The sequence below is a fragment of the Solanum dulcamara genome, chromosome 4 (genome assembly GCF_947179165.1).
Source record: "Solanum dulcamara chromosome 4, daSolDulc1.2, whole genome shotgun sequence".
NCBI classification, from domain to species: domain Eukaryota; kingdom Viridiplantae; phylum Streptophyta; class Magnoliopsida; order Solanales; family Solanaceae; genus Solanum; species Solanum dulcamara.
The window spans coordinates 17,436,645-17,508,733 of record NC_077240.1 but is presented as its reverse complement, the minus strand read 5'-3'; the positions used below and the strand labels follow the sequence as shown (position 1 = coordinate 17,508,733).

At 34.0% G+C, this 72,089-nt stretch overlaps 5 protein-coding genes across 18 annotated transcripts; 4 read left to right on the top strand and 1 right to left on the bottom strand.

Moving 5' to 3' along the window:
* The first annotated feature begins 16,576 nt into the window (after positions 1 to 16,576).
* Positions 16,577 to 25,532, top strand: LOC129886716 (uncharacterized). Its single transcript, XM_055961528.1, has 2 exons — positions 16,577 to 17,131; positions 23,819 to 25,532. Exons 1-2 carry the CDS (start codon positions 16,655 to 16,657, stop codon positions 25,220 to 25,222), a joined length of 1,881 nt encoding a protein of 626 aa, XP_055817503.1. The 5' UTR covers positions 16,577 to 16,654; the 3' UTR covers positions 25,223 to 25,532.
* A 2,263-nt stretch (positions 25,533 to 27,795) lies between these two features.
* On the top strand, positions 27,796 to 53,121 carry LOC129886714 (uncharacterized). Of its 14 annotated transcripts, XM_055961517.1 has the most exons (20): positions 27,796 to 28,861; positions 30,963 to 31,520; positions 31,620 to 31,793; positions 31,869 to 33,815; positions 33,926 to 34,042; positions 34,174 to 34,356; positions 34,467 to 34,529; positions 41,898 to 41,969; positions 42,138 to 42,398; positions 42,556 to 42,675; positions 44,917 to 44,976; positions 46,531 to 46,571; positions 46,743 to 46,820; positions 46,924 to 47,008; positions 50,414 to 50,572; positions 51,087 to 51,188; positions 51,316 to 51,504; positions 51,776 to 52,175; positions 52,286 to 52,436; positions 52,609 to 53,121. In XM_055961517.1, the coding sequence occupies exons 1-15, from the start codon at positions 28,004 to 28,006 to the stop codon at positions 50,546 to 50,548; spliced, it is 4,752 nt and encodes a 1,583-aa protein (XP_055817492.1). In that variant the 5' UTR covers positions 27,796 to 28,003; the 3' UTR covers positions 50,549 to 50,572; positions 51,087 to 51,188; positions 51,316 to 51,504; positions 51,776 to 52,175; positions 52,286 to 52,436; positions 52,609 to 53,121. The 14 variants fall into 14 exon arrangements, with proteins under 14 accessions (XP_055817492.1, XP_055817502.1, XP_055817490.1 ...); XM_055961527.1 differs by having other exon boundaries at positions 31,620 to 31,790; positions 50,414 to 51,188; XM_055961515.1 differs by lacking the exon at positions 51,087 to 51,188.
* LOC129884052 (uncharacterized) lies at positions 51,068 to 54,454 on the top strand. The gene is made up of 5 exons (XM_055958429.1): positions 51,068 to 51,188; positions 51,245 to 51,300; positions 52,030 to 52,175; positions 52,286 to 52,379; positions 53,797 to 54,454. Exons 1-5 carry the CDS (start codon positions 51,068 to 51,070, stop codon positions 54,337 to 54,339), a joined length of 960 nt encoding a protein of 319 aa, XP_055814404.1. The 3' UTR covers positions 54,340 to 54,454.
* An 88-nt stretch (positions 54,455 to 54,542) lies between these two features.
* LOC129886713 (uncharacterized) lies at positions 54,543 to 57,878 on the bottom strand. The gene is made up of 6 exons (XM_055961512.1): positions 57,550 to 57,878; positions 57,402 to 57,461; positions 57,109 to 57,221; positions 56,117 to 56,185; positions 55,106 to 55,157; positions 54,543 to 54,991 (listed from the first exon to the last, which is right to left on the bottom strand). Exons 1-6 carry the CDS (start codon positions 57,793 to 57,795, stop codon positions 54,857 to 54,859), a joined length of 675 nt encoding a protein of 224 aa, XP_055817487.1. The 5' UTR covers positions 57,796 to 57,878; the 3' UTR covers positions 54,543 to 54,856.
* Positions 57,879 to 62,822: 4,944 nt separating this feature from the next.
* Positions 62,823 to 64,773, top strand: LOC129884777 (SPX domain-containing protein 3). The gene is made up of 3 exons (XM_055959060.1): positions 62,823 to 63,123; positions 64,028 to 64,193; positions 64,303 to 64,773. Exons 1-3 carry the CDS (start codon positions 62,875 to 62,877, stop codon positions 64,674 to 64,676), a joined length of 789 nt encoding a protein of 262 aa, XP_055815035.1. The 5' UTR covers positions 62,823 to 62,874; the 3' UTR covers positions 64,677 to 64,773.
* Positions 64,774 to 72,089: the final 7,316 nt, after the last annotated feature.

Sequence of the window (72,089 nt, the reverse complement as noted above, 5' to 3'; positions counted from 1 at the left end):
CATGAAATTACAGATATTTTTTGAAGGACTACAAAACCAATTGAAAGATATGTACGTATATATCCACACACTACACAGATGATTCTCTTTTAATTATATATTATATTTTCTTCTTTTGGGCTACGCGTTTGGAATTTTTGTGAATGGGGGCTTCGAGTATTCTTTTTTCAAATTTTCATGTGCATTTCCTCATCTTCACGCAATAAAAAAAACCATAATTTCATGCTCCCTTTGTTTCCATATAAAGTGATTATCAAGTTATTTTAAACGGAAAAGGTTCAATTTTTTTTTAAAAGTATTCAAAATTGAATGGATATATGCATGCTCTTTGTAAATAGCTTAACTCACATATCCATTATCATTTAATAATTGGTCCAAATATATCTTTAATTTAAATAGAATCCTCAATTGACCTAATTAATAGATTAATAAGTGAAAAAGAAAACAAATATTCAAATGTACTCTTAAAATATGTGAAACTGAGCAGATCTGTATTTATATTTTTGGGAGATAGGAGAGGCAATATGTAAATTAAAAAGTAGCTAGCCAAATGCATTTAATTCATCTAGACGATCTTTTTTTTTTAACTTGAAAATTTTATAAGATGGAAATATGACAATTGTCAATAGAACTTTTCCACTCAAATATGATGTAAATGGTGTTTGAAAATTCTTAGTAATTAGTTCAGGACCACAACTATACATTGATCCCAACCTATAAAGTTCCATTACATTACTTCCCATTCATTAGCCCAAATTTAGTCAGCATTTTAAAATAAAGGCGTGCCGCATTCCTACTTGTGGTTTGGTTCATCTTCTACATAGTTTTTATTATTATTATTTTTAATTTGATGTCTAATATTTTTATTAGAGTTCAACTAATTTGGATTTGCAGCGTGTAGAGTTCCATTCAGAGAAAAATACTCCCTACCAAGAGTTTTTTCGTATTCAGGGCTCAAATCTAAATCCTCAAATTAAGAAAAAAACAACCTTACCTGCACCACATCCTTTGATGGTGTTCATCTTCTATCTATTTTCTACCTTTCATATCAAAATAGATATCACTTGCCTGCCATCAAGTAAATTTGACTTTTAAATTTCAATTAAAGTCGATAGTGAATTTCTAGGAAACTTTACTAATTCTAAGGGTGTGTTTGGTATGGAGTAAAATATTTCTCAATCTTTTTATGTTTGATTAGTCAATATTTTTGAAAAAAATATTATTTCCAAAAATAAAATTCTTAAAAATAAACAAAATAGCTTTCATAATAAAAATATAAAAAACAAACTACGCAAGTGACATTCCATACTAATTGTCTACTCCTCACCCTACAAAACACCCATTTGGCCATAAATATTGCAGGTACTTTTTGGGGGGAAATGTGGCAGAATATATTTGGCGATAAGTCTGTCAAATTTTGGTTTGAAAAGAAAAACAAGATCCCAAAATCTAGAAAAAAAGAATGATTTTTGGGCCAAAATCTAGTTTTGGGGTTCTTTTTAAAATTTATGACTTCAACTATAATTTTATCTATCCAACCTTCATTAAACAATTTCTTATTAAAGAGATTATTCGTAGAATATGAAAAGATTATCTTATTAATATTGTTATTATTTTTATTTTTTTTGCATCGATAGATCTTCATAACTAATTGTAATTTGATAAATTATAATAGTTGGTAATTGTATTATTAGTAATTTATTAAAACATCGTATTAATATCTTTTTGATATTGTATTATCTAGTTTATTATGAAAATGATAATTTTGTGTCAAACTTATGGATATTTTAAATAGTTTTTAGAACTTATAAGTATAAATTATATTTCATTTTTAATTTTTGTTTTTTTGGAAAAGAGTGAAATATATTTTTCAAAAACTATGATCAAATAAATGTTGAAACTTCACCAAAAAGCCAAATTTTTTTTGTGAATTTATGCCAAACGCTAACTAAATCTATACTTCACCACCCCCTAGCCTCCACCCTCACCACCCTACACCCTACCCTCATTCTCACCTCCCATAGTATTTATCTAAGTAGTTATATATAAATGTTTTTAGTTCATTTCCATCGATGTGATTTAGATCTTTTTTCGTGCTAAAAACCTTAATTAATGAATCTTCAAAATTATCACAAAATTTAAAATAATCTACATTAATATCTGTTTGAACACTCATGAACTTGAAATTAAAGATCATTCCTTTAATATCATACGCATGAAGCATTAAAAATTCAAATATACAATAGATAAAATCTGTCACGATCCAAAATGGGTCATTAGTGATACCCACACTTAACCTCCTAGGTAGGAGAACCAACGATATAACCCCAACTTATATTAGGATTCTACTTATAAACTACGACAATAATGCGGAAGTTCAACTTATGAAAGTAAGAAATAACAAAATCACTAAAGTCTATTACATATGTTCTCCAAAATCTAAAAGTCATCACATCAAGAACATCTAATCTCAAAATACCAAATTTAAGAGTATCAAACACTAGAATAGATAACAAAAATAGTTTGTGTTCAAAAACTAAGGACATCATATTAGGAATGAGAAAACCCAACACAAGCTAGAAGGATAGTTCACCCTGGGATTTGATATATCGGATATTGGTTATAGCTGAGGTCGAGTCGAAGTTGATGGTACACTTGCTACACTCCACAAAATAAAAGAATAAAAATACAAGTAGGGGCCAGAACAGGGCAACATGTACTGAGTAGGCATCATCGGCCGACTCGAAATAGGAATTAATATGCATAAAGTAATAGTAGGAAATCAACTATAACACTTAACAGGTGGAAAGCAACAAGCAACAAGTACAAGTGACAACACAGTGAAACAAGTACGTAATCAGTCAACAGTATCAAAATCACACATGAGGACTGAGGCCTCCTTACCATGCTCGTTTGGAAAATGGGTTCTTTGGGATTGAGTAGATTAAGTCATTTTAATATGTTTTTCTTTAATATTATCATGCCGGAACATGACACCCCATCCAATAATATCATGCCAGCTCGTGTCACCCAATCCAATTATATTGTGTCGGCTCGTGACACCCGATTCAAATATATCGTGTCAGAATGTGACACCGTATCGGAACGTTACACCCGATCCAAATATACTATGTCGGAATGTGACACCTGATCCAAATGTATCGTGTCGGAATGTGGCACCTGATCCAAATGTATCGTGTTGGAATGTGACACTCGATCCAAATATAATGTGTCGGAACGTGACACCTGATCCAAATGTATCGTGTTGGAATGTGACACTCAATCCAAATATAATTAATTTATTATTCTTTATTATCATATTCCACTTTATTAACAATATTTCATCAAGTCTTCTTTATTCAAGAAATCACTTTTGATAAGAGAAGTTCAAGATTATGAATTTCACGGTTTTGGGATTGCAGACCAATCACAACAACATATCAATCATTCAAACCACAACAATTAAATGCATAGTAAACTTTACACATTACTCAATGACTATCAATCGCTATTAAATGTCTATCTATGATAGAATAAACCATAACCTACCTTCACCGAAAAATCAAAATCAAGTAAGCTAATTCACCAATGCTTTTTCTTTCTTCAATACGTCAAAACGTTTCCAATCTATCAAATATACAATATTCATAGGCAAACGAATCCGTAGAAACCAATAATATATATATTTAACCTAGACCTCAACAACTCACCCATATCTATAATCGATTTCCTAAAATTCAAGCCTAAGGTTAAATCTTATTTCATCCAAATAGCATAACTCTAATGGTATTCATATAATATAATACACTCAATATTTAATTACTTATCTCAATATATCAAAAATTAATTTATACTATAACAACAAAATAATACTTAATTAAAATTGAAGCCAACCATTTATATATTTATGCTCACTCATAAGCCAATCATTATGCCATTATCATTACATTACTAACTCAAATATATGGCACAATTTTTTTCCATGTTGCACATAATTATTTTTCAATTCAAAACTTTCTCCGGTCAACACTAATTGAACAATTTGTTATCATAAACAATGCAATAATTATCTATGCATTAAGAGCAATTCTAAGTAAATGGAATTAGAAAAGTTATATAGGTTACCTGGTTAGTGTTTGTCGACGCCGAAACAGGTCCGTTCCCTTCTTCTTCTTCTTTTTTCTCTTTTCTTTTCTAAATTAATTAAGTACTAAAAGTGATAACCTTACTAATTATTTTAATAAATATAGAATAAGTGGTACATGGTATTAAATATATTACAATTTTAGCCCATTAATTAAATTAGTTAGTTAAATTTACCCCTCAACTAAATAACTATAGTTATCGAATAGTCCAAAATACTCATTAAAAATTTACAGGATAAATCTTTTATGAAATAAAAAACTTTAACACTCGAAACGACGTCGTTACAAAATCACAACTTTAACATTGTTTAAATAAAACCAATATGATCGTGAATCCACTAGCTACATATGTTTAGAACATCTGTATATTCTCCCCTCTCGTTAAACATTCTTTCTTGTTTATCTTTATGTCTACAGTCGTGTATGCAGAATTTTCCGTCCACCATGTGTTACGTACATTACTATACCTTTTTTCAAAAAGTAAAAGAAAAAGGTATTTTAACTTTTTCTGAATAAGTTTTTATTTTGAAAATGTATTAAACGTAACTTCGTTAAAAAATAAAAGTGCTAAATATATTTTTATATAAAGTACCAAAAGAGGGGAGGGGAGGTAAAAGAAGAAAAAGAAAAAACAAAGGAAGGAAGAAAGAAAAAAAAATCACTAAACAACTTAAACTCCTAAAATATACTATTAAAAATAAGATCTGTGTGAATTCAAACTCGCATTCTCACGCGGGTAATTGATAAACTTAATCAATTGAGTTGCGTCCACATTTATATTATGGATTGTCACTTAACAATATCTATCTCATGTTTCCTTGTATTTTAATTAAATATATATATAGCAAAAAAATTAATAAAATAGCGTCACGTGACACTTTCAACCTTAATAGATTCCCCCCCCCCCCCCCCCCTTTTTTTCCCTCCTATTTACTATTTGTGCTCATAAAAGAGAAAAATAATAAAATAGTCTTAATTCGATAAGGACAATTTTTATTAATGAAAAAAACGTCGTGCCAACTACTTATGTATTATTGGATTAGAATTTGTAGATTGTTTCATATTGTTATAAAATAAATTAACTTAGCAAAATAAGGTGAGAATAAGAAAAAGAGAAAGGAGCAGAAGAATTGTGAAAGCCGTATTTGTGTATTTCTCTGTTGCCAAAGCTTGGCAATTTATAGCAAAGAAAAGGGAGCAAGTTGGACAACTTGCCTAGTGGGATCCACTTCATTAATTTTCTAGTAAGTCCCACTAAAATGACATTCACTTCTCTATAGCACTCTCCGTTGGATGTCCACGTGAAATGTGGCTCATTAAAAAATTTACAAGAAATAATATACATAGTTATCGTGAACATCCATAAATATTGCGCCTTTTAAAAACCTTACTAGAAAAAACTCAGTGAGAAAAAACCTAATGAAGAAAAAAAGAGTACATAACTTCTGATAATACGCTTTGAGTGCTGCCTCATTAAAAATCTTACCAGAAAAAATCCAGTGGGACAAAACCTTGGTTAAGGAAAAAGAGTATAGAGCGTATTTTACTCCCCCTGATGAAAATGTCATTTGATATTTTGAAGACAACGCATTACAATTTGGTATCTCATTTTCTTAAAGGTTGAAGTCGCAATGCCTTGGTAAACATATCTGCTAAATTGTCACTTGAACGAACTTATTCGACATCTATTTCACCCTTCTTTTGAAGATCATGACTAAAAAAGAATTTTGGTGAAATATATTTTGTTCTGTCTACTTTGATGTATCCTCTCTTCAGTTGAGCTATACATGCAGCATTATTTTCATACAATATTGTTGGAACGTCTCTTTTCAAAGAAAGACTACATGTTTCTTGAATGTGTTAAGTTATTGATCTTGACTAAACGCATTCTCGACTTGCTTTATCGATGGCTATTATCTCTGCATAATTTGAGAAAGTGGAAACCATAGTTTGCTTTGTTGAACGCCATGATATAGTTGTACCACCATATGTAAATAAATAGCTTATCTACGATCGACCTTTATGGGGATCAGACAAATATTCCGCACCTGCATAACCAATCAATTATGACGTGGATTCATTTGAGTAAAACAATCTCATATCAGTGGTCCCTCAGAGGTATCAAATATATGCTTAATTTTATTCCAGTGTCTTCGTGTTGGAGAAGAACTAAATCTTGATAACAAGCTTACAGAAAAAGCTATATCTGGTCTAAAATTATTGAGAAGATACATTAATGCTCCAATTGCACTAAGATATGGTATTTCAGCACCAATAAGCTCTTCATCATTTTCATGACATTGAAACAGATATGTTTTAATATCAAGAGATCTCACAACCATTGAGGCACTCAATGGATATGTTTTATCCATATAAAACATCTTTAAAATATTTTCAGTATATGTTGACTGATGTACAAATATCTCATTTGTAAAATATTCAATTTGTTGACCAAGCCAAAATTTTATCTTTCCGAGGTCTTTCATTTCAAACTCTTTTTTCAGACATTTTACTGTCTTTGAAAGTTCTTGTGGAGTTTCAATAATATTCAAATCATCAATATATACTGCTATTATGACAAATTTAGATCCAGACCTTTTCATAAAGATACAAGGGCAGATTGGATTATTTTTATATCCTTCTTTTAGCAAATATTCGTTAAGACGATTATACCACATACACCCAGATTGTTTCAACTCGTATAAGGATTTCTGAAGCTTTATTGAGCAAGTTTCTCGAGAATCCTTGTATGTTTCAGGTATTTTGAACCCTTCGGAATTTTCATAGAAATATTGTGGTTTAATGAGCCATATAAATAGGCAGTTACCACGTCCATTAGGTGCATTTCAAGCTTTTCATTAACTTCCAAATTAATTAGATACCTGAAAGTAATTGCTTCCACCACAAGGGAATATGTTTCCATATAATCAATGCTAGACCTTAACGAAAAACCTTGGGCTACAAGTCGTGCTTTATATTTAACGACTTTATCTTTTTTATTTTGTTTACGCACAAAAATCTATTTTAACCCTACTAGCTTGACATCTTCAAGTGTTCGGATAATTGATCCGAAAACTTCACGTTTTTTAAATGAAGTTAACTCTGTTTGAATTACATCCTTCCATTTTAGATAATCATTTCTCTGTCTATATTCATCGACATATTTTGGTTCAAGATCCTTATCTCATTGCATTATTTTTATGGGAACATTATAAGTAAAAATATTATCGACTATAATATCATTTTGGTTCCACCGTTTTCCTATCGAGACATAACTTATTGAGATTTTCTTATTTTCATTATTTTTAGGTACTTGGACCTCCTCGGTGGTATCACCATTTGTTGTGTCTCTGGGCTCTTCTTGAGCAATTGCCCCAAATTATGATTATCTTGATCATTTATTCTTTTTTTTTCGAGGATTTTTATCTTTGGAACCAATTGGTCTTCCACGTTTTAAGTGTGGCCTAGGCTCATTTTCTTGAACAAGTTGTCCTATCGGGACATCAACTTGAACTTGAGTGTTAGCAGCTGGGATATATGATTTAGTAACCCGTGGAAGGATAGTAAATGCATCCGGCAGTTGATTTACAATATTCTGCAAATAAATCATCTTTTGAAATTCTTGCTTACATTAATTTATTCGAGGATCTAAATGAGATAGTGATAATGAATTCCAATCTATCTCATTTTTCAATTGCTTATGTTCTCCCCCTAATGTTGGTGACCCATCTTTGTGCGGTGCGGTGGAGCAATTTGGACATATAACGCACACCCAAATATTCTAAGATGGGATATATTTGGCTTTCTTCCAAAAGCCAACTGTAATTGGGAAAATTCATGAAAATTTGCTGACCTTATGCGCACAAGTGCTGCTCCATGCAAAATAGCATGCCCCCATACCAAAAAAGAAAGATTTGTCCTCATTAGCAATGGTCTAGCTATCAATTAGAGACGTTTAATCAGTGATTCTACTAGATCATTTTGATTATGAACATGAGCGACCAGATGCTCAACTTTTATTCCAACCGACATACAATAATCATTAAAATATTGAGATGTAAATTCAACAACATTATCAAGACGAATTGTCTCTATTACATAATCTGAAAATTATGCTCTTAACCTTATAATTTGAGCTAACAATTTCGCAAAGGCCATGTTGCGAGTTAATAATAAGCACACATGTGATCATCTTGTAGATGCATCTATCAAGACCATATAATATATAAATGGTCCGCATGAAGGGTGAATTGACCCACATATATCACCCTCTATGCATTCCAGAAACGCAGGAGACTCAATCTCAACCTTAGTTGCTCATGGTTTAATAATCAGTTTTCTTTGAGAATAAGCAACACAAGAGAATTCCTTAGATTGAAGAATTTTCTGATTCTTCAAAGCGTGTCCATGTGAATTTTCAATAATTCTGCGTATCATATTATAACAAGCATGGCCCAATCGGTCATACCAAATGATAAAATTATTAGAATCAGTAAACCATGTGTATACTATATCATGTAATTCAACAGTATCAATATTTGTATAGTACAATTCAGTAGAAAGTGTAGGTAATTTTTTGTGCATAATTTTCTTCTCCATATTTATTGTAGGAATATAAAGATATTCAACATTTCCTTCATTCGCAATCCCAATATGATAGCTATTTTGGCGAATAACCTTGAAACTTTACAAATTCCTTTGAGACTTACTACAATACAATGCATTATCAATTATCAATATCGTTCTCCAGGTAGTAATAAGGCCTCTCTTTCAGAGCCTTCAATCAATTTTGTACTACCGGATATTGTTTTGACATACGCCTTTTTCATAATCAAATGACAAAAATATTTCTTTTTTTTGTTAATATCGTATGAGTTGTGGCACTATCTAAAAGGCACTTGGATCCAATTGAAGACTGAGATATTTATTTATCTTCATAAAATAAAAATACATTATAAGAATTAAAATAAGTATCAATATTGCTAGAAAAACATAAGTCCTTTTTTCTTCTTTTCTTCTAAATAGATAAACGTAAAAAATGATAATTAAAAGTACATAAAAACGACAACACATTGTAAATCATATAATGAAATTAAACATCAATTATAATACCTAAAATAATCTTCAACCTTCAAATGAGTAATATCATTGAGGTCATTAAAATCGTCATCCTTCAAAGTCTTGCCTCAACATTATTTTTAAATGCCAAGTGTGACTCTATCCGAGCATTAGAAGAAGAGGCACCACCTCTATTTGTCTTTCTTTTGAAAGAATTTTGATAAAGTCTTACAAAATGCTCAGCGTCCGATATTTATTTTTTCAGTGGTCTTTCATGCCACAATGATGACAGTTACTTCTTGAAGGGCCACTTTGAAAACTCATATTGTTCTCCCTTTTATGTTAAACATCACTACAATGATTATTATATCGTCTTCTGCTATTGCCACGCCCAGCACATTATTGTTGCCTTGATTTTTATTTCGTCTTCTTTCAGACTATCCATGTGCTTCTACCACATTTGCTTCTGGTAACGGAGCACTTCAAGTGTGACGGGCTTCATGATTTTTTCAATAAAGAGCATTATGTTGCTCAGCCACCAGAAGGCATGAGATCAATTTAGAATATTTTTGAAAACCTTTTTCACGGTATTGCTACTGTAACATCACATTAGAGGCATGAAAAGTAGTTAGTGTCTTTTCCAAAATGTCCTTATTATTTATAGTTTCTTCACATAATTTTAATTGAGAAGTTATTCTAAATACAATAGAATTATACTCAATTATAATTTTAAAATCTTGAAACTGTAAGTGCATCAACTCATAATGAGCACTTGTCAATACCGTTGCCCTGAAGTGGTCATACCTTCCTTTTAAAGCGTTCCATAATTCAAGTGGATCTTTCACTGTCAAGTATTCAACCTCCAGGCTTTCATCTAGATGATAATGAAGGAAAATCATAGCCTTCGTTTTATCCTGATTTGATGTTTTATTTCCTTCGATTATAGCAACACCGATACTCTTAGCGGTAAGGTGGATTTCAGCATCAAGTACCTGTGATAAATAATTTTTTGCCTGAAATATCAAGTGCCACAAACTCCAATTTTGACAAATTTGATATGATGAAAATTAATTTAAAAATAACAAAAATAACTAAAATTAAATTTTTTCAGTAGATATACCTGATATAGAAGTTAATTTTCTGAAAAAAAATTTAGAGCTTCGTGCTGATAACTTGTTATATAGTAAATTAACTTAGCAAAATAAGGTGGGAATAAGAGAAAGAGAGAGGAGCAGAAGAATTGAGAAAGCCGTGTCTATGTATTTCTATGTTGCCAAAACTTGACAATTTATAGCAAAGAAAAGGGAGCAAAATGGACAACTTGCCTAGTGGGCCCCACTTCATCAATTTGCTAGTGGGTCCCACTAAAATGACATCCACTTCTCTATAACATATATGAACTTATTCGACTCGATTAGAAAAAATAAGTAAAAGTGGTTAAGATAATCACTTCTCTATAACTTTTTCGTATGTGAATGTGAAAAGGGGGAGTGGAGGTTTATACTCCTTGATCGACTTTTACCATGTATAAAGAAATGTACAAAACAAAATTCACAAATATTTCTCCTAAGCAAGGTGATTCACAGTTTAGATAAAAATTAATCCAAATTGAAAAATAATCAAATCAATTAAATAAATCAAGTTTATTTGAATTTGATTTTGTTTTAGATTTTTAAAAAACAATAGTATTTGGTTTAGTTTTGATTTTATTCAAAACAAAACCGAAAAAATAATCGAACCAAATTGAAAAACTATGTGCATATATTTTATTATTATACAAACATAATATATTATTTTTATAAATAATTTTAAATATCTTATATATGTTTTCATCAAATTTATTAATAATTTATTTATGAAAGCAAAAACGCCCCAGACGAGAATATTTATCGTATTGGTTTTATGTATATGTGTGTCTATGACAATCTTAGTGGATTTATTATTGTCTTTTCCTTCTAGGCCAAAATGGTACATTTTGAAGCTTTATTCATAGTAAATTTAGTGATCGAGAGTTCTGTAATATTAATTGTTCTAATTCTGAATGAATTATGTTATTTTTTTCCTCTTTTGAATGAATCGTTTATTTTGTTTTTTGTGTTTAGCTAATAACCAAATAATCAAACCAAATAAAACCAAAATCGATAACAACCAAACAGATAAATGTATATTATATTTAGTTTGATTTAATTTCGATAATTTAAAAACTGATTAAATTAGTTTGATTTTGATTATGACCAATAACCGACTCAAGCTAACACCTGAACACCCCTACTCCTGCAGATTCATCACAAGAATATTTTTGACACATAGTTAGGACATTCTGTTGGTGAAAGGTTAATTATGTTTTCTAGTGAAACAATGGAATGTTTCTCATCTAAGATTTTGTGTTTTTTCTACTATTATTAACATGTATATAATTTTTATTTGTGTTACTGTTAAATTTATATATATCGATGATAAGAAAGATAAGTTAAGAGGAGATTAATTATGTTGAAATAAATGATGATGTGATTAGTTATTATGATATTATTTTTCAGTAAATGCTTAGTTTGTTATATATTAAAAATAATATATGTTGCATAATTTCTAAGAATAAGTTATTTATTTTCAAAAATATCCTCCTTAAGTATAATATAAGTGAAAAGTGGTGTAAAAAAGGATTTGAAGAAATAATTTTGTCATTTTAACCATTTTATCATGAATAACTTATTCGAGAATTTTTATCCAACTAGAAGGAAAAATAACTTATCCTACACAACAACAATAAAACCAAGATATGCAGTGAAATCCCACTAGATGGGGTCTGGGAAAAGATAAAGTGTATGCAAATATTATCACTACATCGTAGAGGTAGAAAGACTATTTTCGAAAAATCCTCAGCACAAGAACATCAAATCCAAGTAATAGAAGAAAATAACATAGCAGTTAATAAGAAAAATATTGTAAAGTCTACAAAAACAAAATAGTAACATCAACAAAGTAATATGATAATCGAAATATAAAAACACAACATATGACAGGAGCTATAAAAGGTACTAACAATCCTAAACCTTTGCAGAGCAAGACAAAACTCTACCTCAACTAACCTTCTATCTCAATACGCGGCCTCCACTATTTTTAGATTTTTTTCTATTTAGAATCATATCCTTGGTAATATGAAGTTGTGTCATGCCTGTCTAATCACCTTTCTCTGATATTTTTTTGGCATATTTCTCTACCCCTTCACGTACCCCTTACAACCAGTCTCTCGCACCTCCTCACTAGGGCGTCAGTTACATGTCAAAACCATTTCAGTCTCGCTTCTCTCACAGCTACAGATGTCACTCCACCTTCTCCCGAATAATCTCATTTCTAATCTTATCGCTTCTTGTATGCCCACACATCCATCTCAATATTTTTATCTCCGCAACATACATCTTTTGAACATGTGAATTGTTAACTGGCTAGAACTCCACCCCATACCACCGCTCTATAGAACTTACTTATAAGTTTGGGTGGTATATTCTTGTCACACAAGAATTTAACAGCAAGCCTTCATTTCATCCATGTCGTGCCATGTAATGTGTGACATCATCGTCAAAGTCCTTACTATCCTGAATTACGGACCCAATATACTTAAAACTCTATCTCTTGGGGATAGGCTGTGTGGCAAGTCTTACTTCCACGTTCGCTTCATCCAACACAACACCAATTTTTCACTCCAAATATTCTATTTTGGTTCTTTTCAACCTGAACCCTTTAGAATACAAAATATGTCTCCAAACCTCCAACCTAGCATTAACTTTGTCTCGTGTCTAATCAATCAATACTATGTCGTACGCAAATAACATACGCCATAGAATCTCCTCCTAAATAGACCGTGTTAACTCATTTATCACCAAGGCAAATAGAAAAAGGCTAAGAACTAATCCCTGATATAGCCCCATCTCAACTAGAAAATGCTTGGAGTCTCTTTCCACCGTTCTAACTCAGGTATTGACTACATCATACATATTCTTTATCGCCTTAAAATAGATCATCGGGACACCTTTAGCCTCCAAACACCTCTGGAGGACATTCTTTGGGACTTTATCATGGTCTTTTCAAGGTCAATAAACACCATATGTAGGTTCCTCTTACTTATCCTAGCACTAATTATTAATCCTTCATAAGTTATCCCAATTTTGTAACTAAACAAGAAATTAAAAGGTATTAGAAATTTATCTCACGATTATCTCTCTTTATGCATCACAACAAACATGTCTTAATAGTGAATATATGAAATAATACGAAAAAGGTAAATACTTTCTTTAAATTATGTGAAATTGAATAAAAATGCCCACAATTAATTATGGCCTAAAAATATCGTTGCCGTCAATATTTTGATAAAAAAAGTCCCTAATATTACTTAATGGGTAAAAAAATATTTGTTTTCAAATAAACATATATTTTTTAAACACATTTTTTTTATAATGATGATTTTTGTAATTACAAAATGTTTATCATACTTCAATTCGAAAAAGATTAAGAAATAAAAATAATTTCTATTTTATCATAAGTTTTTTAGCGTTTTCGTATGAAAATTAATCTTGGGGTTACTATGATATCAGTTAAAAAGATAATTATTTTATTTTAATTGTCAAAATGAGATTAAGCAGAAGAAAAATATTATTTATTATATATTTATTAGTTAAAGTATTTTAAAAGAAAAGAAACAAGAATTTGATTATTTGATAATAGTATGTTTATCAGGAGTAGACTATGTTTTGAAAAAAAATAATATATTTATCAGAAAAATAATATTTTTGATCCATTAAATAACAACAATAACATTTTTGGATCAACCGTTAGAAGTAGGTTTACAGCATAAGTATGTTTAGACCAAAAACTATTATCGAGAGAACTTATTGTTAACTCTTTTCCGAAGATAATATGTCAATTTATATTTTTTGCAGTAGATAAATGGCAATTTGTTTTTTCTTTCAAAAAAGAGAAATGCCGAAAAGTAGGATTGTGCAAATAATGAATCGACCAATAAATCGAATAAAAAAAAATGCTATTAGGTTATTGATTTTTTTGTTGATAATATATATATATATATATATATATATATATATGTATAATAGCTATAGTTTATCAATTATTTATGTAAAATAGCTATAGTTTAAAAATATTGTAATAAAAAGATATATGTTGTTTTTATAGCAAAATATTTGATTTTAATTATGATCCTAAAATACATCCTATTTTTCCTCTCCCTCAACTACACTTGGAAAATCCCCCAAAAGATCTTCCATCAGAATCTCTTGTAGCAGGTAACTATGTATTTTTTCAATTTTTTTCACCATTTTAATTCTATTTTTATTTTTTTCTTTTATGTATCTTTATTTTTCAAATTATTCCTTCAATTTAAGCTGGAGTATCTTTTTTTTGAGATAATTTGCCCCTTTTTAGGGTTGATTTTGTATTTTATTCCCATCTATATACATTTTGTGTCATTTTGTATTACAAACCAATTTGTATTCTAAATTTTTTCTTGTATTACAATCTTACATGTATTCATAATATCTTTTTTATATTTCAGCCTTACACTTTATATTTCAAAATAACTTGTATAAAAAGTTCATTTGCATTACAAACTAATCTGTATCATCAACTTACTTGTATTATAAGATTATTTGTATTATAAATACCTTCTTTGTATCTAAAATTTATTTTTATCCCAAATTTACTTGTATTCTAAAATTATTTTGTATCCCACATTTATTTGTATTATAAATACATTTTTTAAAATTCAGTCTCAATTTGTATTCTATTCTTATTTTGTATAACATTCTTAGTTCAATTACATAAGTGTATTCACCACTAAAGCATCAAAGTTGTATCCAGATTCAACTACATAAAAATATATTTCTTTTTGTATTCCAAACTTAATTCACCACCAAAGCATCAAAGTTGTATCCAAATTCAAATTTATATAATGTACAATTTTGTATTCAAATCTTTGAACATACATAACAAGGAAACTCAATTAAAAATTATTCAATATACAATTCGAATGATATACCAAAATTGTATTTACAACTTATTCGACATATAAATCTCACAATTTTGTATTTGAATCATTCCTATTTACACAACAAATGATGAATAACACAAATTCAACTATGATTTGGAATACAAATTAGAGTGTATTTGGAGGGGAAATAGGGTGCCATTATCTGAACAATTTTGGTTTGTATAACAATTATGACGTCTCCAAATGAGCCTCGTTTTGTAAGAGTATGGTGGAAGAACGATGATGATCTGCTCCAATTTTTCTTGTCAGATGTATCAACGTTTTTAAATTTTTTAGAAAAACAAACGAAGGAAATTGATGAGTTTTTGTATTTCATGAAAGATGAGAGATAATGAGGAATCCAGAGTCCTATATGTAACATGAACAATAAGGATGTAAATTAAGGGAGTTTACCAAATATAATCTGCAATTTATTACAATTAGTTAGGTTGTATTTTTATTTTTTATGCGAGAAAAATACAGAATTTAGAGGCATAACAAATAAAAGTATAGCTGTGTTTTGCAAATATTGAAAGTATACCTAAGGAATCCTATTTAAGGCCTAAAATTTGTTATTTATAAAAATTTCCCTTCAAAATACTATAAGAAGTTTTCCTGAAATAAGTAGTTACAGAATTTTAATGATTTTTGGGTTAACAGATTTTTAATGATTTTATAAAAAAAAAATTATCGGATTATTGATTCGATATTGGCTTTTCAATATTGAATTATTGGGTAAATCGATAACCCATTAGCACAATATTAATTTACTGCTTTACCCCTACATAAATTCAATATTTATATCAATACTTTATTCGTTACTATTTTTGCACTTTAGCCTTTAATTGACGTTATTGTCCTACTTCTTTTATTTGTGCTGCACTAGTATAATTCTTTTCATGTCAGTTACTATTATTCTATTTTATGAACATTTCATAAAATTACATTATTGTCTTGTAATAGAAAATTGTTAGAGAAGTCGTGTAATTATTTTATGAGCATTTTCTTATTAGTTAAATCGAAAATAGAATCGTTAAGGACAAAAAATCGATAAAAAATATTTTATTGAGTTAGTTATTGATTTAATGTATTTAAAAATCGAAAACCAATAAATTGAATTGATAATACATAGAACAAAACTGAACCAACTGATGCACACCCCTATCGATATGAGGGAGGAAACGGCATCCAATTTCTTGAAAACTCTATTTCTTTTTTTATTTGATTTTCTAAAATCAATATTCGAAGTTCATATTAAAACTTTAATTAAATTCAAATCATACATTATAAGAACTATTTAGATGGCATCCCAACCAAAAAAAAAAGGAAACAAAATTCCATCTTTATTGTTTCCTGAAAACCCTATATATAATGTATAATGAAGAAGTGAAAGGTAAATTGAAGAAAGAAATCCATGGATTTCTCCGGTCAGTACCAGCACCAACAACAAGGAGCTGCTGACCCTTCTCAAATCCAAGCATATGATCCATCAATTTATGCTCAATACCCACAACAAGGGGCATCTCAAATCCAACCATACGATCAATCTCAGTACCAGCAACAACAACAGCCGGCGGACCCTTCTCAAATCCAAGCGTATGATCCATCAACACAAGCTTACTATGCATATCAATACAATCAACAATACCAGTACTCATCCTACTATCCTCAAGACTATTATTCAAATGCCTATCAACAACAGCAATACCAGCCTGAACCCACTTCAATTCATCCACCTGGGGTTCCAATTCCACCGTCTTCGGATCCTTATGCCACACAGCAGCAACCCCAGTATTCCTATTATCCTCAACAACAACAACAACAACAACAAGGCATTAACTACGGAGAGGTTGCTACTGCGACAATGCCCAATGTCTCCCACACACCAGCGGTAAGAAATTCCTTCTCTTTTTTGATCTTTCAACTCTGGTAGTGTAAATGCAATCTGGGTATATTTGATTGGGATGAAATGTTTGTTGTTTGGATCTCTGTAATAACCTTTAAAATGACATTAAAAACTTATTAATTTAAACTCTTAATGGAACACTTGTAACAAATTGATGTACTAATCAATAGATAGATGGCATATGCCATGATTGAATGGTTTGGTGCAAACCCCGGGTACGGTAGTTTTAGGTCTGTCTTCTTCTTCTTTAGAAGGTAAACAGGCAATTTTAAGAATAGCAAAAATAGCACAAAGATTGTGCTTGATATGTACAAAAGTTTATTGTGATTATGAGGGCTGTGGGTAGTTGAGTGGTACTTAAAAGATCTAGCAATTTATAAACTTCATCTACAAGAATCAAATGATACCAATTAATGGACATTTGACATTTTCAGATAAAATAACAATTAATTAAGCTAGCCTAGGATAAAAGGCTGTTAACCGGTAAAGTTGTTCCTTTTTTTTTTATGTGCAAAGAGCATTGGTTAATTGTATGTGTATTATCATTTGAGAGCATGAATTCAGGTTTCCAAAAAGACTTCATTTTCTTATCTCAAGGGAATAGTTTTTGGTTCTGAGTGTTCATGGTGCAAATTGGGGGGGGGGGGGGGGGGCTATATCTTACTGCTAGTTAGGTACTCCATCTGTTTTAATTTATGTGTTTTACCCTTCTTTTTTCTCTCTTTAAAAAAGAATGTCACTTTCGATACTTAGTAACTCTTTAATTCCAACATCCCACATGACATGTTTAAAACCATGAGATACAAAGGGAACTTCGTTACATTATACACATTTTGTTTAAGGCCACAAGATTCAAAAGTCTCCCTTACTTTCTTAAACTATGTGCCCAGCCAAACTAGGACACATAAAATAAACTGACAGAGTAACATTTTCAGTTTTGGTTTCATGTGAGTCATTTCAAAGTCACCATAAGGTGTTAATTCCCTTTTACCCTATTTGGCATTATATTTTATAGGATATGTCATAGAGAAAACTTTGCACTCCATTGAAAAACCCTGCAGACAGTTGATTGATGTTACACTGATCAATGATGTCTTCATTGCCAAATTTCCAAATGAAATCTTTGCTAATTGAACAAAAAGAATTTGATCCCTTTTGGAGTTATCACTTGTGAGAAAGGGAACCTAAATATTTTATTGCAAAATATATAAATTTCTGTGCACCACATATGACTCTTAAATTAACTTTTGAAACTTTCTTGAGGACTCTCTATTTAAACTATTGGCAATCTCATTAAATGGGAAAATTCCCCTCTCAGTTAGCATGCTTGGTTGTGTTTCGATATCTTTCTCACCATTACTACCAAAACCATTAAAGATCTGTAGTAAAATGTCCGGTGTAAGTATCCTTGTTGCCATCATTGTCTATGCACTTAGAAGTTCATTTTGTGACTAAGAACCCATCAAAGTGTAAGATTGAAGGACTAGAGGGTGTAAATATTTTATAAGAGACTGTTGCCTTTATCTCACCATTTACAGTTGAGTCAATAAAGTCAAATGATACCTTAAGCAGTTTAACGCCATGCAAAATTAAAATTGTTTCGTAAGAATTATTACCGTGGGAGTACTTTAACACTGTCTTGAATTTATCTGACATTTTTGTGCAATTTCCCCGTTCCCAACATCTGATGTTATATATCATTCACACCTTTTCTCTTTCAATTTATGTGAAAAGTCAACTGGCTTGATCAATTTGGGATGACCAGAGTATTTTACTTGTTGAAAGAATATCAAAAGTACAAGAAACTGCAGGACATAATTCTCTCTGTGTATTTTTCTCTGTATCCTTGTGAAGTTCGTTATATTATTACTTTTTTTTTTGTTGTAAAATATAGGCATCTAAGATAAACTATACTATGATTCTCTGTGCATTTTTGCCTGCAGTTTACTTAGACCTTCATAGCACTAGCTATATGTTAACGAAATTAAAACACACTGATTATTTAACTGAACTGCTTGAGCTTGGTACATTTGAAATTGATAACAAGGCTAAGCTTCCTGCCAGAAGAAGCAGAGTGTGAGCAAGTCTACTGTGTCTGTTCTGCTCAGCTAATTATACAAGATCTCTTCTGTATTTTGCCTGCTTTATACGAGCTTTGTTGAGGAAACGGGTAAGATTGTCTCTTGATTGAGAAGCAACAGTTTCCTCTCAAAGACTCTATAAATCAGATCAGCATCTTTAAAGGATATAATTAGCCGAGCAAACAGCCTGTCACACTAAGCAAGCTGATAAGGTGAGCTTGAGCTTCAACTACATATCATGGAATTGGCTCAAGTTTGCACTCGAGCTAATACCAGCTTGCGGATTGTTACAGTGTCAATCAGACCAAGCTCAAACAGCCTGTTATGATGGCTCAATTTAGCATGGATAACTCTCTTTCCACTTAAAGTTGCTTTTCTCCTTTGCAGAAGTGCTTAGTCACAAGAATTGGGATTCCCTGAAGATTTTACTGGTGTTTGATATGGTACAAGATCTCTCTAAGTCGAGAGAAGTACACTCTTTTTCTTCTTTCTTTATTCCTTGGGTATTTCCTCATTCCCAACTCACCATTCTGGTGGGTGCTTCATGTACTAGTTAGATCACTTCTGAAAGAGTAGGAGGAGATTTCCATTAGGTTAGCCCCTGAATCTTAAAACTTTCAAACCATAAGTAAATTTTAAAGTAAATTTCACCTATACCTAATATCAAGCACTCTCGTATTTCGTTGCCACCTTCAAATCTATAACAGTGAGAATTTCAATAACCCTGTACAGTTGAAAAGCACAAATGTTTATGTTTTTTGGCTTTTTGGTGCAACATACAAGATGTGAAGGATAAAAACAGTATATTAGAGTCCATTACCTCAGTACAGGGAATAGAGTTTTGCATTGATGGGATCCCTTCTTTTTATTTTTGTATAGGAGATCAGACTGTAAGTGACAAACACCACCTTACTATTTGGCTGTTTATTTTAATGAACTCCTTACCTACCAGTTCAAAAAAATTGTTTATCAAACTAATGTATACTTTATCTATGTTATTGAAAAGTTGATGCAATATTTCCTCAATGATTTAGAGCCTGTTTGGATTGGCTTATTTTAGGTGCTTTTAAGCCAAAATAACAAAAATATGGTTTATGCTTATAAGCCCATCCAAACAGGCCTTTAACCTGTTTTCATCTATTTAGCAGTTAATAGGCTGCAACTCCCTCCAACTTATGGATAGAAAGTAACTATAGAATATTTCAAAGCAAACTGAGAATATTCTTAGCCTTAAGTTTAGAGCTATTTTTTTACAATACTTTTGGTGCAAACTAGTTGTTGTACAGGATTCAGATATCTTGTTAGATTAGATTGGAGAATTGCACAACTTGTAATTATGTTTTGTCGCACTGGCTTAGTGCTTTTTCCCTTTTAATGCAATACCTTATTTCTATCCAAAAAAAATAAAAACTTAAAGAGATCAGTATGGTATTCATACCTATTAAAAATTAAGGAAAATAAATGGTAGAGTATATAAAAGTTTGTAATATACTATACTCTTAAAGGTTGTGCTGTAGTTGGGAATCTTGGTATTTAGGTATGTTCCCATTTAATAACTATTTTTCCTGTTTTATGTAATGTAAAATTGTGGTCGGGCCCTTCCCCGGACCCTGCGCATAGCGGGAGCCTTAGAGCACCGGGCTGCCCTTTTTTTTTTATGTAATGTAAAATTGTCTTTTCATGTAGTCTAAACTCCTCACTTCTGTGGTCTAGACATCTATATGAGGATACTCTTGTATATTACTTTAGTCAATTCTGTGCGAGTTCTCTTTTCTGTTCTCTTATTTTCATGGTATTAGAGAAAGCAAAATTATTTGGTCAGAGTCTCACTATTACCTTCATAAAATAATTCGATGTGCTTAGCCCATGAAAACAAATTCTTACCCAAACGTAAAGAACGTGTTAGAGGCATAATTAAGTAAATGACAGTGTTCCTTCACAACTCAAGCTTTTAAAAGAGACGTCCGACACGGTATTAGAGTTTCTTCGATCTTGGGAAATTCATAGTAGCTACTACCTTAAGGTTGCCCACATTGCAAATGATTTTCCTTCTTACATAAATTTATTAGTCTTGTCTCTTCTGGTGACTGTTCTAGAGTCATCATTCTTCTTTGCAATGATGATTTTGGCATCATCGCCTTTTCCAGTCTCCTTTTGCCATTATTTTGGCCATTGTTTCAGCACTGTGTGCCACATTTGCCATTCATCATTCAACTGACCTGTCAAGTCAGTTCTCTAACTTGTCAAATTGGCACTATTTCTGTTTACTTGTCAAGTCAGTAGTCCATGTTTGTCTGCTCAGCACCTTGTTAATGCTACTTCTCTGCCAACGATGCGTCACTGCCTAGTCAATGCCACATCGTTAGCCAGCAACAGGACCCTCTTCAGTCAGAGCATGCTTGAGCTCCACATCACCTTCCAATGGCAAGTGAGTTTCTGGTGGGCAACTCACTCTCCAGGCAATGCTCAGTTATCGCTACATTGTCATTCAGTGAAACACCGCTCTTCAACCAGCTCTTTGTCAGTGCCAAGTCGACATCCAAGCGATGTCACTATCTGGTTATCAGAAGTAATATCACGTCATCAAACATATTCCTTACTGAAACGATCTACATGTAACTAACTGTCATACGTATTACACTTGCACATTTATGAGTCATATCCTGGCACTTGTACTTCTATTCATATTCATGAATCCTACAATTACTTAATGATGAGATTTATACCTATATCGGATGCCTGCCTTGAGGACATGTAACAGAACCTATATTTTGGTTTGGTTGGCTCTTGCCATACGCCTCCACATGCCTTGTCACCAATGTCTTGCTGGGTTGCTAGCATTCTTTGTGTCATCTCTTTGCATGTGTTTCCTCTTCAAATGAGTCATTGGAGTAAGATATTTAATCTCACACTTTCTGTAACATTAATATGGCTGATTTTCTTTTCTTAGTTAATTGCATTTTTTGTATCTTCCACTGCATTACATTCATTTGACTAAATGTTTAAGCCATCCAATTTGAAGACATATGCAATATTAGAGTGAGGCATCGATAACTCCTGAGGGAATTGCATTTTTGATCAATAATAAAAAACACTGATGGAGTTATATTTACTTTATTCATAATTGAGAACTAAAATTAAATTTGTTTATTCTTCACGAGGGATCCTTATGGAGGTTCCCAACTTCTTTACAAAGCTTCATAAGGTTGTTGGTCATGGTTGTTTTTCATTTTCATTTCCCCTGTAGGTTTTGATATTCTGAGTTTTTTCTTATTTTGATAAATTGATTATCAGATTCTGGTCATACCTGTTCAAGTGGCGAATGCGCCTACATTTAGGAACAAATAGGCTTAGTTTACATTGATGAAGCATTGGCACAGCTAAGATTTAGGAACAAGTAGGGTTGGTTTACATTGATGAAACATTGTGTTACAAAAACTGAATGTATGATGTCCATATTAAATATAGTTTCAGCAGCTAAAATCGCTTGACTTTCATTTACTTTAGATTCATGACTTTGTTTTAGGGACCTACACATGAATTAGCAGCGGCGTTAATTAGTATGGTAGGGGAAGTATGTTAACTATTTTTAGGCATTTAAGTGATTGTCATTTGATATGTTGAAGAACTTATCCTTTTGGGTCTCATATCATAATGCAATATGGAATCAGATATAGTACTTCCACATACTGTTCACAGAGCTGACAGTTTGTAGGGTGAAATTTGAAAGATTATTTTGATAAAGAGTTGTTTCTCGATGTAGCCTTATGTTTTAAATTGATGCTAGAGATGGCTCTGGAATATGATCTACATACAATATATCAGAGGAAAGTTCAACAAATGAAAGAGAATTGTTGGTCACCATCCTTTTACGTGGTGAATTATCTTGTAAAAGAGGTGGCTAGCATTTAGGTTCTGTTTTCTGTTTTCTGCTTCTTTTGTCCTGTTAACTTTCTCATTAGTGATCAGAAACACTTATGGGTATATTAGATTCCTTAACTGCAAGTTAAATCCAACATTATCTCTGAATTGGTAATTCACTTCTGTTCATTTTCCTTCTGGGGGGCTGGGAAAAGGGTGGGAACAAGAGATGCATGCATGAGCTCATATATCTTCAAGGCTTTCTTTGCTTATGCAAAGCACTATATCAAATGTGTAACACCTAGACATGAAGTCCCTGTGGTCAGTCTCATGATTGGGTCAGTCAAGTACTCAAGTCTTTCTTATGGTGCCAACGAATTTATACTTGCTACTGTTATAGACTTCTTCTCTTCCAATAATCGACTTGTATTAACTGGTTTTACATCAAGGATGAGCCTGCCTTCTGAAATACTGATTCTATTTGTTTGTTTTGCCAACTTCTCTACCATTCCTTCAGCTCCGCTAAGTTAAGTCATGTCTTCTGCTGCTCATACAATTGTGTGCTGATTTGCTTTTGTCTAATTTTGTTGTGTTGTCTTATTTAAGATGACGAGACTGGTTCTTTGGGTGTATAAATAACTGTTTTGACTTAGTATCAGCATTGAGCTCTCCAGCTGATCCATTGATGTGAAGATTATTCCAAATCTTTGAACATATTTGCATTCTGCAGATTGTACCATCTCCATATAAAGATAAAGGTAAAAGGGGTGGCAGGCCCTATAGAGGAGGTGCCCATGGCCATCTTGGTGGTGGGCAGCTACAACCTAGCTACGCATTACCAACATATGCTGAGAACCAACCAAAAGTTTTTCAAGGAGCATCACAGATCCAAGGAGGCCTATCCCAAGTTAAACCTTCATCATCTGCCTCAGGTAATTCAGCTCCTGTCCGTCCACCTCGTATGGCTTGGTGCGAACTCTGTAGGATTGAATGCAACACACCTGAAGTTCTTGAACAGCATAAGAATGGAAAGAAACATAAAAAGAACCTGAAAGCCTATGAAGAGCGACAGAAACTGAACAAACAGATGGATGGAGCACATGGTCACCAGACAACAAATTCTGAAGTTAAGACTAGGGTTGCTTACCAGCCTGCAGTTGAGGGATCTGGGCAGCTGCCGCTGGGGCATTTGCCTTCTGAGACTGTAACTGGAGATAGACAGCTGCTTCCCAAAGAGAGTCTTCCCCCTCATGATGTTATAGAGGAAGATGGTAGTATAACTGGGAAACAAAAGGTCGAAGAGACAGCTCCTGTGGATCATGTTCAAGGTCAAGGGCGTGGAGTCAAGCGCAGTCTAAGAGGTGGGCGAGGCGGTAAATTGATGAAGACGCAGAATGGCTCAAGAAAACCTGCTGTGCCTCCTAAGCCCCAAAAAATGGTTCCTTTAATATGTGAACTCTGTAATGTAAAGTGTGAATCGGTAGTTGTTTTCCAAAGCCATCTGGCAGGAAGGAAACACCTTTCAAATGTTAAGGACTTCCAAGGCCAACAAGCAATGGTTGGGCAAGCTGCTCTCCAAGCATTATACCCTGCTTTGCAGGCTCTTTACCCAGCACTTCAGGCACTATGCCAACCTAATACTGGTGCATCAACTTCCGTCGCTCCTCAAGGTCATCAGCACAATCTTCATGAAATACTGGGGGTTTTGACTCAACAAGCCCTTTCTGCTATCCCTCAAGATCAATTATTAGGTATTGGAGCAGCAGCCGCTTCAGCATTTCCTCCACCTTCAGATTTATTAGCTCAGGACCACCAAGGTTCCAAATTACAAGGTTCAGTATCAGAAGAAACAAGAGGGAAAGCTGCTGCGGAGGATGGCAGAAATTGTGACCTTTCGGTTTTACAGAATACCGTGTCTAAACCAGAAGAGAACACTGATAATAAACATGAAAATGTGAACTTAGAAGTTGAGAGAAAAGTTATGTCTGTTAAAGAACCATTTAGGTTTGCTGCTAGCGGGGATGTGTCTTCTACATCAAGAGCAGTGAGTGGAGCTGTTTCAGTTTCGAACAGTGAAGTAGTGTCATCAGATTCCGCTGCCCATTCTGGATTAGATGGGAAATTGGCTGATTAGAGTCACTAATTCTTCAATAAATTAATGAAGTGGTGGGCAAGACCACAAGAAGGTTTTATAAATGTAGTTAAACTCTCTTTTTGGAAAAAGTGAATAACATTTTGAAGATGTAGGTGAAGTGGTTGTGTTCAGGCTTTTTCCCGACTCTTGACATATATGCAGATCTAAAACATTCTTAACTTTTTTAGCCAACCGTTAGATTTTATTTGATGATTTTGGATTCTCATGAAGGCTTGCATTTCTTGTTTTGCTATTGATTTTAGGATGTTGATTTATGGTTTCATGTCATCAGCATCTGTATTCATTAGAAGTCACTTGCTCTTTCTCCCAGTTCACAACACACCTTTCAAATTAAGAAGGCAACCCTTGCCCCCCCAGACATGAATATTTTATCAGATGCCAATAACTCATTTTTCTCTGCTATTTTTCCTCTTTGATAATGATAGTGTCTGGATCAAGTTGTGTGCAACTCAATTATTCCACTAAATGCATATTACCTTTTACCAGCATTTATACCAGCTAATTATATCCACAAAACTTTCATTGCAGCTGCTATAGCGAAAAAAAAAGTATCTCATATAGAAGTGTCTCGTGTAATTTGTTTTATTTTTTTTGCTTATACACACAAGACTTAGAGCCTGTTTGGATTGACTAGAAAAAAAATAGCTCTTAAGTTTAAAAATAAAAAGTCACACTTAAATGACTTTAAGTCAAAAAAATAAAAGAAATAAATATCAAAAACACACCTAAACTCTCTCTCTTATTGGTGTGTGTAATATACTCTCTCTACTCTCTCTATTTTTTGAATTTTTTTGTCACATGGCTAAAATATTCTATATTGATAAAAATTAAATAAACTATTAATATTAGTTAAAAGTTAAAACTATAGTATTTCCATTCCAAAAAAAGAAATTATTTTTTTTAAAAAGTTATTTTTCTCACTCATGTGTATGTATCTAACACAAAACGAGAAAAAAAATTGGAAGCGGAGGATTAGGTGTGGCGGGGTAGGATTATTTTTTTAAAAATATATAAAAATAATATCGAAATTATTATTTGAAGGGGGAGGGGGAAGATGAAGTAAGATTTTTTTACAAAAGCTTTTATAAAAGAAATTTAGAAAATAAAAATAAAACAAAAAAAATTGGGGGGGCGGGGTGGGGGGAGAGGGGGGAGTATGGTGAGAAAAAGTGGTGGAGTGGGGTAATAAAAATATTTATATTTTATTTTATATTTTTTTTGAGGGTGAGATAATAATATTTTAATATTTAATTTTAACTAATTTTAGAATTTATTTAATTTTGTCTAGGTGAAATATTTTGTCTATGTGGAGTGTGATGTGACAAATTTTTTTAAATGAAAGAGAAAGTGTAGTACACACACCATGGTGAGAGTAAAATAAAAAAGAGAGGTGTATTTCTCAAACTATTAGGTATGAAACTCAAAAAAAGCAATAAATTAGTTGTGTTTTTGACTCTTATCTCAAAATAAAATATAAGGGAGAGTCTACTTTTGTTTTTTAACTTTTTAAAAATTATTTTAAACTTATTTTAAGTTATTTTTAATTTTACCGCTCTCAAAAGCTAAAAATGACTTAAAAATAGGGTTGATCAATTTTTAACCCAATCCAAACATGTGAAATTTGACATCAACTTCTTGAATTTTGCATGTGTTATCTTGTGTACAATGTTACATACTTGAAACCTCCTAGTGTTTGCAAATTTTTCACCTAGTTCAAAGTAAATTTTTAAAAAGGATGAACATAATTTTCTTTTTCAATATAAAAACGTCAAAGTATTTTGACCTTTCTTGTATCTCATAAACCAATCTACAGGGTAGATTAGAAAATTATGACAACTCATTGGTAAATATATGGATCATTTCTAAAAGTTTATTAGATTGAAAATTTATAATTTTCAAAAATGTATTGATCCATTTGTCACATTAAGTAAAATTTTATGATATGTGTAGAATGTACTTACTATGTCCAAGCCTACTCCATCAATATATTTGAAATAATACATTGAGGCGGTTGTAAAATTAAACAAATTGCTTCTACTTTACGAATATAGGACCGTGTTGGTTATAAAAGATGTGAATTCTCTTGTTCAACAAATTTCTGAAGTGTCCGAATAAGCATTACATTTTACCATCAAACACTCAAACTTCTACTTAATAATCATCTTTTATAACAAAATTTCACTATAACAAAAAAAGAAATAGAATAGATTTTCATATAATTGCGAAAACCCTCTGGGACCTTGAATATCAAACTTGTTTGCGCTTTTTGTTTTTTTATGTCTTCCCATTCGATCCTTCAAAGTGCCTAGCTATTATTACCTATTCCCCCAATCCCAATTTTAATTGTACCCCTTCCACTTTCAACGCATATTCTAAAATATATTATATACTATAAATAATATATCTTACGTAATCTTATTTTTTCAAAAGCTAAATTTATTTATACTTTCAATAATAATGTAATATTATTTTTTTAAAACTTTTCAATTACATTATCATAAATAGATGATTCTGTCGTAAAACAACAACATGAAGATTTTGAATTTAAATGCCAATTCCAATACAAGTGAAATGATAAAGGTATTATATTTTGAAGAAATCTCTTACATCATAAAGTATAAAACAAAAGCCTGCAAATAAGGAAAAATCTCTTACATGAACCGCGATTGTTGCTTTTGGTTGTCGTCTTCTACATGATCGCCGCTGCAACTGCTACTGCAACCAACTGAGAAACTTCACAAAAATCACCTGAAAAAAAATATGCAAAAATCAAGCTTTAATTTACCTTTGCCCCAAAAATCTATGAACAATTCAAGACAGCAGCTTTTTGATTCTCTCACATCTCACATTTCTCTTTACAATTCACAAACCGCTCCATTTCCTAATCATAACCCTAACCCTAGATCATCTATTATCAAATGGTTCTCTTCCCTTTCGATTCCTCAACGCCAAGCTCATCTCACAATCGTTCACTCCAATTTCCTCCAAATTCTGTTGCAAATGCTTGGTAAACTCCAATCCAACGGTCATGGTTTCTTCTTCATCCTACCTGACATGCCTTCAGATGGTTCTGATCTTCCAAGCATTTGTTTCAGGAAGTCTCATGGGTTGTTAGCTCGAGTTGCAGAGTCGAACGAGTCAGAACGGCGAGTTCGTCACTCGGTACGGATTTTCAGCTCGAAAGAAGGGGAAGGGGAAAATGGGGTTTCGGGTTTGTTGGAATTTGTTGATTCTTTGACTGTAAGTGGGGCATTTGTTGGCAATGTGGATACTTTTGTGAATGCAATGGATGGTGTTTCGAATGGGAGGTTTTTGAGGGGGGAAGAAAGTGGGTTCAGCTCAGAATGGGTGGAATTGGAGTGGTTGAAAGAGAAGGGTTATTATAGTATCGAGGCTTTTGTGGTGAATAGGTTGGAGGTGGCGTTACGATTGGCATGGTTGAATCATAATAATGGGAAAAAGAGAGGTGTGAAGCTGAAAGATAAGGTGAATTCTGTAGGTGTAGGAGCCAATGCATTTTGGAGGAAGAAAGGGTGTGTAGATTGGTGGGGAAAGTTAGATGAGGCGACAAGGGTCAAGATTCTTCGTCATGGCTTAGGGAAGGCGGCAAAATCACAGGTACTTCTTTATGTTGAGCGTTTTTCTTGCCTAGCAGATTGGTCTATGTTTGTTATTTGGTGCCACATTGCTGTTTAATGTGCTACAAGTTCATTCAATGAGATTACAGTATGTTTCAATAATTCAATTTGTATATGTGGTGGCATTTTCATTCATGGATGTTAAAAAGCTGAACTTTCCCTCTAATAGGAAAGAGATAATGACATAGACATTTTGGAATAATAAATAGCTTGTTAAATGGAAAGTACACATTTCAGAGTCCTCAGGAATCTATCTGAACAGTAAGTGGCTAAGATTTGCAAGTAGGCGAAAATCTGTATCAAAAAATTAGCTGAGCTGTAGAAAGGGAAATTTAAAGGAATGTTGAGGAGACCTCTTTGATTTGGAAAAGCCAAAGAGAGTATAAACTGCAGGCATCGGTGAGAATTAACTAAACCATCAAATCATGCAACTTATTAACTAGGCTGTGTCTCTATATTTTCATAGAATAGACTAGTAAGTTGTTTCTTGTTCTCATGCTTTACCAATTGGTCGAGTCAATTCAAGCGAAAATTGATTTAGATTTTTTAGGTACTCTATGTATGTACATCCCTTTTAGATAATCTCTCTATCTTCTTTCTAAAGTAGTCCATTGGTCATAGCATGTCAAATATGTGTTTGGTTACTGGCGGCTATTTGAATCTATGGATAACTTCTTTTTCACTGTTGAACTATATTTTTTCCCCAGGGAAGCCTTACAAATCACTTGAAATACTCACTCTAGTCCATATTATGTGAATTGTTGGGACTATTTTCATAGTTCAAAATAGTGAATTATTCAAAGTTCAAGCAAATTGTTGGGACCTTTTCCCTTATTTGCCCTTCATTTAGTAAGGTTTTTAACTACTTTATATTTTCTAGTAGAATAGTTTGGAAATAATAAAAAGGGTAATAGTGAAAAGTAGCCTTTAATTTATGTCCTTAAATATATTTCTTAAAGGGTGTGCCAAACCCCAACAATTCACTTAATATGGACTAGAGGGAGTATAAAATATGCTACTCCTTTTCTGTAGTTATCTCAAAACAGCATGTTCCTAAGTTGCTTGGACTCGGGTGCGGGTATCTGACGCGGATGCGAATCCGAGGGTCGAATTCAGCAAAATCTAAATTTTAAGATTCGGGCGTACGGATCCCAGCATGGATACAAATGCTGGGATTCGGCTAAAAATCCAAAATTATAAAACAGAGTTATAAAGATATTCTAAATTTTGAAAGATCTTCTAGGTCGTCTTTCCCAAGACCCCCAACTTCTTCTTTCAAGCTCTCTGGTTCTTCCCCTCAAAAAAGAAAAAAAAAGTCATTCAAGGCCTTCCACCAACTCTCCTTATAGATTGTTGCTATTTTCTACCAAAAGTCAGAACAGAACCACTTGAATTCTTAGTTTCTCTTTGTTTGGCTTGAAACATGAAGCGACAAATATTGAGGAAAAGCTAAAAAAGAGACAAAAGGACTATAATATTGAAGGTATTTTTTTGATCTATTTTATCTTTATCAAAAGCTCAATTTCCCCCAAATTTGTCCATGGACTCGTTTCCGATGTGGGTTGATTGAATCCCACACGTATCTCGCACCCGTCTCGTGTCGACACGGGTGTGGAAGCAAAAATGAAGAGTCCATGCAACTTAGGCATGTTCGCTTCATTTCTCAAAAAAATAAAAAAAATAAAATAAAAAAGAACAAGAAGAAGGAAAAAAAAAAGAAAAAGAAAGAAGCAAAGTAAAATAATAAACCCAGCATATTTGCTTCTGGTCATGTATGTTGAATCTGCGAGTAATTTAAGATAACATACCACTGATAATTGTCTTATTGTGGTTTGATATACTTCCCATAAATCATATTTTTTCTCAAATAGCAACTATTACATTAATGATATCTCCTAGTATGTGTCTTATAGCACTCCTGTCCTGCCGGACAATATCAATCAACTGATTGAGATGTTAGGAGTTCAGCTGTTTAAGCTTCTGATTGTTGGAAGAGTCGTCTATTCTTCCTGCATAATTTGTAGGTGCTCGTCAGGATTTGACACAGGCTTATGCTGTCCAATCTCCACTTACTTTTTCAGATTGCTGATACTTTGAAAGGGGCAAGAGGTGTTTCTGCAGATAAAGCTTGGCTATGCAGTTCAACACTAGAACAACCTCTGAGGGGCAACACTACTTTGTCTGATCGAAGGAACTTAGTGAATCTCAGAGTGTCAGATGCAAGAGTTGCAAAACAGAGCCCGCGTCATGCATCAGTGTTTGGAGTTTCATGTTCATTCAACCAGTTACTTGATTGTTTGTTTATGCTCAAGGATATCTCCACTGTGCTGTTGGCATGTCCACATTCTGTTTGCGGGTCTCCTGATAGTGAAAAACTATTTTTTAGTTCATTAGAATCTGTTAATACTCTTTCTGATTGTATATTAAGAAAATTACGGGGGTTACTCATGATTATTTCTCTTGACTGTACAAAGTATGAGCTACTAGCGGACGAAAGCTTGAAGTCCTCATCAAAGCAAAACAAAGAGATACTTGGTGCTTCTAACCGTAAGAAAAAAGGAAAAAAACGTAAAGTGAAGAAATCAAATCCTTTGCCGAAACCTACAACAGATGGTTTAAGGCTTGTTAAAAGCACTGAGGTACAACTCTGATCTTGAAGACTTCCCATAGAAATTCCTTTTAGCAAGAAAAAATTCTCTACCGTGTGTTCCCTTACTTTCTCTTAAAAATATATGCAGGATAAGGGAGACACATTCATGTGTGGTGATAATGTACATAGTAGTTCATCTACTGGTTTGGTCAATAAAATTTGTGGTGATAATGTACATAGTAGTTTGCCTAGTGGATCGGTCAACAGAGAACAACAGAAGGATCTTGATAAAGAGAGTGTTCCATCTTTGATCGATATGGTTGTAATTATCTTTCTTCTGTGGATCAGATATCCAAGTTATGTTGTAAATAGTTTGTAACTGACTGACTGTCTGCAGGGACATGGTGAAGGACCAGATGGTCAAACTGTTAGAAGTGCTTCAAGGAAGAAAAGGAAAGAAAGAAACAAGATTAAAAACCCTAGCTTGATAACTTCTGGGGAAGATGGTAAATGCCAGAAAAGAAATTCTCAGAAGTCCTTTATTTCTGTCACCTCCCGAGATGGGGATCGAAGGTCTGATTGTGTCACTGTAGTAGATTCAGTTGTTCAAAGCGGATCAAAAGATTCTTGTATTGACAATGAGAAACGTGAACTGGAAATGAGTATTTTGAGTCGAAGCAGTGGGGATTCTGGCTCTTCTGGTTCTTTTGAAGGTTGCAGGAATCCTTGTTTGACAGACCATTTGCCTACAGAGGGGGTGATGGGAAAAGGAGCGGTAGCTGTTGCAGTGGAAACGAGGGAAGGCGATTCTGCTGTATCTTCTGTAGTGCCTGTGATTAAATCTGAACTCACTCATTCAAACTGCAAGGAGTTTAAAAAATTGAACAGATCAGGTTTTCTTGAGCAACAAACTAAAGTTGGTGATCCCAACACAAAGTTTAAATCCTTAAAGGAGCAAGGAAGTGTTGATGTTTATGATACAGGGCCGATGAATTCTCCATCTTATGTTTCGTATGAGTGGCCCAGTGTAGCTCCTGTTCATCTTCCATGCGGTGATTCTCATCTCCCACGGGCTACTGATAGATTGCACCTTGATGTCAGTCACAACTGGAAAAGTCATTTTCGTCATTCTTTTCTACGCAATGTACGTCATGTAAGAAATTCTTCAATTGAAACAGGGTGCCCTGGAATCATATCTGGACCTCTGTCAGTGAGTTTAGATTGGCCCCCAATGGTGCGCAGTATCAATAGACTAGCTGCTCCATCAGTTACATGCAATTATGATGCTGGGTTCATCTCTAGGAGAACTTCTTTCCAGCAGGATATAGCAGCCCAAAGCATGCACTGCAATGCGATGAGTACTGAGGATGAAAGGGTGTATTCTGGCGACTTAATGGACTTCTCTGATCTATCAAATTCACATGAAGTAGGTGAAGACCATGATTATCACTGGATGTCTGAAGAAGAGTTAGAGGTACATGCTGTTTCCGGGGTGGACTATAATCAGTACTTTGGAGGTGGTGTTATGTATTGGAATCCTTCTGATCATCTCGGTACTAATTTTTCACGTCCTCCCTCTCTTAGCTCAGATGATAGCTCATGGGCATGGAGGGAAGCAGACATGAATAGGGCAGTTGATGATATGGTTGCCTTCTCTTCTTCCTACAGTACAAATGGTTTAACTTCTCCATCTGGTGCTTCCTTTTGCTCTCCATTCGATCCTTTAGGTTCTGGACATCAGGCTCTTGGTTATGTTATACCAGGAAGTGAGATTACCAGCAAGGTTCTGCAGTCATCATCGGCAGCAGATCTAGTGACAGTAGAGAATGCTTCAGGATCCTTGTCCAATTTGCCTGCTGAAGGTGAAGCAAAGTCTGTGGATTCACTCCCATACCCCATTCTACGACCCATTGTCATTCCCAGTATGTCTAGGGAGAGATCGAGATCAGATTTTAAGCGCAGTCATGATCATAAAAGTCCCTGTGTTCCTCCCAGCAGGCGGGAGCAACCTAGGATCAAGAGGCCTCCATCACCTGTTGTCCTCTGTGTTCCACGTGCCCCTCATCCACCTCCTCCTTCTCCTGTTGGTGATTCTAGAAGACACAGAGGTTTTCCAACAGTTCGGTCTGGTAGCTCCAGCCCCAGGCAGTGGGGTGTTAAAGGTTGGTTTCATGATGGAATTAATTTTGAAGAAGCTTGTATACGCATGGATGGTAGTGAAGTAGTTTGGCCTGCTTGGAGAAGTAAAAGTCTCTCAGCCCATCAGTTAACGCAACCTCTACCTGGAGCTTTGCTGCAGGATCGCCTCATTGCAATTTCACAGTTAACTCGCGATCAAGAACATGTAAATTTCAAATCTGACAATCCGGTTTGCAGTTTCATAACCCCTTTATTCACAGGTTTCTGTCTGCTTGATGGAAAACTATACTTAGGTTCTTTCTTTTTCTTTTCCAGCCAGATGTTGCATTCCCACTTCAACCTCCTGAAACGCTGAACTCTACTGCAAAGAAGGCCTGTCTCTCGATGATCCATAGTCGCCTTCACAACGAAATTGAGAGCTTCTGCAAACAGGTAGAGTCCTAAAAGAGTAGTAGCTTCTGCAGTATAATTTCAGTAATTTAACCAGATTTTTAGGATAAAAAATTTGGGCAATTGGATATTTTACCTGATGTTTATGTTGGTTATCTGTAATGATATTCAAGGTTGCCTCTGAGAATTTGATCAGGAAGCCTTACCTTAATTGGGCTGTAAAGCGCGTTGCACGTTCTCTACAAGTATTATGGCCTAGATCTCGTACAAACATTTTTGGTTCAAACGCTACTGGGTTGTCACTCCCATCGAGTGATGTGGACCTTGTGGTTTGTCTTCCTCCTGTGAGGAATCTGGTAAGCATGTCTCGGATAATATGTACTTATGTTATATCTTTTAGGTATGGAGAAAAAGAGTTATGGAGAAAGGAGATCACATTATATTCTTTTCTTTTTTTCCTCCATAGGAACCAATTAAAGAAGCTGGGATCTTAGAGGGGCGAAATGGGATCAAAGAAACATGTCTCCAGGTATCTAGGATTACATGGAATATTCTTCTCTAATAATTGGAGGAGGAAATGCTATATTAGCTTTGCCAGTCATAATCTTTTTGTACTCCCTCCTTCCCATAATACTTGTCACGCTTCACTTTTTGAGAGTGCTACATTAACTTCGACCAACATTTTAAGATATATTTTTTCATCATATTGATATGAGAAAAAATTGCACCTTTATAGTACTTTTTGTATAGTTTTGAATATGTAAATTGTGATTTTAAAACATTTAATTAATCTAATCTAATTTAGCTCTAAAAATGGTTAAATTGACTCTTGAGAAGCGAAACGTGACAACTAATATAGGACGGAGTAACTTAAAGCCCCTCACCCCCACCCACCCAACACACACAAAAAAAAACAAAAAGAATAGAAGAGGGAACCTCTTTAACTTTCATACAACAACAATCTTCTTGTTGATTCTTTAATCATTAACCTATATTTTCCTCATGATCCCTCAACCCCCCCCACCACACACAAAAAAAAATAAAAAATAATAGATGTAAAGATATGACACTTGGGCCTAACTTAACCCCAAAAGCTAGCTTATGAGTGGAGGATTGTCCGAGCCCATATAAGCAGACCACTAGTCCATTCCCCAACCAATGTGAGACTCTAACTCACTCTTTTTTTTGATAAAGTTAACATTTTATAGACAGCAATACACCAAAGGTGTATTTCAGTAGTAATTACATCAGGAGTATACAGTAAGCAAAACCAAAAGATCTAAGATCTATGACCACGTAAATTGGGATTTCCTTCTCAAAATATTGAGAGATATGGGGTTTGGCAACAAATGGGTTAACTGGATCGGATTTTGTATTTCCACTGTGAAATTTTCACTCATAATCAATGGCAGTCCGGAAGGCTTTTTCCAATCACAGAGAGGCTTGAGACAAGGTGACCCCATGTCACCTTTTTTGTTTATCCTAGCAATGGAGGGCCTGAATTTCATGATCAGGCGAGCAAGGAAGAAAAGATGGAGTAGAGGCTTCTGTGCTAACAGAAACATGGGCAATGCTAAGGAGATATCCCATCTGCTTTATGCAGATGACTCCCTAGTCTTTTGTGAAGCCGAAGTTAAAAAGATAAGGCATCTGAGAGCTATCCTGACCATTTTTGAAGGCGTTTCAGGGCTCCATGTTAACTGGCAGAAAAGCTGTCTCTACCCAGTCAACCAAGTGCCTAATATGCAGATCCTAGCAGAGAACCTAGGGTGTCAAGTGGCTTCCCTACCTATTAAATACCTAGATATGCCTCTCGGAGCACAGAATAAGGAGTTGGAAGTGTGGAATGAGATTCTGGAGAGAAGTGAGAGAAAACTAGCAAGATGGAAAAGTCAATATTTGTCTTTGGGTGGCAGACTAACACTTATAAAATCAGTCATGGATGGCCAACCTACCTATATGATGAGTTTATTCCCTCTCCCAAGCAGCATAGAGAAAAAACTTAACAAGGCGAGAAGAGTATTCCTATGGCAGGGCAACAAAGAGAAGAAGGGGTACAACCTAGTCAAATTGGATATGGTGATCCTTAGCAAAGAGCAGGGTGGTCTAGGCATAAAAAAGCTAGGTGCACATAATGAAAGTTTACTGAAGAAATGGTTGTGGAGATTTTGTTGTGAAGATATGGCTCTTTGGAGGAGATTCATTTCACAAAAATATGGGCTCCTATATAGCTGGACTACTGAGGAGGTTACTGGTACATTTGGGTGTTCTCTGTGGAAAACAATTAGAAGATTGTGGCTCTCTTTCAGTAATAATCTGAAGTACACAATTGGTAATGGGGAAAAGACTAGTTTCTGGAACGAAGTGTGGATTGGGGAAGAAAATCTGAAGACTACCTTCCCAGATATGTACATGTGGAGCTTGCAACAGATGGACAGAGTGGCACAAGTATGGAGTCCTCAAGGGTGGAACTTGATTTTTAGGAGGGCTTTTAACGACTGGGAGATAAACAGAGTGGCCGAACTGCTGCAGGTCCTAAATGGTTTCCGAGGAGTACATGCAGGTCCTGATTTGCCAGTTTGGAAGTTGCACAACAAGGGTTGCTTTACTGTGAAATCATGCTACTGGACACTGAATTACAGTCGCTCAATGACAAGTATCTGGCCTTGGGAACTGGTTTGGAAGGGTTAAAATCCCTCCTAAAGTCTCATGCTTCATCTGGCTGGTGATCAGGAGAGCCTGTTTAACCCACGAAGTACTACAGAGAAGAGGTATACAGATTTGCTCAAGGTGTTTTATGTGTGAGAAAGAGGCAGAGATAAATAGTCACTTGTTCTTGCACTGCAGAATAGCTATAAATCTGTGGAACATGTTCTTCTGTATACTAGGCATAAATTGGATAATGCCAGAACTTCCTTTGACTTGCTGAAACAGTGGGAAGGAGTGGGGAGAAAAGAGGGTCACAAGAAGACTGGTGGAGGAGCATTCCAGAATGTATTTGGTGGACATTATGGAGAGAAAGAAATGAAAGAGGTCATGATGGAATAGCCAGCAGCTTCCAGAATATCATGATGAAGAGCCGTAGTCTTTTGTATTTTTGGTGTAAACAAGATATAGTGGGGGAGATAGATAGTTTAGTTGATTTCATAGGACAATTGTAAAGTCTCATGTCTAGATTTTGGTCTTGATGATACCCCCCGGGGTTGTAAGTCCCACCCCATCAGTTTTCACCTGATGGGTTTTTTGGTGTGAATATACAGTTGCCATTATCAAAAAAAAAGATCTATCATCTATACCCCTCCTAAACTATCTAAAAAGTGAGTAATAGCCTCCACCTCTTTGGGGAGGACATGGTTACACAAAAAATAAAGGGTTACAAGGCAGTTCTGGAAAGGGATGCTCTTGTTTTCAAAGCATCTCTGGTTCCTTTCCTTCCAAATTGTCCACCAAATGCAAGGAAGGGCATCTTCCATCTCTCCTTGTGACCTGACATATTCCCTTCTCTATTCCAGCATGCTAGGAAATCTAAGGTGTGTCTTGGCATGGACCAGCTGATACCCCTCAAATTCAAAAAGATCTGCCACAAGTTCGCTGTCACTCTGCAATGGAGGAAAAGATGGTTTGTTGTCACTGTTTCTATTCACAAAAAAAAACACCTGGAGCATAACTGCCTTCCCCTTTTCATTAGATTGTCCTGAGTTAGTACTGCTTCCCTGGCTACCAACCAGGTGAAGCAAGCTACCTTGTGAGGTACATTAACTTTCCACATCATCTTCCAAGGCCATGGTAGAAGCATTTCAGCTGGCCTGTCCAGATGTCTATTAGCTGGCTCTAACTTATCTAACACCTCCCTTTCACGCCTAGGCCCAACTTGAGCGTTGATATGGAGCCCGAACAAGGATGAATCTGACTCTGATACCATGTAAAGATATAACACTTGAGCCTTACTCAACGTCAATAGCTAGCTCACGAGGGGAGGATTACCAAGTTCATATAAGCAGACTAGACCATTCCCCAACCAATGTGGGACTCTAACCCACTGTAATAAAAAAAATCTTTTTCCTGAGAAAGTTCATGTATGCCTGACACCACAAAATGGGCCTTCTCCATCCTACATTGAACCCCTACAAGATGGGTGAAAAGGGACGACAATTGGCGATGTAATGAACAAAGAGAGACAAGGTGAGGGTGAAGATCTTTTTTTCTATTTTTTTTTCCTTCATAGTTTAACTTTGTCAGCATAATTTAAGACTTCACTCACTTAGTCTTGTGTGATTATGCTAGCTAAGACACATGTGATCATGAGACACACCTCTGTCAAATTGAGGTGTTCAAATGGTCACCAACTGAGTTAGAATATCTAACTTACAAATTATGCCAAGTTGGAGGAGTTATTTAGGTACTAGTCATTAATTTTTCATTGATATTTTTGACATCTTCATTTTCAATTCTTTAATATTTTAAGTTACTTTCATTAACATTACCAATAATGATATGCTTCTTTTGATCAAGTAAGGGTATTTCCTGATATTTGAAAATAAGATTCTTTTCAAACTCCGCCTAATTATCTATGCAAAAAGGAACTTTTTGTTTTACACCTAAAGAAAATAATGGAGCAAAGACTACTACTCAACTGTGAAAAACTCAATTCTACTTCTTCAGAAGCTCTCCTATTTCTCAATCTACAAACTACCCACATTAATGCAAGGGAAACCACGTTCCAAGCCCTTTGTCTTCTCTTCCTTCTCTCACTCTTCCAACTAAACATCACATTTTTCACAATTCTTGGCATTTCCCAAGGAGTGTGAAATCACTTAAACATATCCCACCATTATTTCATGGTAATTCCGCAATGTAGAAAAAGATGGTCCACGTCTCCGCCCACAACCTTGCACATGTAATACTAACTAACACAGACAATATTCCGCTTTCTAAGATTTTCTATTGTCAAAATCACCTCTTTATTGGCCAGCAAAGTGAAAAAAACACACCTTCCTCTGCACACTTAGAACCCATATTGTATTACATCGGAAATGAATCTCCTCCCTAATCAAAAGTTTCTAGTAAAAAGACTTCACATAGAACACTCCATTGTTCCTCAAGCCCCACCACCAAACATCGGGATTATCCACCTTGCTTGTGAAGTAAATCTATCAATCTTTGAGACTAACTCACTTCCCAATCTTGAAAACCCTTCTAAATCTCAAATCCCAAAAAGTATCGCTATCGCGTGTCCCCTCTTTCAATAGTATGTTCCCACACCAATTATGCCCCCAAAAGTATACTCTTCTCCCGTGTCTGACCTTGAATGAGATATTTCCCCCGAAATAATCTCATTCCAGAGCTTGTACCTCTAGCATTATATGAGAAAAGTAAAATTTTAACTTATTAAATAAGTTGTACTCCCTCTGGCCTAGTTTATGTAATGCACTTTGACCGGGCGTGGAGTTTAAGAAAGAATGAAAGATTTTGCAACTTGTGGTTTAAAACAAGGCAAATATACTTGCATGACTATAAATAATCTCATTAAAGGTATAATCGTAAGTTAAAGTTAAATTATCTCTAAATATAAAAGGGGTATCATTCTTTTTGGATAGACTAAAAAGGAAAGTGCATTATAAATTGGGACTGAGGGAGTAATATAAGTATAAAAAGTTGAAAGTGTTAAAAGGAATTGAAAAAAGGATATTGAAAACATACAAATTATTAGACAAAGTTTCAAACACATACCGCCCTACCATAAAGACATCCATCATGGCATCCTGTTGAAGCTTCATATTAGCGTCACACCTTATTATGTTGCCATCCTTACCTTTTACTTTAGGAGAATGGATGATGGGAACCAAAATCCAGTAAAATATAAATTTTATTTCCTATTCTTGCAAAAGAATACACCTTTTTGGGCGTCCTTGGGATCCTATTGGTAAGTGAAGTAAGTTTGTCTCCTCTCTACCAATAGTTTTTGGTAATATCATTTGATTGTAAATAAACCATCCCTCCTCAACCCCCACCTCCATGAATTTTGCATAGAAAGCAATATGATCTGCGTGTAGAGTGCTTCTCCCAAGTTTTGGAACTCTCCCTTCTGCTAGTCTTGTAGATTCATTCCAAACGTGAGGTTCAAAAGTATGGCTCCTCTTTACTTGGCTAGTGTGTTGGGGCCTATTATCACATCAAAGAACCTAAGCAAGAGAAGAGTACGATATAACAGTTGGTATTATATGTGCAAGGGATTGGTAAAAGATCAATCATTTGCTACTGCATTGTTACATAGGAAACTTGTTATGGAGCATTGCGTTGAATATTTTTGGCATACAATGGATCGTGCATACTGCAGTAGGAGAATCACTACCTAGTGGCTTTCAAAAGGAAGAGAAGTAAAAGTGGAGCGTGGCAAGTAGTCCCTCTACCTTGTATATTGATTATCTGGTTAAAGAAATAAGTATCGTTGAAGGAGTGCAAACTATTTTGTACAAATGTGGGTGTTATTTTATTTATTTTTTGTAAATTTTTGTCTATCCTGAGATTCCATGTTACAGATGAGTGGGTGCCTTTTGAAGGGAATCAAATTCACAACTTTTTTCACTTGTAAATTGGTAGCTCTTCCAAACAAATAAAATAAAATGAGTCAATCAACTCTACGTCAATCTCAAATCAATTATCTATATAAATCTTATGTATTGATTTTGCTTTATGTTGATCCATATCATTCTTATACTAACTAATTTTCCTTTCATGCAAAAAAAGGGTTACTCTCTCCGTCCCTTTCTTTTTTTGGATAACCGTGGTGTCTGAGCTAGTTTGTGCGCACCTCGACTAATTCCATGGGACACCTTCCATCTCCCACCAATAATAGGTTCAAGTAACTCTATCAACCAAGGTTAGAATATATGGAAAGAAAATCACCTAGTGATTTTGTCTTTGCTGGATTCGAACTTGAGACTTCATGGCTCTCAACCCACTTCATTGACCACTAGGCCATACCCTTGATTGCAACTCCCCTCGTCCCATTTTATGCATGTATAACGGCCTACATAGTCTCGGTGTTATCAAAAGCAAAAGGCACAAGAAAGTTCTAAGGTCCATTGGAGCTTTAAGTGCAAAATGCAAATAAGGTGTGGGCTTCAATTAGTAAAGGCGCAAAGGGAGCACAAATACAAATATATTTACATTTAGTTCAAGTCTAATAATTCTAAGCACTTATGACAAATATACAACAACAACAACAACAACAACAACCCAGTGAAATTCTAAGCACTTATGACAAATATATGAACAAAAAAATTGAAAAATAATTATGATAAAGTGAAATATCAATTGCTTAGTACCGCCTCTTCAGATGAGGCTCGTGACAAGGAAAAGTATGTGTTAGAGACTTGATGATGACATTAAAACGCATATTAAGCGAGGCGAAACACTCCACACATTTTGAGCCTTGCTTCAGGGCTTAAGGGCGCTTTAAGTGTGTCTTTAACAACACTGCTGATAATCTAGAAATTAAAGAAGACTTTTGACATGCAAATCAAATATATGCGAAATATCAAAGTTGTCTTCTTAAATGAGTGGTGGTGAGAGTTCCACATGTATATCCATTTTCTATCTCATAAAAGAATGAACTTCATATCATGGGGGTCTCAACAAGTCATTAAGGTATAATGGGGATGCGAAGATTAAATAGTTTCAGAAAGGGAAATACGTCATTCTTTTTTGGACAAACTAAAAAGGAAAGTGTGTCCCATGAAATGGACGGACAGAGTATTGTTTTATAAAAAAAAAAAAAAAAAAAAAAAAACCAGACAAGGACATTGTATTTGTTTCACCCTTGCTTGTCCAATTTGATACAAATATAGTTTATTCTTAATGGAGCTCCTTGTTGCTGACATAGAACACTTTGCAGCATGCAGCTAGATATCTGGCTAACCAGGAGTGGGTAAAAAATGATTCTCTGAAGATCGTGGAAAATACTGCTGTAATGTCTCTGAAATCCAAAATCTTTTTCCTTCTGGGTTCTCATCAGCTTAGTGTTTTTCTTTATGTTAACCGCAATACCTTTTTCCTTCTCTCTTTCATCACAAGAAATATACCTTTGACCTCCTTAGTCATTGTTCCATGCTATGTTGCTTCCCTTTTTTTACAGATACCAATTATAATGCTTGTGGTGGAAGTTCCACATGACCTCATTTCGTCGTCTCTATCAAATTTACAAACACCAAAAGCTGAACCAACTCAGTTGACTGTTGAAGAAGGCAATACTTTTCAGGCTGATTCGACTTGTTCGGATTCCTCATCTTCACCACAGTGGTATAAGGTGAATGAATGTGTGAAGGATGTAAAAGCAGTTCGACTTGATATTAGTTTCAAATCGCCTTCACATACAGGATTACAGACCACAGAGCTGGTATGTCTTGAAGAGATTGCATCTGAATACTTGTGGGATCAAATTCAGAACTATATTCTCTTAATCTTTATCACTTAGATATTTGGTTATGTCAAGCCTGTCAATCAGTTATGCATGTAGATTTATCTTATCACGTGTTTCCATTTGTTGATGATAGGTAAAAGAGCTCACAGAACAGTTTCCTGCTGCCACACCCCTTGCTTTAGTGCTAAAACAGTTCCTAGCAGATCGCAGTCTTGACCAGTCATATTCAGGCGGTTTAAGTTCGTATTGTCTAGTAAGCTTTCTTACCATCAATATTTCCTGGAGTATTTAGTTTAATTTTGAAAGGAAGTATTTTGTTTAAAGAGGAGGAAGCAATGATCCTTGCAGTTACCTAAAAATGTTTCAGTTGTCTACGATCTTGTTTCTTACTTGATATTCAAGCTTGTTCTTTTGGTTATGCTTAAATACATCACTCTTCCACACTGCTGTATGCCATCCTTGGAAAAACTGTAGAGTTGTTTTAGGCACACCAAACAATGCCAAATATGTTGAGAATAACGTTCGAGATTTCAGTAAATTTACAATGATGGAAGCGATGGATTTTGTCCTCTTCACATAGTACACAGCTGTTGCATAGCTGCGTTTCCTTTTCTTTGAAGGTTGCTTTGTGTGAGACATGTCACTTTGGACACTAACCAAGAAAAACATTTGACCTTAAGTGGAGCCATGCCTTTCCAGATGGATTTCCATGGCCAGAGAGTGTTTTGAGATGAAACTTGAGTAGAAATCGAGTAGCATGATTTTAAAGAGAAGGTGCCCTTTGATTTACCTTTCCAAATGATACAATCAGATGAAGAAGAGGCTGAGGGAGTGCTGCTGAGTGAGTTCAAAAGACTTAGGTATCTATCCAATTCCCAGTCATTTAAGTTCCTCTTATAAGTGATAAGCCAACCATGCTCTTGTCTGAAGTCTGAGATAAAAGCGTCTTGGAAGAGGTGATGCTGAAGAGATCCAGACATGTCTTTAACAGGAGAGTTGCCAAATCATCTATCATGCTAAAATCTAGCGTTTCTGCCATCTCCCACAATTGCACATTTAAACCTTTTAACTTTTCAAAAAATAAGTTGCCTTGGTATATTTATGAGTGCCTTCAATCTTATAATTTATGAATGGTGAATAAACAGCACACTTACTTTTTTTCTGACATCTTTTCATTTCCTGCACTGACCACTTTGCTAAGCTGCTTCAATCCCTTCTTCATACTCTATTATGTGTGGATTAATGATGGAAATTGAGGCAAAAGAAGGATATTTCCCGGTTACTCCTTTGCTTAGAAAGCAGAGAAAATGAATGATTAAAGAGTTCTTTCTCTTGCTTGGGTGCTGTAGAAATTAACGGAATGAAAATAAGAGAATCATTTTCATTTTGACCCAAAATTTTAATCAATGTCAAATAAGTCCGACAGTTTTAATCTCAATCCTTGTTTCAACTCAAACCAAGAAAAATGATGGAGGTTGGTCGGCTACTGTTATGCTTTGCTTGGAAGGTAGAGAAAAAAAGAGAAAGGGACAGCTTAGAGAGTTTTCCTTTCTCTTGCTTTGGTGGTATAACAATTAGGGGATGAAATAGAGTACCATTTTCTTCTTTGCCCGGAATTTAAATCAATGACAACAAACAGTCAAACAATTTTCCTTTCCATTCTTGTTTTCAATCCGAACCATGTATAGGAAAAAAGAAATGCCCTTAACTTTCTCCTTCTCTATTTTTACTACCGTTTTCCCTCCTTTCTCTTCCTTTTCCTACTGTCCCAGCATAGGCTGTATTTATGCTCACACTTGATTCATTCTAGTAGTGAAGACTGAAGATTAAAGTCCTTACCATGATTTACATGTAATTAGAATTTACGCGCACGCGGCGGGGGGTGGGGTGGGATTTTGATATATCCAATAAGAATGAGTGACTTATGCTAACTAGCATTTTGATGAAGTTCTAGAATCTTGATTATATTGCATGAAATACTGACTGGAGTTACCTTAGAGTTCCCTATCTTGATTCATTATTTTTCAGTTGTTGAATGAGGTCACATTGCATATCAGTTCCTCCTTTTCGTTCTCTAGCTATCTTTAGCAGTAGACCAGAACAAGTAGGCATCAAGTAAAAGCTGAGTTCCTTCAGTCAGGCTGCACAAAACTTGTTATTGCTTTGACTACCATTTGAGTCTCCAAGCACCTTTCTAATCATGGGGCAAACATTGGAAATTAGATAGTGGTCTCTGAGTCTTAACTCAAGTTCGAACAGAAATTTTGTTGTTGGGAAGTGGAAATATCTGCATCGTGGCCATTTTCTATTCAATCTTGTCATCTGTAGAACTTTTCTCCCATTCGTTTCAAGCAAAAGTGAAATAGTGAAACTTATTCAATTGTCTTCTAATTCTTGGCATTCTTACCTTAGGTGGTATGCTTCCCTTCATTTCATTCTATCTCTTTATGTTAATGTGTTTGAATGTCTCTTAAATTTCTTCACCATTTAATAGGTACTATTGATCACACGGTTTTTGCAGCATGAACATCATCACAGTCGACCAATTGACCAAGTATGATTGAATTCTTCCTTTTCTTTTTTGTTATCTTTATTTTCCATTCAGTTTTTTGGTGATTGACCCTTGTTTTATTGTTAATGGTATCATCAGTAAGCCTGACATGTTCAACATACATTGTGATGATGTCTCCATTATTTTTGTTAGTGGGTTGCACATATTGTGATGAAAACATTCATAGGACCTTTCACACTATAAAGAAGAACCTGTGATATAACATAAGATAATTTCCTGGGTAAATACCATGAAATTTTTGTAGGTTAATTGGGACATCTGTTTAGAAAGTGACCCACTTTTTTTTCTCTTTCAATTGTGGACCTTTTAGACTACAGTCGAAAGATCTCTTTTGAGCAAACTGAAATCTTATGAGAAAATGTTCAAAGTCTAAAATATTGTACGTTATTGCAAATATTAGATAATAGTCTGGTGTTTTGTAATATACGAGCAAATTAGACCCGAGTCTAATGTTGTCTGGAAGGGTAATTTCCCAAGGGCTGCACAACTTTTAATATTAGGGACAAAATCTAAATGGTCGCTTAAACAATGGACATTTGCATATATCATCCGTAAACACCAACAGCGAAGAACAAAGCAGAGGGAGACATTTCTCAGCAGCAGGACAACCTAGACAACTGAGTTTCTCTCATTGGATTTAAGCTTGAGGGGTTAAATATTGGATATAGTGAGCAGGTGAATTCCATGTTTTGTAATATGCGAGCAAATTAGACCCGAGTCTTATATTGGATATTGTCAGCAGGTGAATTCCATGATCAAAGTAAAAAGGAGGGCTTATGTGAGGAGGTTGACCCTTTTAACTTCAATAAAGTACTCATGGAATTACTGAAACTGAAGGGTTGTAAATCACACTTACAAGATGTTATCTACCAGCACACATGAGATAATGATGAATCTTGATGCGATATGGTTTCTCTTATGGGAATTGGGGGCAATAGGTTCAAACAGCAGAATCTTTAGGTGCATGTCTGATGCACTATGAGAGCCTTGTGGAATGGACTACCTTCCTGAGTTATTACATGGAAGTTACATCATCTTTGAGCTGCATGTCTATTTTAAACTTCTTTCCTTACACTGCATATTGTTTTTTTGGCCTTATTTTAGAAACTAGATGTTAGAGAAAGATAAATGTATGAAAGACCCTATCTGTTGGCTTACCCACATGACTATAAATAATGCATCACATTGTACCTGAATGAACAAGCCCGATCTTTCTCTCGAAAGATGTAGAACTTAACTGCTGGTATACTCAATGTAAAATTGAAAAATCCACTTCCTCCTCTTCAATGCTTGTACAGAATTGCTATGTGCAGGTTAATTTGATAGCCTTGTACAGAGGCTCATGCTTTTCTAATTACATAGCAATATGATAGGGTCTCTGACAATTTTATACTAGATGAGCTTGTTAAATGCTGCAGTACCTCTATGGAAGAAGTTGACTATGTTTCAATTCATTAGAACTAAGCTTCGTTTATTGTTTCTTCTTCTGATGCATCGCAGTTATTGAGTATAACTTTCTTTGATCTTATTTTGTAGAACTTGGGGAGCCTCCTGATGGATTTTTTCTACTTCTTTGGGTGAGTTTGAGCTGCTTGTTATTTTATCTCATATTTCGTTCTTACAAGCAGCCACACATTTTAGTTAACTTATACTTCTGAAGTCCAAACCACTATGATACCCCTGCTCCCCTCAAAAGAAAAAGATGCAAAAAGGGTACTGCAGATATAAAGCCTTCTTTTTGTCCCCAGGAATGTGTTTGATCCTCGTCAAATACGGGTCTCAATACAGGGAAGCGGCTTATACATAAACAGAGAACGAGGGTGCAGGTGTGGCAAATTGTTGAACCTCCTGATTTTGTTTCTTGCAAATCTCTTGCTCTGTTTTTGTGATGATTTTCCTTCCTTGTTACTCCTTGGTTTAATTTTGTAGCATTGATCCAATTTGCATTGATGATCCTCTGTACCCAACCAATAATGTGGGGCGGAACTGCTTTCGCATTCACCAATGCATCAAGGTTAGTTGGAATTGCTTGTATTAAATTTTCTAGAAAATATTCATTATGAAATATGGATAATAAGCAAGAAATATAAGTCCATGTTATCATCACGATGTTAGTAGAACTAGAAAAACTTGGGGGTCGGGTAAAAATGGAAAACTTGTGATACTTTAGGTTTCTTAGCTTTTAAAAATCAATTGGATAAACTGTGTTAAATATATTGAATCTCCTAAGAGGTTGGAAACAAAGAATTCCTTTTAGGCTGGCTAGCAGTGGGGACATGTTGGTTAATGAATTCACCAGACTTATCCCTCAATCACCCGTAGATTAAAGGAGCTTTCGATTGTCATTAGTGATTTTTTCTTATATTAATACAGTTGATGCAAGTGAATTAAGCGTTGGGCTCCACTCTTGGTGGCACCCTCTATCAGTTTGTGTCACGACCCAATTCCTTAGGTCATGATGGCACCTACTATAACCCACCAGTAGGTAAGCCAACTCGTCAACCCGGAACTTCAAGTAATGGGTTTGAGGGAAGAAACTAAACAAGAGTAACGAATTATAAAGATAAGCAGAAAGAATAAGCGGAAGTAAACCAAAACATGATATAAACAACTAAAGATCCCTCCCAAAACCTGGAAGTCACAAGTACAGAGATGCTACAAAATAAAAGACGAGTACAAGTCCCGAAAATGGATCGGAAATATATATAACAACCGGTAGTCTCAAAAGGCAAAAGACAGGCCATCCATACTGAAGGAGACAGGAATGATCCAAAAACGTCAAGTACTCACCCTAGTCTCCGAAGCTGACTGCAACAGGCTCAATCTATCCACGGCGGTAGCTGGTGCTCGGTCCTGCATCACGAAAGTAGATGCAGAGTGTAGTATGAGTACCAAGACAACAGGTACCTAATAGGCATCATAGGCCGACTGAGCAGAAAAGGTAAAAACAATATGAAAAAGAGGAATAGCCTAAATAGGAGTCAACATAAGCATCAAAAGGGGGAAAGAGTACTACCTATGAGAACTACAACTAACTATACCTAACTGGGCCCCCATAAGCCCAGCCGGGACACTCGTGCGCAAGTTAAATAAAAACCCGGACGAACCCCCATAAGCCCGCCGAGTACACAGAATAGCTACAACTACCAAGGTTAGGAACCAAGAATCTGCGATGTTAGGAACCGAAGTACTATCTCATTTCCAAACCTAGAATCTCCAAGAGTCAATCGATCTAAGGGTGACTTAGGGGTCGAGGCCGGGACTGGAACCCAGATGCTCACCCGAATGTTCAAAGTGGCTAAGGTCGGGACTGGGTACCAGGATGCTTGCCATAATATATAAGTGCGGTCGAGGCCGGGACTGGGTACCCGGATGCTTACCGTAATACATCGGTATGATCGAGGCCGAGACTGGGTACCCGGATGCTCGTCATACTAGCAAGTCGGTAGAGGTCGGGGCTGAGTACCCGGATGCTCCCCGATAATTCAGAACAGAGGCCGAGACTAGGTACCCGGATGCTCATAGATAATACAAAATAGAGGCCGGGACTTGATATCCGGATGCTCACAGATATTTTATCCTATGGTGCCGAATATTCTCTTTTCCAACTAAACAATAACAGTATCGAGAATCTCCCTCCCAATGAGTCAACCGATATGCCGCCAAAACTGGAACCGAAGCCAAAGTCAACAATCACGAAATCTACTATTGCCAACACATCACGAAAGTCACGATTATACCGATTTATGGATAAGGATATTTTTAAGAGCAAGGGCAACGCCTAACTAAGGCCAAACTACCAGGCACTAGCCCGCTACACCATTCTACAAGGATCTAAGTCCACCGGAGCGACGTCGGGGCATCTAAAGCAAGTTTACATCCTATATTAAGGCCAACATACTCCACAATATCAACAACATGCTCATTCAACTCTTCTTATAATACTAACAAATAACGACAAAATACACATGCTTTTAAATACCCAAAAAATCCGATAACAAGCCTAAAGCATGATTTCTAACACCTGAGATATACAATTAAACTACCCAACCAAAATTCCAACTATTTCAACATGCTTTCACACATTTTAGCTCAATCTAAAGAAAGGTAAAACCGTAGCCTACCTGTAGGCTAAACACGCGGGCTCCAAATCACTGTATCGAAGCTTTTCCCTTCCAAACTACCTCGGAATGCTGCCACGCTGTCAAAAACAGAACCACGACATCAATACGATTGTTTAGACACTAATTTCATAATTTTTGGAGACGGACCAATTTTGGGGTCTAAAACGGAAGATGTGGGACCCGCATATGGTTGACTTTGGTCAATATTTTTGGAAAACGCGTATCGATTGACTGGATAGTCATTCCAACAGTGCTACTAGCCTAATTTGGTCATTCCGGAGCTGATGGAACCATCAAAATTTGAATTCGAGATCTTGTTGACCCAAAATTCGAAAAGTCGCAACTAAACCAACTTAGGCCTTCAAAATACCAGAACGGACTCGGGACCTCTAAAAATTCAACCAATACTGCTTCTATACCAAAAACCATCTCCCGAATCCAACAGAGTCGTCGGAATTTCATTCCGAGCATCGGAACTCCAAAAGTTGACCAAAGTCAAACCTTAGCTTAAAGTTTCTCAAATTCTCAACTCAAGGCCTCAAATCTTCGTTACAACTCCAAAACTGATTCCGTAAAGTCTCTCCTAAGCCAATTTCAACATTTCGGGGCTGCTGGAATCGACGAAATTCCGTTCCGAGACCTATAGCTCTGATTGACCCCAAATACCACTAAATACTTAAAAATTATGAAAACTCAAAATTTCCAAAGACTTAATTTTTCATAGGATTTTCTAAAAATCAACACCCGGTAACAATCAGAAACAACCCGGGGCATCTAAAGGGAGGGGTAAAATGGTCATTTTACAAAAATTCCAAAATTGACCTTTAGGGTCATTACAGTTTGTTTACTTGCCATTCTACCAATTTGTTTAAGTTTCAATCTAGACACAATCCTTCCTCCACTTTGAAGGTAATTTGCATATGTAAAAGCTTGAATCAGAAAGCTCTTGTTACATCTCTCAAATGGCATGGGATATGTTTCTATTGAAAAGGTAGCATAAGTCAGTTAAAAATGAAAAACATTAATTCCTCTTATGCCCTCAAATATGAAAAATTCAGCTAAAAATACGTTGTCCTTTAAAAGTGACTGTTCTACTTTTTCATTTACTAATATATAGCCTTCTTGGTATTCTCTTTGAGTGCATCTGTTTCACATATGGTTGAAGTTGGTTCCTAAGTCGCAATTTGTTATTTTGGGACTAAAGTTGCTACTAAACGAGTTAGACTTTTCATTAAAATTATAATCATTGAATATTGGTTGCATATAACTATTCTAATAAAAGTTACTTTCTGTAGGCATTTGCGGATGCTTATTCTACTTTGGAAAATGAGATACCTTCTCTTCCTAGCAACGATGAATCTGATTCAGTACCTCAAGTTAAGCTGCTCCCAAAAATTGTTCCAAGCATTGGGGCTTCTGAGGTATCTTAATATCAGAAATTTTGCATCTTGAAGGTATGTTAAGCTCAAACATTATCTTCCGATCAACCATAAATACATGTATAGTTTTCAAGATGCCATTGGTATTTTCTTGTGTCTTTTTCTATCCTCTTAGATTGAAATGATTTGTTGCATGAGAATAAAGTTCTAAACTTATAATGACTTGGTTGTATTAAAAAAGCTTCTAGAAAGAATGTTGTTCATTAAGGTATTGTGTAAGTATCTCCATGAAGGTATCAAAGAGTTGTGTTTCTTCCTGTATATGGGCTAATTTTACTTTTTCTTAAAAGTATCTCCATGAAACCAGTGAGAAGGAAAGACATTATGCTAAACATTGAAGTTTGGGTCTTCATAAGTTGAGTAGTCTGAATATTACATGGTATTGTTTGTTTGATGTTTTACTCTTCACTTTAAAGTATCTGCATTTAATCTCTTCTTTACTTTTATTTGCCTTGGTTTCTTGTTAACTTTTATAACTATCAAAGACTCAAAGGTCAGTCTCAATCATTTATGTCCTATTTGGTATCAGCTTATTGTTATGACTATGAAAGACTCAATGATCAATCTCAACTTGCAACTGCCTCTACTAGAGTTGGACTAAATTCTACAGCCTCTCATTCTGCCGTGATTGGTTAAGATCTCCTTTTGCTGTACAGTTGCTTGCATATTATGTTTTTGTATTTGCAGGTTTTATTTTCAAATTTATGTTGCAAACTTCTAGCAATTTGCAATTGAATTGTTTGGTATTATGAATATAGGTTGGGACTCTGCCTTTAAAAATTGGGACCACCTTCCACTGGATGTCAGAACCAAGGAACAGTTAAAGAGCTCCTCCATTCAATAGAATCAAGCATTGTCTAAACTCAATCATGTCAATATAGCATGACCACATTGACATGTTGGAGACAATGTATTGTTACCTGGTTCGTCTTGAAAGTTATTCCAAGGTTAGAGAACTCTCCACTCGTTACAATTTTGATTTTCACCAAACTAGATTTTGTATTTAAAGAACAAGGGCGAATTTGTACATCTCATCATTGTGGTATTGAATTGTGCACTGCTAGAGCTAATGAGGCAATTTGCTATTTCTTACATTATTTTTGCTTCTTCTTTAGTTGATGAATCATGGCTCATAAGATTTGAAGTGAAATAAACACTCTACTTGCTCATCGAGAGTCCTTAGGTTCTGAGATGTCTCTATTCTCATGCATTATTCAGGTGCTGGCTGGAATTGAGTGGACATTTTGAGGTTGAGGCATTACAGCATATCTCACTCAACCTCCATGTTAATATTTGAACCTTGGGCTAATAACTCAAAAAGTTAGCTCATGAGGTCAAGATTGTTAAATCCATATAATGAGGCAAACAACCCTATCCCACACCGAGCTGAGACTCTAACACCCCCCCACCCCCCATATGCCCAGGATTGGACATCTAGAGCGTGGGCAATATTACATGGGAGCCATTGTTAGGTAAACCAAGAGTTGGGATGGGTTTGGTTCTGGTACCATGTGAAGAAATGGTGGTGTCTGTGCCCTCTTGATAACACTGGTGATCGGGCCATCATGCGCATGCCTCAACTACTTCACCAAGTATCTGCTATCCTCCAACAGCACAGGTACAGGATAATTCTACACACCCAGACTTGAGCAAATGGTAATTGTGACCCTGTATAATCGATATTAGAAGTCATGTATTATAGCTAAGTTCGTCGAATGCTTTGAGCAGGGTCACAATCAATAGGAAAAGTAAGCTTTCAACTGCTCCTGATAGGTTGAGCATCTTCGGATTGAAGATACCTTACGCCAGGAGGGGGCTGATGGTGATTGAAGTTATGTTATCTTTCTGCTGGCAATGCATCTTGGCCTTCTAATTTATGGTTAGGAACTGAGCATTGTCTGCTGACTCCAGAGAGTAGAGGATCCTCTCTTTTACTGTTTTATTCTTTTCTACTTTGTCTTTGTTTGCGTTCCCCTTCCTCTCCTCCAGCGCCCCCTTCCCTGAGAATCTATTTCCTAAAGTTTGCTTGTTTTTGTTTCATATTATTTCAGTTGGGAGGATCACAAATAATAGTGTTCTAAAGTGATTTCACTCTGGTGATGCAGTTGCTAAAAGGGGATCCTTCAATTGTGCAAGAAGATTGAGGCCAAATTTTAGTCTAGAAAAGGAAGAAAGAAAAAAGAAAGTGAAGAGGAGTTTCTGTATAAATTCACATTAATTTTTGCTTAGACATACCCTTGTCCTTTTATGGTGATAACAATTAAGCTGAGCTGGTGTTTTTTATGCTTAAAAGGTAAACTCTTGATATTGTATTTAGACTGAAATGCGTACAACTAGAACGGAGTAAACGTAGAAGATTTATGTAATCATCTCAACTAGTTCGACATAGAGGCATAGTCGTCTTTGCTGTATTTTGTTGTGTATTCTCTTCACTGACAAATAATGTAATAATAGCCTGGTGACTATTAAATTACCAGCCCTCGATCAAACAAATCATATGACTAACAATTAGATATGTAACTCTTTCTGGGTACGTAATGTTCATCTTATATTTGTGCGTGTCATTTATACTTATTCCTTTTGAATGATTCAACAACACGGATCAAGAACTATTAAAAATAAATAAAAAATCTAGTCTTTCCAAGAATCGAATAGGCACATTTTGTTGATTTATTAATCCTACAGAAATTTTATCAACTCTAAAGTTTCTAACTGTGAACTATCTGAAATTTTGTCATAATTCATTCTGTTTCTGTCACAATCTACTCCAGATTGTACACTTATTTGTCCTATATCTTTTCACCTCAAATAGTGGAAATTCCTCGATATCTTACTTCATGGCACACCAGGTGTTGGTCAAATATTTCATATGTACATCCTTCATATTAACAATTATTAGCTCGGTGGTTTAAACAACTAAATATAGCAGGTGAGATTGCTATTAAGATAAACCATAGGAGAGATAGCTAGAGTTTTGAAAACATTTCTTTCATGCATACCACCTTTAGTTCAATATGAAACGTGTAGTCCACAACTCATCATTTTTCCAACCTTAGAAAAGGGGATACCCCTTCTACCATCCTTCATCCACACCAACCTTCAACAAATGTACATTTTGTCTCAGAACATCAACAACGTGGCCAACAACTCTCCTGTTATTTCTAAACTGAAAGACAGCCTAAAACAATCATTTTCCAAGTTTGTTGCTTTATCAGTACTCTTTTTCCCAACAAATAAAGGTTCCAACAATGAAAGTGAAAGCTTTTGGTTGCTTCAAATGCAAGCTTTTCAATCCATGCAAGAAAATACTAAGGTTGTTCAAGTTCAGACTCAGAAAGCCCCTCTTTATAAGAAGACTTAGGTTTCGCCGTTCAGCACATGAGACTGCAAGGCTAAGAAGAAGAGGGAGAGAGGAGGACCAAGTCATGAAACTCGAGAGTTTCTCAGAAGTAGAACATCACAACAAAGCATCAGCACCATTTCCATCACCCCTCACTCCGGCTTACGTGAGATTGAGTGCAGCAACTAGAAAAGAAGTGTCAGTTCAGGATGATGTAGAAGATGCATGCAGGAGCTTTGAGAATTATCTGGTGGAGATGATTGTGGAAGAGGGGAAAATGCGGGATTTGGCAGATGTGGAAGAATTGTTATACTGTTGGAAGAATCTCAAAAGTCCTGTCTTCATTGAACTGGTGTGCAGATTCTATGGAGAGCTATGCAGGGATTTGTTTTCCAATAACTACGAGGACAACATTAACACCCCAAAGAGAATCTTAAGATGAAATTGCTTTATCTTACTGTTTGAGCACAGCTCATGTCTTTACTTACAGCTTATGTTGCACGGATCCTACAAATATGCATAGCTTTTGGAGGATTCAACACACCCCTAGTGGTATTCTTCTAAGAGTCTAAACAACATAGCTTACAGACCTTTCTATGTATGTATTTGCAAATATGTAATAGCAGTAGCAAAACATTTGAGGAATCAGCAAGCCCAACAAGCAGGGTATTTCATAAGTTCATCACATACAGTGTCTCAATCACATTCATGACCATCCCTATGCCTTTTCCTCGAACAAGATACATGAGTTTTTTTCCTATCGAACTTGAAATACAGGAGCAAGATACTTTAAAAATATGTAATAGGGTAAACTATCCATGTCTTCTAAAGGTATAAGTACTTTTCAAGTGGTTAGAGCTATCACAATCACTGTATTGATCTATTCAACCTTCTTTCCTACAACTAGGAAGTTTGGGGGGGGGGGGGGGGGGGTTCCTTAAAGCGTTGCAAATTATTAACTAATCAGATTCATCTGTAGAATAATCGGCATCCTTAGAACACCCCTTCTTTAGCCTCTCTTGGAGATCTAACTGCTTGGGTAACACTAGATCAATCCTCCGACCTGACTCTAAAAAGTATCTCTCAAGCACCATCTGCAGTTATACAATAAAGCTCAGTTCTTAATCATAAGTTACTATGTTCAGTCTATCTGAAAAAAATGTACGGGAGAAGTACAAAAAAGATGATGAATTGAACTAAATACATACAGCAGCAGCGTAAGCGTCCTGTTTCCCTTCACGTACAGATTTTCCGAGGCCCCTAAAAATGGTGATGTTGTTCATTTAGAATTTCTTTTATAATCTTCTGATATAATTTTTTTTTATCTTTTTCTGATATGCCGCATCATGAACCAACATCTAGCAACCATTTATGCAAATTTTCATCAAGACACTCTGATTACACTATTAGAACAAATATAAGGCACATGCTAAATGCTAATGTTTCTGAATTGGCTCACATTGGCAATATAATCTCCCAGGTAAGTTAGATATGATTATCAACGGATCAAAGTTCATTCTGTATAAACTGATCAATTCCGTGGGACTAGCATGTTATCATGGCCCTATATTGTCACCAAGAAAAAGCTTTTACATTCTCAGAATTTATATCTTACTATAAATGGTTAAATGACCATAGAGAATTGCGCGGGGGATTAGATCTAGTATAACAGATATTTTCGTTAGATTAGCATAACCTTTTAGCTTTCTCTTTCTCTCTCTTTTTTTTTCAGCAGTCTTGTTTTGTCTACGGCTAACTTCTGCACACTCATGATTCAACTATCCATCGATTACTTGCATCCTCTCACCAGTACATATGAGAACAAATCTCATAGTTTTTTTCTGTCTCCTGGGATTAGGACCTTGGTCTCCCATGAATCCCTGATCTTCATTCTAGCTCCTAACTAGTTAATTTGTCTTGCTTATAATGGGAGAAAAGGTAAAAAGATCTACTACTAATAGATGTTTCTGCCACTTTAAGATAACTTCTTGTAACAGACTGTTCAAAGGATACCCTCCCTTCTCATATACACTTGACAATCAATTTGTTAGCAAGAGAAGTTGACAAACTTCATCAATGTTCCAAATGAGATCATGATTCCTCCTTGCAGATCCTAGATATTTACGCACATAAGAGTAAAAATTGAAAGTTGATGGAATGAAAGAGCTTCCCCTCAACTGATTCAATAAATATAGGAATAAGTCAGAAGAACCTATTACCTATCAACCATGTAGCTCATTGCGTCAATTGTTGTCCCGTACTCTTCCTGCAGATATACTCTCCAGCCCCTAGAAGGACAGCATCGACATAGAAGACGACAAATTATGGCAGAAGGCCCCTCATCACTTATAAGATGAATTTAAACATGTCGCGAGAGAATGACTAGAGAACTACAAGATGAATTTAGTGTCAATAATTTGTAAAACCAACTTATCAAAAAAAAATGTAAAACCAAAGGGCATACTAGCTCAAAGGTTTCTGAATAGGGAGTCAACTAGTCTGCCAAGTGTGTAATAATCAGATCAGTTTGGTTAGTAAAATATAAGAAGCGAACATGTTCTAGAATAATCTAGATGGTTCAACCAATAGACTTCCAAATATTTTCTTGAATATTCACTTTCAAGTAACTTGAGACATAATCTTCAGAACTTCCATAAGATCACACTTGATAAAAAGTTGGCATTGATAATAGTAGTGTTTCTGTGATGATTGGATAGGTCAAAATGCAATACACATACTTTGCAGTACAGTTACTGAAATTAGACTTAGAGATACATACTAAGCTTCAAGGCAGGACAAAATTCCTTGTTCAAGTGACTACTTCATACTGTGTGATACCTTCTTACAGTTTTTTTGACTTAAACTATCTTATCATACAATCTCTTCATAGATGAGTCAAACATCTATCCTCATTTATTTACGAGAGAGTAACCATTGTCCCGAATTTGACCAATATGCATGGTCACTAGCACTTGAAGCTACTAAGGTACCGAATGCAACATCAAAGCATACTCCACACAACCAACTTGATCACACTAAAGCCAACATGTTGAAATTAACCCACATTGTCAATCCATATCCACCAACAGACAAGATATCTTATTATCCCATTTAGCCTGCAATTTTAACTCTCTTGTTTTTTTGCTTTCATTATTTAGCCTGATTTTACAAAGAAAACGATAAAAGACTAAAAGTGCTAAATGACTAATACCTCTCAGCAGCTCGAACAGCAAGCCTACCAGCAACACTCCGAACTTTGTTAGATTGTGGAGTTTCCCTTCCATCACTTGACAAAGGGAGTCCAATTATAAACTCATCCACTTCCTAACTTTCCAACAAAACCATACTCATGAAATTCCAGATACTGGAATATCAATTTAATTCTTAACAGAAATTAAATGAAAGAGTAACTAAATCATATTCAAGAAGAATCACATCAATAACCAGCTTATAAATTACCATAAAAATTAATCTTTCTACATTAAACATAAATAAGTCGTATACCTGTTTTTGGGCAATATCAATAATTCGAAGTTCAAGCTTCTGTCCTCTCAACTCCAGAACCTAAAATACACCAAATCAAAGTTTTTAGTATATGAATGTGCTTTTGCTTTGTGGGTGTATGAGAGCTTTGCGGATGAAATTGGGTTACCGTTAAGGGTCGAAAGTTGAAGCCTTTACTAAGGGCAAGTCCAGTACGGGCAAGACCCAAATCCACTCCAAGACTGAAACCTCCTCTCCATGTTGAATCGAGCTTTCGTCGAACCACATTTGGGGGAATTTCCTCAAGCGATGCTGCTCTAATTGCCTGAGTTTTGGAAGAAAATCGCAGAGAGTGCCCGCCGGCCGACCGAAATGTCACCGGCGGCAAGCTTACCGCTGCTAATTGATGTGCCATTGGAAGATGTTCTGGCTCTATTTCCGGTGGGATAATGTTTTCAGTATAAATAATTTTTTTGTCCTAATTGTGGAAATAGTTCTAGATAGAAATTATTTTTAATGATAATTTTAACAATTAAAAGCATAACTTGTGCTAAGAGCAATTATCTTTTTCACTTTTGCTATTATTTTAAATCACTTTCTTCATAAATTTGACCTTGACTTTCTAAGTTAAAAAATTATTTCAAGGAAAAAAGAAATGAAAGTGAAATACATGTGAACAAAAAAAAAAAATATATATATATATATATAAAAGAGAATCTTAAGTACTGGCAAGTCCACATTGATTGTCTTTCTCTTCTATTCGTTAAATAGATTTAAACTTTAAAAGTTATTACATTAAAAGAAAATACACGTCTCATGTAATAAGAAGTATCTGTTCGAAACGATGATTAGAGAATAAATCAACAATTTCAAACGTTTCCATCAAAAGAAAATTAAAACATTGTCATTGAAAGAACATTGTTCTTAACCAGTTGCCCGAAAGTAACAAAAGATTGTACTCAATCAAATCAAACACAAGAAAAAACGTTATTTTTCATTATGTGTACTCATTTTAATTTAATTTCTATGAAAGATAAGAAAGTAAATAATGAGACTTTGAGGAGGACAACTGTGGAAGCGCCAAAACGTGTTTTCTATAATCCTAAAGGAATGTATTAGCAAAGACTGACAATATTGCAGAGGGGCTTATGGTGGATTGGAAGTCTTAATATTTATTTGATTGTGGTAAGTAACAAGACATTGCATTCTTGCCTTAATTGGAGAGGCTAGAAAAATTGTGCAAAGAACTTTTCACTTTATAAGTGGTCGTGTCTTATATTTGTATTGTTTAGCTTGAATAAACTTTAAAATGTATATATATTTTTATTAAATCAAGGTGTTAAATTATAATAGGTGGAAATTTTATGTTTATAAGGGATATAAGTATTTGATATAACTTTTTTCCGACTTCTCTTTAAATATTCATCGTAAATTGATATGATTGTAGGCTACATTATTATTCGATATAAAAAATTTAACACATTGGATTTAGATGATAGTCCATTAGATGTTTCATTCTTTGAAAGAGTACGCATATTCATCTTCTTAGGTTATCTTTCAATTTTTGCATATAATTTTCCTTGCGACAAATACAACAATTTGAATTTATTAGAAGTAGAGTTTACAAGAAATTATCATGGATCTTTGTCTCATTTTTTTTAATTGTTGACTGTGAAGTGGTTCTATAATAGGACAATAAGGGAAGATGTGATTTACAATTTCTTCATATGTGTATGAAATTTACTTAAAATATGTGAATATGTTCATATTTTCTATTTGTTGAATGACAATGAATTCTTTGCATAATTTCTTTTTATATATTTTGCTTGATATCAACTTACAATTTTAGAGTCATAAAAGTTAACCATTGTTGTAGATTTTATGAATGTAGGAGAAAGAATAAAATAATAAGATATAAAACAACAGAATTTATAATAATTTAAAAACAAGTCATGAAGAAATCAAGCAGTTGGTATCTGATCTAATCTTTGTTTTTTTTCATTTCACTTAGAATGTAAATGGACATGCAATTTAGCGACGATCATTCAAAATACGGAAAAGGGCCAAAATTATCCCTGAACTTTGAAAAATAGTTTATTTATGCCCTTCGTTCTACTTTAGGGCCAATTATACCCCTACCGTTATACTTTGGGCCAAATATGCCCTTGAGTATAACAGAATGCCACGTGTCAGTTTCTCAGTGGTCAACTTATTTCCCCTTTTAAATGTGTTTTTTTATTTTTTTTTAAATCTGTTTTTAAAACCATTTTTTAAAAATATTTTTTTAAAAAAAAATCTATTTCGTTTTTTTATCTATTTTTAAATCTGCTTTTTAATTTATTTTTTTAAAATCTGTTTTTTATGTATTTTTTACAATATGTTTATTTTATTTTATTTTAAATTTGTTTTTAAAATAAATTTGCATTCACAGATTTAAAAAGAATATATTTAAAAAGCAGATTTTTAAAAATAGATTAAAAATGGATTTAAAAAACATATAAAAACAGATTTTAAAATAAAAATTTAAAATAAAAATTTTTAAATCTGTTTTTTTATGTATTTTTTACAATATGTTTATTTTATTTTATTTTAAATTTGTTTTTAAAATAAATTTGCATTCACAGATTTTTTAAAAAAAATAATTTAAAAAGCAGATTTAAAAATAGATTAAAAATGGATTTAAAAAACATATAAAAACAGATTTTAAAAACAAATTTAAAATAAAATAAAATAAACTGATTTTAAAAAATAGATAAAAAAAACAGATTTAATCTCAAGGGCATATTTGGCCCAAAGTATAACGGTAGGGGTATAATTGGCCCTAAAGTAGAACGAAGGGCATAAATAAACTATTTTTCAAAGTTCAGGGGTAATTTTGACCCTTTTGTGTCTCATTACATACGTACTTTTGCTACGTTTTTGAGTTGCCTCAGTTACATTTATTATTGAAAAAATGAAGAAAGAAAGGGTTCTTTGACATTTTTGTGGGAAAAAATGAACGGATGAGAAAAAAGTGAAAAGACAAAAAATGGAAGAAATGTATGATTTCACCCAAAAAATAAGGTGGACTAAAACTTAAAATCTAATATATTTGGACTTGAGAACTAATATCTTTTTAATTATAAAAAATAAAAATAAAAACTTTTCCTTGCCTCGCGCGAAGCGCCGGGAAATTTTCCTAGTTCAAATATACGAATAAACCCAAATTTTGATAAAGAGAAAAAGTCATCACGCCAACCTAATATCTAATTTTGGTTTCCAATATTTTCCTTGGTGGGTAGACAAATTAGTATAACTATTAGTCTTACTTCTTTTTATTTTTATTTTATAATGATTTGATATTCAAAATTCATTAACAAATTCACACCTTATAGAATACTTTCTACAAGAATTTTTTTCATTTTTAATGTTATTTATATCATTTAGAGGCGACTTAAGCGGAATTAGGCAATTTTTTTATTTTTCGTGTGTGTTAGTCCATGAATATTTTGATTATATGACTTTTGATTAATTTTTTTCGAAACTTTTACGGAACCATCCGTAAGTACCTCGGAGAGCAATACATATAGTCTCGGCATGATCAACGACATATTTATAGCATTTAAGTGACACTCAAGCGGAATTGGGTGATATACTCACTTTTCATGTGTGTTAGCCCATGAATATTTTGGTAATATGGTTTTCGATCGATTTTTTTTCGAAATCTTTACGGGACCCTCCGTAAGTACCCGGAGAAGCAGTACGTGTAGCATCGACACAATCCACGGCATATTATAGCATTTAGGGGCCACTCAAGTGGAATTAGGCGATTTTTTTATTTTTTCATGTGTATTAGCCCATTAATATTTTGGTAATATGACTTTCGATCAATAATTTTCTGAAACCTTTACGAGACCATTCATTAGTACCGGGGGAAGTATGTGTAGCCTCATCATGATCCACAATATATTTATATCATTTATGGAGTCACACAAACAGAATTAAGCAATTTTCTCATTTTTTGTATGTGTTAGCTCATGAATATTTTTGTCATATGACTTTCAGTTAATTTTTTTTCAAAACCTTTGCGGGACCCTCCGTAATTACCTGAGAAAACAGTACGTGTAGCCTCAAAATGATCCACGGCATATTGGTCACTCAAACGAAATTATACGATTTTCTCATTTTGCCTGTATGATAACTATGGATATTTTGGTGATATGGTTTTCGGTCAATTTTTTTTTAAAAGTTTACGGGAACTTCCGTAAGTATCCGGGGAGCAGTATGTGTAGCATTGGCACGATCCACAACATATTTATAGCATTTAGGGGTCACTCAAGCGGATTAGACAATTTTTAAAATTTTTCGTGCGTGTTAGCCAATGAATATTTTCGTGATATATCCTTTGATTAAAAAAAAATCGAAACCTTTACGGGACCCTCCGTAATTATCTGGGGGAGCAGTACGTGTACCATCAACACAATCCACGACATATATATGATATTTAGATGACACTCAAGCGAAATTAAATGATTTTCTCATTTTTTGTATATGTTAAACACGAGACCTCTAATTATAAGAGGGGGGAATCTTGTTCATCCTAGTAATAGCACATACTTTATTTCTTTCATTTTTCATTCAATATTTGGTACTGCATTGAAATTCAACTAATCTAAATTTGTGCTTCGTAGGACCCTATTAAAAAAAAAACAATCTATCAAAAAAAATATTATATTTATGGCTCAAATTCGAAATCTTAGTCTCATCCCGTGCACATTTGGTGATGATAGTAACATATTGATATAACTACATGTCCACTACTAGTAGGGGGATTGGATAAGTCTGTGTTTTAAACTGTTCAATTCTTGAAATCCTTGACTTGAAGGCAAGAAAAAGTCACTCCAATCAAATTATAGCCCCAAAGGTATGAACAATATAGAAGTAGACCCCACAAGTTACATTTTTAGAGAGCATTTCCTATAAAAGAACCCCACGAAAAAACATATTCCCAAAGCCCTAATTTTGATTTTCTCTTTCCCTATGGTAGATTCCAAAGGATCATCCATTTCTCCAATTCCCAATTACATAATCCTACTACTAATCTAACAGTCACAGCCTTTCACTATACATGATTTGATCTTTGCCACGTTACTCCACTTAACTATTCAGCGGCTCTGATTTGTTCTTTTAGTATCACTACCATGTGAGAAATGACACTGACATTAATTAGTGTTGAAAATTAAAAAAAAAAGTCATTTACGAATATGCTTAGAATTCTCCTACTCCAGCAACCCCTGTTGTTTTTCACTTTCATTTAATTAAATTAAATAAACAGTCATTCAACGCGCCAAGCATATGCTTCTAAATATTCTTTTACTTGTTAAAAACCAACCCCATTTTCTTGCCTTTTTTCACTTGTCACACACTATATAATATATTCTCCTCGTCTCCCTCAATATATTTATTTTCCCATTTTATAGCAATTTGGACCTTCTTTTTTTTTTAATATAGGAGAATGAAGTTTGGGAAGAGGTTGAAACAACAAATTCAAGAAACATTACCAGGGTGGGGTGACAAGTTTTTGTCTTATAAAGAGTTGAAGAAATTGGTGAAATCGATTTCTTCATGTGCACCACAAATGATGAGTGGATCAGTGGAGTATGGTAAGGCAGAGGCTGAGTTTGTGTATTTGTTGAATAATGAGATTGATAAGTTCAATGCATTCTTCATGGAGCAAGAAGAGGATTTCATTATAAGACATAAGGTATGGATGACCAACAACCACTCCAACACTAATCTTTTTGTTTTGTGATTAATTGTAGAGAGGTGAATTAAGTAATTTGAGTTAGGTATGTCTAATTTCCCATCACTTAAAGTTTTACATGGCTAGGATAGCAACATGCAAATTCAAAGACAAAGTAATTATGCCTCAATTTTAAATAAATTGTGATTGGCAATATGAATTATTAATATTTTATTTAAATTTAACTCATGTCATGATATGAAATAAAATAAAAGTGAAAATCAGTTTTTATAATATATATATAAATAAATAATAGTAGTAATAATATTAGAATTTCTATAACAACTTTAAAACATATTTCCAATGTACTAGTAATCTTCTTATTTCATTAAGTTATATCTTTTGCTAAAGTTACATCGATTTCAAAATTAATGAGAATTGAGTGAGTTAGACTACGACTTACTATTATTTTGTTCTTCTTGACCAAACCCATCTCAAGCCACCTAATATGTTAATGATGCATTCATTTTAACTCAACTCATTATAATTAGTCCAAATTAGCTCAATAGAACTACTCATGGCACATAAAAGCAACCTAGTACTTGGTCCAAAAGTAGTGACAAGCCACCAAGTACATTTTGTTCCAGAAGGCTTGTCATATACAGGAGAGGACAAAGTATCTTTACGGAATAAGCTCAAAGATGCCACAACCTTTTGTACTCTGCTTGTTTCAAAACTTATGCAATCTCTTTCCTTTTTTCTTTTCTAATTTCTGAATAACTTTTAAATTTTACCCTCGTTTTTACTCCACCTTATGCTAGGTCAAAAAATTAACCCCAAATGACATTTCTTTGTCTGAAAATTATACTATTCAGTTAGGTCAAAGTTTTAAATTTATTTAAGAGCAGAAAGACTTGATATGCAGGAGTTGCAACAGAGGATAGGGAGAGTGATTGATACATGGGGGCCAAATGGGAGCGAACCCTCTGAAACAGATTACAAAGAAGAATTGGGAAAGATCAGAAAAGACATTGTTGATTTCCATGGTGAAATGGTCCTCTTAATCAATTATAGTAACATTAACTACACAGGTAGTTAATTAAATTGTAGAGTACGTACGTTAACGTTACGTTACGTTACATACTCCTAAATGTAATTTAATATATCGACAGTTACATGTAGTTATCTTTATTTTTATAGGGTTGGCTAAGATACTGAAGAAATACGACAAGAGAACAGGTGGATTACTGCGGTCGCCGTATATACAGAAGGTTCTTCAGCAGCCATTCTTCACAACAGATCTGATATCAAAGCTTGTAAAAGAGTGTGAAAGCACCATAGATTCAGTGTTTCCACCTCCTAGTGATGTAGAAAGAGGATTAATACTAGGATCAGGAGTTGCAGGGGAAGGAATATTTAGGAACACAGTAGCAGCTCTGCTCAATATGCAACAAATCAGAAAAGGCAGCTCTACTTATGGGCGTTTCTCCTTGCCACCTCTCAACTTGCCAGATCAATCTGATGTCATTCAGTCACAATCCTTGCAGCTCAGTTCTCCCATAGCAATACCCTAGCATGTTATCATGTATTATATATATGGAGTAGTATTTATATATAAGTACCAGTAACACGTACGATTGTGTAGTCTTTTAATTTGGTAAGTTGATTTAATCTGAATCTTAATCATCGTAAATAAAGTTTTTATATTATCAAGAAGTCTATTTAGAAATTTCTATAAAACTGATATTACACCAAATTCATCTATTCACTGCTATCATCGTTCACTATTATCAACTACGTACCACCACCCTTATTCACAACCATCATCACTGTTGTTGTTCACTACGTACAATTAGTTGTCATTACCACTAGCCACCATTTACAATTATCATGACCACCGCCATTACCACAATAACCACCATCAATCACCACGTTATATAAAGCCAACAACCACATTATACATAACCTTTCATAAGCTATTACTATCATCCACCATAACTATCAACCACCATCACCACTAGCCCACCATTAGCCAACATTAACTCTAATCCACATCCACATTCACTACCATCGCTAACCATTACCTTCACTGGCCACCAATTATAATTTTTAGTTGTCCCAGTGAAGGCAAAAATACAAGATGATATCTTTCTACTAGATATTTGTCCAAGTCTTGATAATCAAAGTTACTTTATATGAAGAAACTAGTAGATATATAGCCCGTGGAATTAATCAAGATATAAAAAAAAAAGTCTACAGAATAGTAATGCCACCACACTATATAAGATTATCAAAGCCCAATATGATTGAATAAATTTCATGCTATAACTCATGATTAGGTCCAGGTTTTTATTTAAGGCTGTTTTGTTCACCTCAAATTATGCCCTTACTTACAGACAACACTTTATATACCACTCAAAAGAATTACTGTTGTAAGGTAAATAAAATGGGACGTGATGGGACTAGTAGCCTGTTTGGATTGACTTATTTTTCAACAGCTTATAAGTTGAAAACTACTTATAAGTTTAAAAAAAAAATAGGTACATACCAACTTTTTTTTTCGACTTATAAGCTGTTTTCAACTTATAAACTGCTTAAAATAAGTTCATCCAAATAAACCCAACTATTTATTGAGGCTTACTTTAAGCACAAAATGACTTTAAGTTGGTCAGTCAAACACTCAAAAAGGCTGAAAACAGCTTATAAGCAGCTTATAAGTCAATCCAAACGGCCTCTAGAAGAATATTCCTATGATCAGTCGATATCATCTTTTACTTTGGCAATATGAGGCTCTGTAAGAATTAGAATCAGTACCATTACCTTAAGTAGCTACCAATTTACATTTTCAAGAGTAGCAAGTGACAGAGAAATGGAGTTATGTGAGGAGTGACGACACGATTCCTAATAAAAAGGGAACCAAAATTATTCGCACTAACTGATTCACATATAGATATTTTCATTTTTGGTTGTTGCCCTTGCTTTTGCAATGTTACTCTTTTTTTACCTTACTCTTTCACTCTCTTTTTGAGCAATTCTGCTTCACTTTTATAAGAAAAGTTTGATCACTAAAGAGTAATTAATAATTTGAGTACTTGTGATAGTCTAATCTTTCACACTTTCAGTATATTTATATGAAAGTTAGAATCATCCATCCTATAAATGCCTTGGTCATTTGAAATGCTAAAACAAACATTATTGATGAATTATTTTAAGTAGGATTCCTTCCGTGGTACATTTGATCAGACACAAAGTTTAAGAAATAAAAAAAAAATTGTTATGTTTACCAAACTATCCTTATTAAAGTCACTTTAGTGCTTACTTTTAGTTGACAAATCTTCACAATAAGGATTAAGTGGGACCCAATAATGGTAAAGTGGTCGTTAACTTAGTTGTCAAATAAGAAAATGTGATATTCTTTTTAAAATGGGTTAATTTTCTTTTAAAAAAAAGTGTCACATAAATTGAGACAGAGGGAGTACTTTAGAGTGAGGGAATAGAATTTGTAGTTGTAAAAAGAAAAGTCCATGACTCATGTCGTGATATATGGATGATTGTGATCAAAGTAAAAAGAGATATTTCTTCATCAAGTAATTAATGTAAAACTCCTGTCGTGCTGTGTGGTGCAAGGAAATTTAGATGTCTGCATCAGAAAAAACAACTACTAGTGGCTGCATGGACGAGAATCCATATATATATATATATATATGGGTGACGCTAGCTAGCTCGTTAGATTCTTTTATAGGATATCTTATGAATAATTCCTGCTGTCCTGCATATCGATCGGAATGTATATCACTAGCTCTTCATTGGTTAGTTTGCTCTGTAATACTCATGCTCTTGTTATTCTGTAATCTCTTTTTTATAAAGTCAAACTATGTATATCTCGATATTTTGATCGGTGTCTCTATATCTCGACCGTTGATATATGCATGTAATCTCTCACCAATATTGTACTCTTTCTCATTCAATTTTTTTAGTTGGATCAGTGAATAAACTTCTCCCAATTAATTCATCAAATGTATAAATAGTATTACAAATATATATTAATTAGTAAGTTGTTATTTATTTTTTGGCCAAGAAAACGAGGACCTGAGAGTAGGTATATTTTATATCTTAGAAGTGCAAAAGAGGAGGGCAAAACCTTACCTCTAAGATACAAAAACAGATTGTATGACTCAATCTGTTATAAAGAGACCAAAAGGAGGAGAGAAATCCTAGTTTTATTTCTCTCAACTTGAGAGTTTGAATTTGTTCATTTGGTAAACTCCCTGATGCTTGATTTGCTTAGTAAGCAGTTGGGAAGAAAAGAGAAAGTAGAGAGAGGAATGAGAGAGCTCCAAAAGCCAAAGTCATACGGCTAATGAATATTGGAGAGTAATTATTGTTGAATATTGTTAGGCAGTAAAGAAAAAAAGAAACAAGGAAGCACCAGGTCACAATAGGTTTTGCTTCAAAAGGGTCCTTTGCTTTGCCTTGATACTTAAGTGCTGCCACTCCCAAAAGTGATGATATCAATGTTTTGAATACAGACTGCCCTTTAATGACACTTTCCTCCCTCCTACATACATTCAAATATTTACTTTCTCGCTTGACACATAGTTTAACAAAATAAAAAGACTATAATGTGCATTAAATGTAGGTTAATTAGTATACTGATCAGTACATGCATGCATTGTTAACACATTAATTAATGGAGCCAAATTTTCTTTGAGTTCAATTACCTTAGAGCTAGGTCACGAGAATTAAGACTAATATACTTGATATACTCACTTTATTTCAATTTATGTGTCTCACTTTTTTAAAAGTTTTTTACAAAAAAAAAGAAAAAGAAATTCTATATTTAGTAACTTTCCAATTTTAACATCCTAGATAACATGTTAATTCAAATAATATATATTTTGGTACATTATACTTTAGTTTAAAACTACAAAACTCAAAAAACCTTTTCTTACTTTCTTAAAATTTGTGTCTGGTCACATAAAATGAAACACGGAAAGTATTATATATAATAAATATGTGAGATAAAACCTAGCTATAGCTTGGTGCTGCAATATCCATTTGTTTATCATATAGTAATACTTTTTTTTTGGGTCCAATACATATCAACGGCAATGAAATTAACTTCAAAGGTTTATCAAAAGAAATAAAAGTGGAAAAAAAATTAATTGCTATTTTCAGACCACTTAAATTAGATGTTGCCCCGACTCTTGGAGTGTGTTTGGTACAATAAAAAATATTTTCTAGAAACCAATACCAAAAAATGACTTATTTTCTGTAAAATATTTTTTTGAATTATATTATTCCTTGTACGTACCAACCCCTAAGTATATAAAATGAAAAAACTTGAAGAAGAATAACCTGCAGTTGTGATAATAAGGAAGAAGATCTCCTCTACATCGTCTTTTGTTCATTCTCCAGTACCTTGCACTCTTTATCCTTCCCTCACCTCTTACATTAATAATGTGGACATCTTCCATGTTTCAATATTGGCTTAATTAATTGCCTAGTACTTCTAAACAATTGCCTAATTGGTCATTATATATATTGAGTGCAATATTGACATTTTTGTTGTGGTGTAAGACTCATTAGGGCCCAGTCAAATAAATTAAGTTGAAAAAATGGCCAGTAATCTCTGCGAAATTGAACTTTTAATTACTTTGGGTGTGGTCGGTGGGATGGAAAATGTTTTTTAGGACTTCATGATACATAATTTAGACAAATATTATGGGAGGTGGAAATAGAGGTGTAGGGTAGTAGAGATTGAGGCTACGGGGTGGGTTGAAGATGAGATGTGTTACAGAGTGAGGAGAACTGGATTAATAATGTTATTTGTAGAACTTGTTTTCTTATTTTCACTACGGAAGTTATTTTTCCTCATTTTAAAAAAAATGTTTCTTCTAACTAGAAAAAATATTTTTCAAAAATTTTGATCAATCGAACATAAAAAAAATAATTAAAAAATCCAAAAAATGCTCCATACCGAACACATTACACCCTTTTTCTTTTTTATTTTCATTATATTTAGACGTGAATTAATTAGCAATTCCCATCTATGTGGAATTGCAAGCATACAGCCATAGGTGAATGTTCAACGTTAAAAAAATGTGTAGCCATGATGAATTTTTTAAATTAATGGTGTTAAGAATTAGTACATGAACACATTATTTATCCAATCCGTTCAAATTTGAATGGAATAATGGTTTATTTATTGACTTAATTTATTTGATTCATCCAAATCAATCCATCTAAAAGTTGACTAATTTTAGTTAAATATTTATCCCAAGTTTACTTATAAAAAAACTTGTTATATTTTAAAAATATGTATTATTTGATATGTTATACATATCCCTAGACCTAATAAAGAAACTTTAAATTTGATATAAGTTAGGAAAGTTGGATTTAACCTATTGTTTAGCTTATCTTTATTAAGTTTATCTCAATCGTACCAAAGTAACCTTTGGACGGGTTAATATTTTGTCCATATTTAACTTGTTACATTTTGATTTGTTCAAATTCAAATCAACTCACCAATTTGATATTGACACGCATACTTTAATATTCTCTATATTTCAGTTTGTTTGTCTGGTTTTGATTTAATAAAGAATTTTAGAAAGAAAAAAAAATTGATTCTTATAATCTTAAACTTAAGATACGTAGAATATACCAAAATGTCTTTTAAACTTCTGGTCTTAAATATATCATATGAAAAGTTGAAATTAAAGAATTACAAGAAGAAGAAAAAAATAAAAAATAAAAAATATTCATTCATTTTTAAACAACCTAAAAAAAAAAGTTGAAACCATGGAGTATTCAATTTGTCATTGGTCTAAAATCAAAATAGAATAGAATGGTTCAAACCATTCAACAATTAATTTTAGGGAGGATTACACAAATCACATAGCGTTAAGAGCTAATTACATCTTATTCCTACTTTTTTTCACATTACAAAAATCTCTTAAATTTGATGGAATCTGGATACATCCCAAAACATCCTGATACATCACATAAAGTAATGTATCCAATCGATACATCACGCGTAAAGTGATGTACCCGACGTCCCGATACATCACGTAAAGTGATGCATCCGACTGATACTTCGCGTAAAGTGATGTATCCTAGAATAGGAGAGAGTAGAGATTTTTGTAATTTTTTCAACAAAAAAGGGCCAAGAATACCCCCGAACTATAGAAAAAGGCTTAAAAATACCCTTCATCTACCTTTTGATTTAAAAATACCTTTCTACTCATCTTTTTGGTCTAAAAATACTCTTTCATCCATCTTTTTGGCTAACTTTAACCCTTGAAACTAACAACCCTCTTTTTATTTTTTATTTTTTATTTTTTACAAGTATTTATCATGTGTCATTTTTCTTATTGAATGGAATAAAAATTCAACCTTAACTAAATATTTTTCATAATTTATCTAAACCAAAAATAATATACCTCTTCAAGACCCCCCTCCCCCTTCCCCTCCAATTTTTTTTTTTTACAAAGCTACATTTATAAGCAAGACTAGGATTTTTTTATCCTATCAACCAGGAAAAAAAAAGACTAGATTGTTTTTAGTTCTTGGCTTGATTTTTATTTACTGTTTAATAATATTGATTTTTTTACAATATGTATAAAAAAAAATAACTAAAAAAATTTAGTCATACGTATAACTAAATATTTTTTTAGTAATTACAAGATAGTAAAAAAATATTTTAAACTAAATTAGTTATTGCAAGATAGTTAAAATGAAATAAATAATTTTTTTTCTATTACAAGATAATTTTTAGATAGTTATTGTAAAACTATCTTGTAATAATCCATATACCTAAAATATTTTTTAAATAATTTTTTCAATTTTTTTTTCATAATTTATCCAAACCAAAACAATATACAAGCTTGATTACCATAAAAAACTAAATTTAAAAAAAAAACTACAGCAAATAAAAAAATTATTTTTTTTATTTTCCCCCATAATTTATCCAAATCAAAACAATATCCCCTGATCCCAAAATAAATTTTATAAAAAAAAAAAAAAAAAAGCTATAGCAATAAAAACAACTATTAGATTTATTTTAAAAAAAAATTGGGATCTTGAAGAGGTATATTTTTTTTGGCTTAGATAAATTATGAAAAAAATTAGTGAAGATGAGATTTTTATTTCATCCAATAAGAAAATGACACATGATAAATACTTTTAAAAAATAAAAATAAAAAGAGGTTGTTAGTTTCAAGAGTTAAAGTTAGTCAAAAAGGTGGATGGAAGGGTATTTTTAGACCAAAAAGATGAATATAAGGGTATGTTTAGATCAAAAGATGGATGAAGGGTATTTTAAAACATTTTCCTATAGTTCAGGATATTTTTGACCCTTTCTATTTTTTCAAATGGTAAGAAATTTTAAAAAAAATGATAAAATAAGTTGTGTATTTAAGTAATTTTTCCTTAATGGTAATTTTTCATTAATGGTATCTAATTGGAATTGAGATATAGTTCATTAATTGATAAAGACAAGAACCAATATCTTCGTTTTAATTTAAATATTAGAAATGATGACTCCTTTTCTTATTAATTTAGGACTAACATTCACATCTGGTTTTTCTCATTTTTTTAGTATAGAAAACACAGGATCTAATCCTTTTTAACGTTATCATCATAAAAACGATTGTTCGACGCCATTAAAAGTATTTAAGAAAATATAACGACACAAGACAAACACACTCATGAATGAGGTTACACAGGTTCTACTTTATATATATTTTTATTTTTTGAGGTACAACATATGCTCTTTAGAACTAGAACACATGCTTGGTTGAAGATATAACTCTTGGTTGAAAATTTGAGCCACCATCATCATGGGCGGACATTATTTAGTTAAATTTTAAAAAAAATCGATTTTTTTGATTGAGCGGTCAATTTTGATTTTTCAATTCATTTTCATTTTCTCAAAAATAAATCAATTAACTAAAAAAAATCGAAACCTTATAAAATGAGAGCAAACA

Excerpts from the sequence above, each read along its gene's own strand:
- LOC129884052 (XM_055958429.1), top strand. The coding sequence starts at position 51,068 with ATGTCCTATTTGGTATCAGCTTATTGTTATGACTATGAAAGACTCAAT. Across the intron at positions 51,189-51,244 it reads CTCTCATTCTGCCGTGATTG|GTTTTATTTTCAAATTTATG; the intron begins GTTAAGATCTCC and ends TTGTATTTGCAG. Across the intron at positions 52,380-53,796 it reads ACGCCAGGAGGGGGCTGATG|GTTCCAACAATGAAAGTGAA; the intron begins GTGATTGAAGTT and ends CAACAAATAAAG.
- LOC129884777 (XM_055959060.1), top strand. The coding sequence starts at position 62,875 with ATGAAGTTTGGGAAGAGGTTGAAACAACAAATTCAAGAAACATTACCA. Across the intron at positions 63,124-64,027 it reads ATTTCATTATAAGACATAAG|GAGTTGCAACAGAGGATAGG; the intron begins GTATGGATGACC and ends CTTGATATGCAG. Across the intron at positions 64,194-64,302 it reads TAGTAACATTAACTACACAG|GGTTGGCTAAGATACTGAAG; the intron begins GTAGTTAATTAA and ends TTATTTTTATAG.
- LOC129886713 (XM_055961512.1), bottom strand. The coding sequence starts at position 57,795 with ATGGCACATCAATTAGCAGCGGTAAGCTTGCCGCCGGTGACATTTCGG. Across the intron at positions 57,222-57,401 it reads TTGATATTGCCCAAAAACAG|GAAGTGGATGAGTTTATAAT; the intron begins GTATACGACTTA and ends TTGGAAAGTTAG. Across the intron at positions 56,186-57,108 it reads GCTGTTCGAGCTGCTGAGAG|GGGCTGGAGAGTATATCTGC; the intron begins GTATTAGTCATT and ends CTGTCCTTCTAG.
- LOC129886714 (XM_055961515.1), top strand. The coding sequence starts at position 28,004 with ATGCAAAAATCAAGCTTTAATTTACCTTTGCCCCAAAAATCTATGAAC. Across the intron at positions 34,357-34,466 it reads TTCCTCCTGTGAGGAATCTG|GAACCAATTAAAGAAGCTGG; the intron begins GTAAGCATGTCT and ends TTTCCTCCATAG. Across the intron at positions 44,977-46,530 it reads ACAGTCGACCAATTGACCAA|AACTTGGGGAGCCTCCTGAT; the intron begins GTATGATTGAAT and ends CTTATTTTGTAG.
- LOC129886716 (XM_055961528.1), top strand. The coding sequence starts at position 16,655 with ATGGATTTCTCCGGTCAGTACCAGCACCAACAACAAGGAGCTGCTGAC. Across the intron at positions 17,132-23,818 it reads ATGTCTCCCACACACCAGCG|ATTGTACCATCTCCATATAA; the intron begins GTAAGAAATTCC and ends TGCATTCTGCAG.